Source organism: Puma concolor, chromosome C2 (assembly GCF_028749965.1).
Source record: "Puma concolor isolate L17-30 chromosome C2, mPumCon1.1.hap2, whole genome shotgun sequence".
Lineage (NCBI taxonomy): Eukaryota > Metazoa > Chordata > Mammalia > Carnivora > Felidae > Puma > Puma concolor.
The window spans coordinates 115,426,750-115,498,838 of NC_141675.1; the positions used below are offsets into that span (position 1 = coordinate 115,426,750).

Here is a 72,089-nt window from a genome sequence, read left to right on the forward strand (position 1 = left end):
TGAATGATTAATATTGCTAGAACTTTAAGAATTTCTAACAGATTCAAAATAAGAATTGATTTTATGAAGGCAATTAAATCATATCTATAGTGATTGAGGCAATATTTATCTCTCATTCTTTTTACATCAAAGTGCAATATCCCTACTTAATGTATACTTAGTGGGTCATGTATTCCTTGCTGACAAGAATAAATAGAGATAGCTATGTTAGATATAAGAATTTCTGGGGAAATTTTTAAATGTTACATAAATTTGTAAGTTGATATAATTGTTTTGCTTACAAATTTTTAGGCTGCATAAACAATTTTGAAAATTTTAAAAACTTAAAAATTTAAACAAAAAAATGTGTCACAGCTTCATTTTTGTTAGGAAGTGTGATAACCTTATTTTGCTAGGAAAAGATTCTTTTAATAATGCTTTCTTCTTAGCCTTAGATTTTTAAGCTGCTTAAGATAAAAAAAATATCACAGAGATCAACTGGTTATTTACAAAAATGTGTAATAGGTCATATCTTGAATAAATAGCACCAAAGATGTTGGTATAATCTCAGCTAACACTGCAATTCATATTTAATATGTAATTAAAAAATCTAAATCTTGAAAAAAGAAAGCTTCTATGGAAGCTAATAATAAATTATGTCAGTTTGCTCACTAACATACCTTTAAAAACTTGTGCCATTAACAACAGATTTGACTTTTAACTGTATAGGGTTCTCATTTATTACTGTACTACTACTATTTAAAGTAGGTGTCATAGAATTTAGTAAATCTTATAATTTTCTTCATCATAGCATTTTACTAGCCAAGTGCTAAGAAAGTATATATGACGAAGCTAAATATACTTGAAAACACATGTTTAAATCTCTAATTCTCCTAATTATTTATATTATTTAGGGTATTCTTCTGTAGGAAACTCCAAGCAGACTATGAGGATGAAGTGATTCAAGATATATAATTAGCAACGGCCAAGATGGCCTCTCAGTCACAAACTAATATGTATTTCAAATTTTTACAAAAAAGAGACAGAGTCAACAGAATAAAGAAATAATATACATAACTGAGAATTGGGTTTGAATCCATCATCTGAAGATTCCTTGACTTCTGAAACAAAATTTAAATCAAAATAACAGAATATTATTGAGTTCTCAATATCATCCAAATAATAAATGAGTTGTATAGTTTCTGCGATTTATATACTTCATGTTTAAACATAGTAAAATATTTGCTTCGTTGCATGAACTACTTTAAGTATTTTACATACTTTAAAACTACATCATTATATTGTCAAAAAATAAATCAAAAGATTCACTAGACTTTTAAAAATCTCACTTAATGCTTTCCATGGCAGTTCCTAAGTAGCTACATCAGGGTGGAGCTTGCTTCACCTTCTATACAAATTACAAAAATGTGGTTTGAAAAGTTTATGTTTTCCCAAGGACTTTCAGATGCTAAATGCTGGAGTTCGGTCTATTAGATATTGCTAGGACATGCTATAAAATAAACAACCTAAAATTCTTGGTGACTTAAAACAGCAAAAAGCTATTTTTCTCTGTCAGTTGCGTTTGTTATAGCTTTGCTTTGGGATGCAGTCCAGGTCGGGGTCTGCACGATATGCCTTCACATTTTGCTATCCCAGTGGACAGAGCATCTGGGACATGTTTTTCCCGTAGTAAAGGGCACAGGACCAAAAGAGCAGGTGGGAATTTGCAATGCCCCTTAAATGTCAGCTTGGATGTGCCATACGTTCCATTCCATTAGTTAACACAAGATAATTGTGTGAAAGTAAGGAATTCATGATTGAAGTCAATGGGAGCAGGATTGTATAATCTGCCTATAGAGAAGGAAGACAGAATACTTGAGAACAATAATGGAATTTACTGTTCAAAGTTTCATGAGCATATTTTCATAAACCTAGTCTCCTCTTTTTTATATATTCATCACTGCTGTCTTATCCTATGTGTAGTGTGTAAAAGAAAAAGATTTGGAAATTGTAGGGGATGCGAATTAGTTTTGCAAGTAAGTATAAGGAAATTATCTAAGAAAAATTAAAATGTGGGACCAAGCAATTTAGAAGCATGGCAAAGTGTAAATTCCCTAGGAATTCAGAGAAAGAAAAATTAGTTTGTCTGTAGATGGAAGAAGATGATACATTGAAACTGGGGAAAAATCTTTAAGAAATTATATATATATGTACATATATGTGTGTATATATATATACGTATATATATATATATATGTATATATATATGTATATATATAAAGTTTATTTTGTGTGTGAGAGAGAGAGAGAGTGAGTGCCAGTAGGGGAGGGTAATAGAGAAAGGGAGACAGAGAATTCCAAGCAGGTTCCATGCTGACAGCGCAGAGCCTGATGTGGAGCTGGACCAAACCATGAGATCATGACCTGAGCCTAAATCAAGAGGAGGAAGCATAACCAACTAAGTCACCCAGATGCCTCAAGAAATGACATATTTTTATTGGCAGAGAAGAAATATGAGGACATTTCGTTGTAAAAAGAACATGGACATAGGTCATGTGACCTTGATAGATATTGATAGTATTTTGGAGTTTTACCTCACTCATAGGGAAGGTTTCTGTTGTATAATTAGGAGATGTGATTGGATAGGTAAGGTAAAATCAGTTACTGCAGAATATTGAAATACAGATGGAAATGATATGACTTAATTCACAGATAATAATAGCCTTCCTCTCCAAAAGTATAACCAATGTTATGACATAATTTTAGAGAACATACATGCCCTGATATGTGTGTGTGCGCACACACACATATACATATACGTATACATACATACATATATATATATATATATATATATATATATATATTTAAGTTTTAACTTAAATTCCAGTTAGTTAACATACAGTATAATATTAGTCTCAGGTATACAATATAGTGATTCAACACTTCCATATGGCACCCAGTGCTCCTCACAGGTGCACTCGTTAATCCTCCACCTATTTAGCCCATCCCCCCTCCCCCCGAAACATCAGTTTGTTCTCTATAGTTAAGAGTCTATTTCTTGGTTTGCCTCTCTCTCTCTTTTCCCTTTTGCTCATTTGTTTTGTTTCTTAAATTCCACATATGAGTGAAAACACATGGCATTTGTATTTTCCAGACTGATTTATTTTGCTTAGCATAATACTCCCTAGCTATATTCATGTCATTGTAAGTGGCAAGATTTCATTCTTTTTTATGGCTGAGTAATATTGCACTGTGTGTGTGTGTGTGTGTGTGTGTGTGTGTGTGTGCAGTATATATACCAAATGTCACCTGACATTATGAAAGATTTCCATCTCTGAAGATAGTAACAACAAAATATGTAACCTGTAGATAATTTTAAATCCTTATGAGGAATAACAGAAAAATGGAAATAATTCTCTAAGTGTGCTATATCCATGGAGGGCACAACATGAATTAGTGTGATTTTAATGATGTTAAAATTGGTGTGATGAGGGGCGCCTGGGTGGCGCAGTCGGTTAAGCGTCCGACTTCAGCCAGGTCACGATCTCGCGGTCCGTGAGTTCGAGCCCCGCGTCAGGCTCTGGGCTGATGGCTCGGAGCCTGGAGCCTGTTTCCGATTCTGTGTCTCCCTCGCTCTCTGCCCCTCCCCCGTTCATGCTCTGTCTCTCTCTGTCCCAAAAATAAAAATAAACGCTGAAAAAAAAAAAAATTGGTGTGATGTTCTATGTGGCTACTCATTTCATAAAAGAACTTTCTACAGAGAATCATAGTCAAATTAACTGTTGGAGTATCAATCCTTCAAAATAGAACCAAGAGAAAAGATAATTTTATTTTAACAACTGGATGCTTATGTCTGCCCTCATCTGTATTTTGCATCTGCAAACAATCCTAATAGAAATATAATTTACGACATCACTTAAGCTCCTTGAGCTGTAGAATAAATGATCCTTATATCTTCATTTCATCTGGAATGATATATCAAAATACATAATTGACATATCTAAGTGATAACAGATTACACTTGGAGATATCAGCATGGACTTATGTTGGACTTAAATTTAAATATATATGTTACACACACAGAAATACTGTATGTATGTAACCATACGTATTTAAATTTAAGTCCAACATGAGCCCATATATGTATATATATGTATAATAAGTTAATATACCCACATATGTTTCCTTGTTCTGTCAGCTGACAGACCTAGAAACAATGACAGCCCACTAGCACACTTAACACACATGTATTAGTTTCTAAAACCATTTTCCAATAAAATATACTGAGAATCCTTATGAAAAGGACTAGGGCAAGGAATGTACAAGATGAGCTTGGAGTATCTTGTAGTGTCAGAAAATAAGGAAGAATGAATGAATGAACAAAAGAAAGAAGGAAAGAAAGAAAGAAAGAAAGAAAGAAAGAAAGAACGAAAGAAAGAAAAAAGGAAGAAAGAACAAGAAAGCAAGAAAGCAAGAAAAAGAAAGGAAGAAAGAAAGAAAGAAAGAAAGAAAGAAAGAAAGAAAGAAAAAGAAAGAAAGAAAGAAAGAAAGAAAGAAAGAAAGAAAGAAAGAAAGAAAAGAACGACACACACAACTTATAATGGGAATATGTCAACAGGAAAAAGAAACCTATTGAAAAAGGTATCAAAGGGCAAAGCTGGAACAGTTTGAGAAACAAAAACAACATAGTATTGGATTGTAACCCAAAGTACAAAATAAATAGGGTCCACACTGGTGTACATAAATTATTGAATATGTGTAGGAAAAGAGACAAATTTCCCATGCAGAAGAAAATACATACAACTTATATATCTACATAGATAAATCTTCATACAGTTCTGCCCTCAAAGGGATGAAGCATAACTTACCACTCCTTGAAAATGGGTTAAGCATGGTGACTTCTTGCCAAGTAGTCTAGTATAGAAAGGAGGAAAAAAGTAGCTTTATAGCGGAGACATCTGACAAACAGCCTCACTCAGCCAGGTGATCGATTTATATCAATAGTGTTAAGTCATGTTGATAATCTTTGATATGATCTAATAAAAATGGCACTTTTCCTCTGTGATCATCTTTCTAAAAACATATAAGCTTGTTTAATCATTACAAAAACCTCAGATAAATCCCACTCAGGGACATTGCAAAATATACCCTTTGGTTTCAGTCTACTATTTTCATTACTGGGACCCTCTTGATGTGGTGTTAAAATGAGAGAGGGGAAATGTTCTACATAATTATGATTATATTATCTCAGACTTTTGCAATCCCTGTGCTTCTTGGCTATTGCCTTCGCTGTGGTTGGTAGAACATTTTTTTTTTTTTTTTTTTGCTCTTCTCCTTTAGGTGAGACGATAAGCTTAAAGAGGATAGGGTGTATGGAATTCTCTTCTCTCTATGTGGATAAGGTTCTGTTAAAATCTCTTTGAAGTATAGGACTTTTAAGGGAGAGTGCTCTTGGAGATTTTCTTTAATTTTTAAATTTTGCAATGATTAGCATTTACTTCTTCCTTCCACAGCCAGGAAGAGTTCATTCTCAGGTCTTTACTGTGATAGCTTGGTGGAGAATTTGGAAGTAAAACCCATGGAAGTTGAAGGACTCCCTATTCTGCAGTCCCGGGTTTTTCTCACTCTCATGGTACTCCACACTCAGCTTCTGGTAAGTCATCAAAATTACCATTTAACTGTTTCTCTTCATTTATTTCCCAAGAGGATCCAGTTTCAGATAAATTGATCTCAGTTGTGATTGTCTATATTGCCTTTCTTTTCAGATTTCAGATTTGCTTTTGCAAGCTCAGTTCTTTGATAAATCCAAATAATGTTGATTTTCAGTTTGTTCATCTTTTTCTTCTTGTAAGGATGGGCATGACCACTTCAAGTTACTTACCTGTCAGCGGTTCTATTATTTTCTTATAATCTGAAAAACTTTAAGTTCTTGCAGTTAAAATTTACCTTCGATGACTTTTCTAAGCATTCATTTTTCTGAAACCATCTGTATTTCACTTTCAATTTTGAAAAGTGTTTTTGCTAGATATAGCATTTTAGTTGCATTTTAATACTTTTCCTTCACTATGTACTTTACTGATGTTCCATTTTCATGTGTCTAATTTCTGATAAAGATTTTTCTAATTTTTTTTGTTCTTTGTATATAATACATCTCTTTACTCTGTATTCTGGCTGCTATTTATTTATTTATTTATTTATTTATTTAAATGGTGCTCAGCAAATGGATTTTGATGTACTCTAGTGCAGTTTTTTGTTTGTCCTGCTTGGGTTTTGTTGACATTCTTGGATGTGTAGGTCTAAAATTTGCCTTGACATGGAAAATTTGTGAGAAATTTTCAAAGAAATGTTTTCTATCCACATTTATCTCCTTTTACTACTCCAAATATGTATATGTTAGGTGACTTAATACTGTTCTGCGGGCCACTGAGACTGCTATGTCTTCAAGGTTACTGATCTTTTATTCTGTAATATGTAGCTGTTACTGGTGGGAGAGTCTATGTTGTGTGAACGGAGGTCTGGCCCTTGGATTCCTTCCCAAGAGAAGATTTATGTGGGGATCTGCACTCAGAATAAAGATAGCCAGAGGAAAAGTAGCAAGCACAAAGCAGTTTATTAAAGAGAAAGTACATTCTGAAGATGGAATAGAAGGTAGGTTCCCTGGGGTGAAACTGACTCCTAGGTTGTTTGGGGATTGGATATTATGGGATCTCTCTGGGCTGGGAAGAGCTGTTACATACAGCAAGGTGGTCTCTAATGGAGGCTGCCTCCAATCATTTTGGGGACTCTTCCCACAGCATGGGTGGGGGAGTTTTTCATCCTACAATGTTTGTACCAGAACCATCATGGCAGCCTTTCTCTGTGGTAGGCTGCAATGCAAATAACTGCAATACAAATGCATTTTAATGAGTCTAAAGGTTACCCAGGGACAGAGGAGGAAGAGAAGAGTGCTTTCTCTGCACCTGTGGCTCTTGATCTGTCACTCTCAGGGTCTTGAAAGGCACAAGGTCAGGATGCTGTACTCCTGGTCTTTTAATGTGTAGCTTATTTATCACCATCCTTCCCTCCAGCTCATGTGTCTATCATTTCCCTTCAAGGATTTGGGACTCTGCCTCAGGGCATTCCTTCCACTGTTCATGTCTAGCTTCTACCTAACATAACCTGTTTTTAAGTCAACCAGTAACTTTTTTTTAATGTTATATTTTTTTAGGTATAAAATCTACATGGTTCCTTTTATATCTTTTATTTCTTTCCACATTAAGTTCTGTTTTCCTTAAGAATTTTGAGGTTTTAACCTGCTTTAAAGTCTTTTTCTACTAATTAATTCTATCATCTCTTCCATTATTGAATTCGTTTCAATGGTTGATTTTCTCTTGGTTATGGGCCATCTTTTTTAATTTCTTTACACATCTAGTAATTTTTTTATTTCATCCTGGCGTTGTAAATATTAGGCATTTTGGTTTCTGGATTCTTTATTTATTTATTTTTTTAAAATCCCATTTTAATGAGTGTTGAAGTTTGTTTTGGGAGGCATGCAGGTTACTTGCATATCTGCTTGATACATTTGGGACTTGTAGATTTTGTAGAGAAGATTCATTTGGGACCTGTAGGTTTTGTAGAGAAGGGTTATTTCAGGGTCTCTATTATGTTTAACCCTTTAGGTATCTCTAGTGAATGTTTTGAGTTGTCCATGGAGTTTCTTTAGTGGCAACACAAACATTTTATAAATATGAGCTCTAAAATAATTCAGTTTAGGGGTACCTGGGTGGCTCAGTCGGTTAAACATCTGACTTCGGCTCAGGTCATGATCTTGTGGTTCATGAGTTCAAGCCCCACGTCAGGCTCTGTGCTAACAGCTCGGAGCCTGGAGTCTGCTTTGTATTCTGTGTCTCCCTCTCTGCCCCTCCCATGCTCATGTTATGTCTCTCTCCGTCTCTCAATAATAAATAAATAAATGTTAAAAAATAATTTAAAAAATAAAATAAAATAATTCAGTTTGCAGATCTGGTTAGTTCTTTGACTGATCTTGTGAACTTTTACGCTATGAATTTGCACTGTAGATTCAACCGTGAAATCAAGGGGACCCTAAGCAATTTTCTGACACTCTTTTCCTGCATTATTCCCTACTCTATGTTATTCTCTCCCACCAATTCCAGCTGCTTAGTTATTCCAAACTGGGTTTCCATCTCTTCAAATCAGAGGGTTCACTGCATACTGCTTAGTATTGCCCTCCCTGGTCTTCATTCTAGAAAATGACTCCAGCCAGAAAACATGGACAGATGTATGTTTCTGTCATTTATTTCCCTGTTCTCCTGGATCACAGCTCTCTGTCATCCATTCTTGGAAAAATTCTGTTTCATATATTTTGCTGTTTTCCAGTTGTTACAGTAAGAGAGAAAGTCTGGTAACACTTATTCCAACATGGCTGGCAAAAAAGATCCTGAGAAGTATTTTCTTAACAATTTATTACTAAAATTTTCAGACATATAGAAAATTTAGAATTTTATAGTTAACATTTACATACTCATCATCTAGATTCTATCATTCATATTTTTTTCGCACATCTATTCATATATTCATCCTGGTATTCATCCATTGATATATTTTATTTTGATGTACTTTAAAAGAAATTGCAGACATTTATACACTTCCTGCTACATACTTCAACAATGTATACCATTAATTAAGATTCTCTATTGGTTTACAGATTTATTATATGCAGGTTTGTATATACAATGAAATGGGCAAATCTTAAGTATATATTAATTGAGCTTTGATAAATACATACATGTGTGTATTTAATCCCCATGTTGATATAGAATATTACCATCAACTTAGGGAACTTATTTACACTCTTTCCCAGTTAATTCCCAGCCCTATCCTCCCAGAGGTCATCACTGTTTTTATTTTTTTCATCATAGAATAGTTTAGCATGTTCTGGAATTCAAGTAAATAGAATTGTATTTCATGAATTATTGTGAGAATTTTTCACTCAGCATAGTGATTTTTTTTGAGATTTATCTATGCTATTGCATATATTTTTAGTTTATTCCTTTTATTATATAGTATTATTCCATTGTGTTAATACACAATAGTTGTTTATGCATTCTATTACTGATAGACATTTGGTTTGTTTCCAGTCCTTGGCTATTGTAAGTAAAGCTGATATGAAAAATTTTGTGCAGTTAATCTTAAGGACATATATTTGTATTCCTCCTTCATAAACCTAGAATTCAAATTGCTAGGTAATGGGTGTGTGTTCAGTGTATGTTAGTTTTATAAGAAACTGCCTGAACTTTATTCAAGTATTTCCATCATTTTACATTATCACCAAAAATGGATGATATTTTCTATTACTCCACTTCTTGCCTGTGTTTGGTAAAATCATACTTCAAATTGTATTTTGTGTTGAAGAGATGCAAATCCATTTTGTAATAACTGAGGCCTCTGAAATTTGTGGGAAAGAATAACAGAGAGAAGAAATAATGTAGAAAAAGAGTTTCAGAAAATTGCTTAGGGAACCTTTGATTTAGCATTGAATCTAAAGTGCAAATTCATATGGGGAAAAGTCACAAGCTATTTATGAAAAGGTAAATTTTGTAGTGATATTATGGTTCTAATTTGCATTTCCATGATGACTTAATCATATTAAGCATTTTTCAACCCGTTTTTGAAAATTTTTGTATTTTTTGTGAATTCAAAATTCATAAAATTTTCAAAATTTTGCCCTTTTTATTACTGAGTTTCAAGACGATAAGCAGATGTTTTTAAGTTTGACGATATCCAATTTATCAACTTTTCTTTTATAGTTCTTGCTTTCTATGATCTAATATTTGTTTCATTTTCTTAAGTCAAAAGATAATTTTGTTTTCTTTTATAAGCTCATGGTTTTAGCTTTTTGCATAGATATAGATCATCTTAAATTGAATTTGATATAAGATGTGAGGAATATGTCAAAGTTAATTTTTTTCAAATGAACATTCAGCTATTCTGGCATCTTTTTAAGAAAACTTCCCTTGGTAGGGAGCTAAGATGTTGGCATAGTAGGAAGACCCTAGGCTCATCTTATCCCTGGAAAATGACTAAATAACTATCAAATCATTGTGAATACCCAAGAAATCGACCTGAGGACTGACCGAACAAACTGCACAACTACAGGGAGAGAAGAGGCCACATCTAGGAGGTAGGAACTTTGGAGATGTGGTTTGGGAGAGAAATGGATCATGGGTACTGCAGAGGGTAGGAATCCCTGGTGACAGAGAAAGGTGAGAGAGTAGCACATAGAGTTATCACACAGGGATAGCACTTCCCCAAAGCCATTGGCAGGGAAAATAAGAATGTCTTATTTTCATGAGTTTTTGCAACCAATGGGGCTTGGAGACTGATGTTTTAAATGTCAGTGGGCTTGGCTGGGATAGAGCTCTGAGGCACTGCCTTATTTCTGGATAGAAGACAGGGAAGCAACCTGGGGGCAGATGGTGCAATCTGAAGAATGCCTAAGGCTTACAGGGGAGAGATTGTTCACCCTTTTCAGAGAACATCTGTGTGAGGTAGTATTCCCCCAGATGCCTTTCTGGGGATAAGAGAGCCAGTGGGCACCGTTTCCTTCCCCTGCTCCTTAACCTTGACACAGAGATACCTGTTGAGGATGGCTAACCTGAACACTGGCCATTTAGCCTGCTTCCTCCTAGTCCCTTGTCCCTGCTTTCTGATGGGACTGCCCTTCCTTGTCAAACCTGCATCCATCCCAGTGCTGCAAGACCCTCCCCCAGAACACCAGCACAAGTCTTTACCACATCACATCTCTAAAGTTTAGAGTTTTAAAAATCAGTAGTCTTGGCTGGGATACAGCTGAAAGTGCACAGTGCTGCTTCTGGCAGGCAAGCAACCTGGAAATAGACAGCATGAAAACAGCAATCTGAAAAACACCTGGGATGAATTGGGGGGGGGAGATTGTTTGCTCTTCTGGGAGTTCTTCCCTGAGAGCTGCAAGCATGGAGAGCCCTCTCTGGGGATAAAGGAACTGGCTGGTGTCATTTCCCTCCCCTGCCCCTCAGCATAAACCAGCTTCAGTAAACAGCACAGTGCCAACACTGGCTACCCACTTTGCTTACACCAAGTCATGCTCTGCTGGTACTGCTTATCTCAGGCAAGTATTCCTGAGACTCAGCACTGTGCGCCCCTTCCCCAAAACGCCAGAACCCGCCCCCCCCACACCACATGTCCTAACAAGAGAGTTCTTCAATGCTTCAGTTCTAGTGGAAGTAGCATCATTTCTCATTTAACAATAACAGGCTTTTCTAACAGAGAAAAAGACAGAGACTTAGACAAAATGCCAAGACAGAGGAATTCATCCCAAGTAAAAGAACAAGAAAAGTTCATGGCCAAGGATGTAATTGAAACAGATATAAGTAATATTCTTGATGGAGAATTTAAAGCAGCAATCATAAAGATACTCACTGGGCTTGAGAAAAGAATGGAAGACTTCAGGGAGATTCTTATCACTGTGGTAAAAGAGTTAAAAATTAGAAATGAAAAATGCAATAATTGAGATTCAAAACAGCTGGATGTAATGAACACAAGGATGGAAGAAGCAGAGGAATGAATAAGTGATATAGAGGTTAAAATAATGGAAATAATGAATCTGAACAAAAGAGAGAGAAAAATTATGGATCATGAAAATAGATTTAGAGAGCTCAGTGACTCCATCAGATGTAATAACATTCCTATCATAAGATTCCCAGAAGAAGAAGAAGGAGAGAAAAGAGGGAAGAATATTTATTTGAAGAAATAATAGCTGGAAACTTCCCTAATCTGGAGAAGGAAACAGACATCCAAATCCAGGAAGCATAGAGAACTCCCATCAAAATCAACAAAAGTAGGCAAAACCAAGACATCCTGTAACTGAATTTGGAAAATATAGCAATAAAGAAAAAATCTTAAAAGGAGCAAGACAAAAAAGTCCCTAACTTACAAGGGAAACCAACAAGGTTAGCACAGATCTCTCCACAGAAACTTGGCAAACCACAGGGAGTGGCATGATATAATCAATGCACTGAATGGGAAAAATCTGCAGCCAAGAATACTCTATCCAGCAAGGCTATAATTCAGATTAAAAGGAGAGATAAAAAGTTTCCCAGACAAACAAAAACTAAAGGAGTTTGTGACCGCGAAACCAGCCCTGCAAGAAATATTAAAGGGGACTCTTTGAGTGGAAAGTAAAGACCAAAAGTGACAAAGGCTAGAAAATCTCCAGAAACAATGACAAAACAAGGAATAAAATGGCACTGAATACATATCTATCAATAATTACTCTGAATGTACATGGAATAAATGCTCCAATCAAAAGATACTGGGTGTCAGAATGGATAAAAAAAAAAAAAGACTCATCTATATGTTGCATACAAGGGACTCATTGTAGACCTAAAGATACCTGCAGATTGAAAGTGAGGAGATGGAGAAACTTTTATCATGAAAATAGATGTGAAAAGAAAGCCAGAGTAGTCATACTTATATCAGACAAACTAGATTTTAAACCAAAAACTATAACAAGAGATGAAGAAGGGTACTATATCATGATAAAGGGGACTATCCAACAAGATAATTTAGCAATTGTACATATTTATGTCCCCAACATGGAACCCCAAAATAAGGAAAACAGTAACAAATCTAAAGGAACTCACTGATAATAATACAACAAAGGTAGGGAACTTTAATACCCCACTTATAACAATGGATAGATCATCTAAGCAGAAAACTGACAAGGAGACAATGGCTTTGAATGATACACTGGACCAGATGGAGTTAATAAATATATTTAGAACATTTCATCCTAAAGCAGCAGAATACACATGATTTTCAAGTGCACATGGGACATTCTCCAGAATGGAGGTCATAAATCAGGCCTCAACAAGTACAAAAAGACTGAGATCATACCATGCATATTTTCTAACACAGTGCCATGAAACTGGCAACCACAAGGAAAAATCCGGAAAAACCACAAATATATGGAGGGTAATCAACATGCTACTAAAGAATGAATGGGTCAACCAGGAAATCAAAGAAAAAAATAAAAAACACATAGAAACAAATGAAAATGAAAACACAATGTCCCAAAACCTTTGGGATGCAGAAAAACAGCAGTCATAAGACAGAATTATATGGCAATATAGGCCTACCTCAAAAGCAAGAAAAATCTCAAATAAACAAGCAAACCTTACACCTAAAGGAATTAGAAAAAGAACAACAAAAGAAGCCTAAAGTCAGGAGAAGAAGGGAAATAATAAATATTAGAGCACAAATAAATGATACAGAAACTAAAAAATAGTAGAACAGATCAATGGAACTAGGAGCTGTTTCTTTGAAAAAAAAATTAAAATTGACAACCCCCTAGTCAGACTTACAAAAAGAAAGTAAAAAGGACCCAAATAAATAAAATCACAAGTTAGAGAAGAGAAATAACAACAAACACCATAGAAATGAAATATTATGAAAAACTGTATGCCAACAAATTGGACAACCTAGAAGAAATGGATAAATTCCTAGAAACATATAAGCTACTAAAACTGAAACAGGAAGAAATTGAAAGGTTGAACAGACCAATAGCTAGCAAAGAAATTGAATCAGTAATCAAAAACCTTCCGGTAAACAAAAGTCCAGGACGAGATGGCTTCACAGGAGAATTCTACCATTGAAAGAAGAGTTAATACCTATTCTTCTCAAGCTGTTCCAAAAAATAGAAATGGAAGGAAAACATCCACATTTAGTCTCTGAAGCCAGCATTACCCTGATACCAAAACCAACGACTCCAGTAAAAAAGAGAACTACAGGCCAATATCCCTAATGAATATGGATGCAAAAATTCTCAATAAAATACTAGCAAACTGAATCCAATAGTACATTAAGAGAATCATTCAGCATGATCAAATGAGATTTATTGTTGGGTTGCAGGGGTGGTTCAATATTCATAAATCCATCAACATGATATACCACATTAATAAAAGAGTGATAAGAACCATCTGATCCTCTCAATACATGCAGAAAGAACATTTGACAAAGTACAACATCCATTCATGATAAAAACCCTCAACAAGTAGTGTTAGAGGGAACATACCTCAATATAGTAAAGTCCCTATATAAAAAACCCACAGCTAATATTATGCTCAATTGGGAGAAAGGAATAAGAGAGGGATGTCCACTCTCATCACTGTTATTTAACATAGTACTGGAAGTCTTAGTATCAACTATCAGACAACAAAAAGAAATAAAGGGCATCCAAACTGGCAAGGGAGAAGTCAACCTTTCACTATTTGTAGACCTCATGATACTCTGTATACAAAATCAAAAGAACTCCAAAAACTGCTAGAACTAATACACTAACCCAGTAAAATCACAGGATATAAAATCAATGTACAGAAATCTGTTGTGTTTCTATACACCAATAATGAAGCAGCAGAAAGAGAAATCAAGGAATTTATTCCATTTGCAATTGTAAAAACTGGAAGATATCTAGGAATAAACCTAACCAAAGAGATAAAAGTTCTGTGTTCAGAAAACACAGAAGACTTATGAAAGAAATTGAAGAGGACACAAAGAAATGGAAAAACATTCTATGCTCATGGTTTGGAAAGACAAGTATTATTAAAATGTCTATATTATCCAAAGCAATTTACACATTTAATGAAATGCTTATCAAAATACCAACAGCATTTTTCACAGATCTAGAACAATCCATCATAAAATTTGTATGGAACCATAAAAAAAACAACAACAAAAAAACTCTGAATAGCCAAAGCAATCTTAAAAAAGAAAAGCAAAGCTGGAGGCATCACAATTCTGGATTTCAAGTTATATTACAAAGCTGTAGTGATGGAGACAGTATGGTACTGGCACAAAAACAGCCACACAGATCAATGGAGCAGAATAGAAAACCAATAAATGAATGCATACCTACATGGTCAATCTCCGACAAAGCAGAAATGAATACCCAATGGTAAAAAGATGGTCTTTTCAACAAATGGTGTTGGGAAAACTGGACAGCAACATGCATAATAATGAAACTGGACCACTTTCTGACACCAGCCACAAAAATAAATTCAAAATGGATGGAATTCCTAAATGTGGGTCAGGAAACCATCAAAATACCAGAGAAGATCATACGGAGTAACCTCTTTGACATTGGCTGTAGCAACTTCTTACTAGACCACGTCTTCAGAGGCAAGGAAACAAAAGCAAACATGAAGTATTAGGACTTCATCAAGATAAAAAAATTTTGCACAGTTAAAGGAAACAATCAACAAAACTAAAAGGCAAACTGTGGAATGGGAGAAGATATTTGCACATGATATATCCGATAAAGGGTTATTACCCAAAATGTATAAAGAACTTATAAAACTCAACACCCAGAAAATGAATAATGCAGTTAGAAAATGGGCAGAAGACATGAATAGACACTTTTCCAAAGAAGATATCTAGATGACCAACAGACACATGAAAAGATGCTCAACCTCACTGATCATCAGGGAAATACAAATCAAAACTATAATGAGATATTATACCTGTCAGAAAAGCTAAAATTAACAACACAGGAAACAAGCATTGAGTAGGATACAGTGTTGGTAGAAATGAAAAGTGGTATAGCCACTCTGGAAAACAGTATGGAGATTTCTCAAAAATTTAGAGACTATAGACAATAGACAATAGAACTACCCTGTGACCCAGCAATTGTACTAGTAGTTATTTAACCAAAGGATACAGAAGTACTGATTTGAAGGGATTCATGTACTCTGATGTTTATAGCATCATTATCTACAATAGCCAAATTATTGAAATATCCCAAATGTCCATCAACTTATGAATGGATGAAAAATATGTGATGATATATATACTCAGCCATAAAAAATAATGAAATCTTGGTATTTGCAACAATGTGGACAGATCTAGAGAGTATTATGCTAAGCAAAATCAAAGAAAGACAAATATGATATTCCACATATCGTATGTGAAATTTAAGAAACAAAACAAATGAACATAGGAGAAAAAAAGACAGGCAAACCAAGAAATAGACTTTTAAGAATGGAGGGCAAACTGATTGTTACTAGAGTGTAGGTGGCTGGGGGCATGGATTAAATAGGTGTTGGGGATTAAAGAGGGCACTTATTGTGATCAACACTGGGTGTTGTATTTAAGTGATGACTCTCTAAATTCTATACTTGAAAGTAATATTGCATTGTCTGTCAACTAGTTGGAATTTAAATACAAACTTGGAATAAAAAACAGAAGCAGCAAAGAAAAAAGAAAGAAAGAAAATGAACAAATACCTTATCGTTTCCCGTTGGATAATATTAAAACTTTGTTTCAAATAAAATAATTGTATAAGTCTTGATCTAGTTCTGGATTCTTTATGTATTGATCCTTCATTCAGTAGCACACTGTCTTCATTACAGTAGCTTTGTATTATGTCTTTAAGACAGGTAATGTAAGACTTCCAAATTTGTTCTTTTTCAAGAATGCTATTTATATTGTATGTTTTTTGCATTCCATTTACATTTTAGATTAAAATTTGAAATTTAAAAAATAAATACTGATGACATGATTTTGGGAATTGCTTTTAATGTATAGAGAAATTTGCAGAGAATTGACAGCTTAAAAATATTGAAATTTCCAATGTATAAACATGTATATCCTTGCTTTTTTTAGATCTTTAATTTCTGTTAGTGATATTTTGTAGTTCAGTGTGGATCTTGCTCATATTTAAAAACTTGAATTCTGAATTACTTTGGTTTTGATGCTATTGTATATGAGTTCTAAAAAATATTCATCCTGGGGCGCCTGGGTGGCTCAGTCGGTTAAGTGCCTGACTTCAGTTCAGGTCATGATCTCATGATTTGTGAGTTTGAGCACCGCGTTAGCATAGAGCCTGGAGCCTGCTTTAGATTCTGTGTCTCCCTGTCTCTCTGCCCTTCCCCTGCTAGTGCTTTGTCTCTCTATCTCTCTCAAAAATAAATAAACGTTAAAAAAACTTTTTTAAAAAAAATTTCATCATACAGTTTTTGTTGCTAGTACAGAGAAATGCAATAGATTTATGTATTTTTACTTTGTATACTGCATTTTTTCTAAATTCACTTAGTACTTCTATGTATATGCATGAGATTAATGCATACAAATGGCCACTAAAATCATGTACAAGAATGTTCATAGCAGCATACTTTTGTAATAGCCAAAGATGAAACCATCCAAATGTTCATCTACAGAAGAATAATTATATAGTCAATGAGATATGCTATAACAATAAACAAAAATGAACTACTACATACAAAATTATATTGGGATAAGCCTCCCAAATAAATTGTTGAGTGAAAGTACCTAGACACAAATTTTATTTATATAAAATTCAAAAGCAGATAAAACAAATCTATCTGATTTTAGAAGCCAGAATATGACTAAGCTTTGAACAGGAAGGAGGGAGGTAATTGGAAGGTTTATGTGAGAAACTTCTGAAATATAGGTAATGGTCTATTTTCTATCATGTTTGGAGGTTAACTGGGTATATGAATATTGTCATAATTCATGTATGTGTACACTTGCTATTTGTGTATTTTTATGTGATATATTTTAATACAAAAGTTTATTTAAAATTTTTTCCTACTTATTCATGTATAGATTTTATAAACCAAAGTATTAGAATTCAGTATTGTTTTGGGGAAACTTATTGATGGAGAGTAAAACCATAGTGAGGAAAAGATGAATGACTGTAATAACAACCATTGAACCAAAAGGTTTAACAATACTCTAAAAATGGGGAAGGTGGATTCACCTTGCAATTATTCAAACCAGTTCTTATTTAATATAGTTTTTGCATATGGAAATAAAATTCATTGTTTATTGGATCACTAATAAACTTCCGGGTAATTTGTATTCTTTAAATAATTCACACTTGTCTAATAAAAAAAATTCACCAATGGGGAACATTTATAAAAAATAATTGGGCTGGATACATGAACAACTGTGGAGAAAAGAAATGTAGCCTCTTTGATTTTCTACTTTCTTTTACATCTTTTGTAAAGCCATTTAATCCTGAGCCTGATGATTGGGTAGAATAGACAGGTAACTGCCTTAGGTGACTATATATAAAGGTTTCTAAAACATCAAGGGAATGGATTACAATCCAGTGCCATTTAACTGTAGGTTTTAAAAGCAATTCCTTATATAAGGAGCAAAAAGAAAATTGAAAATGCTTAAGCTGCAATAAATACATACACATCTATACACATACACACACAAATGGGAATAATCAGGTATTACAGAAAAGTGTGAAATGTTTTACTAATATTTTCTCATGACATTGTCTATGAATCAATTAGGAGTTAACTGTTAAATTTATTTATGAATATAGTTTTTATTTATACATGTTGAGTTCTTTTCATTCTTACAGTATTGAATACATTCAGTATAATATTAAAAAATAATTAAAGAATATCTGTTTCAAAATAAACCTAATTATTAGCCTGCCCATGGCACCTACCTACAGACTTCCATATCATACTTTTTAGACTGTTTGATGTATATTCTCCCCAGGTACTTGGCTCTGGGCATAGCATGCAGAAGAATGAAACGGGGTACTTACTAGCCTCAAAACCATAAATAACTTTTCAAGCTTGTGATATTAGCTGCACCTTTGCTTAGAGAGTTATTGTTATTGCCTGAACAAGAAAGAAACTTCTCTTAACAGTATTGTTTATAATTAAGATCCAGAGACATCAGAGAGTTTGGTGAAGGTGTCATCTTAGAAGAACATAAGGGGATTATCATTCTTCAGCAGAGGATAACAGACCACATGGAAGTGATAATGCTAGCAACAGCCCCTGATCCTATAGGATCTGTCAAGCAGATTCTAAGGCAAACTTGGGAACCATATAAGAACTGTGGATATTGGACCATTAGCAGCCATTTTGGGGCAATATTACAAAGCCTGGCTCATAAGTATAAACAATGCATTCATTTTTACCACATTAAAGCCAACATCCTTGCTAATAGGAGAGAACTGTACAGATCTGAAAACTGCTGATACAGGTGTGCATAAGGTGACACAGGTCACAGAGATGACATACTAAATTTGAAGAGAATCAAAGCAGAGACCGAGCTCTGAAGTGTTACCAGGGTTTTATGGATTCAAATTGTAGGTAATGAAGGGAGGGTGACATCCTCAAAAGTACAAACGTGAGGATTCCAGGAATTTGAATTTGGGGGTTCTTTCCAGAGTGCTAAATCAAGGTGCGTCATGAAGAAAGTCCCCTTATTGGTAACTCACATACTCAATTAAAATTTTTTTATGTCTTTATTTATTTTTGAGACAGAGAGAGACAGAGCATGAGCAGGGGAGGGGCAGAGAGAGAGGGAGACACAAAATCTGAAGCAGGCTCCAGGCTCTGAGCTGTCAGCACAGAGCCTGACACGGGGCTCAGAATCACAGACTGTGAGATCATGACCTGAGCTGAAGATGGACGCTTAACCAACTGAGCCGCCCAGGCACCCCCCACATACTCAATCTTATATGATGCCACCCTTATTCCAGAAGCCTCATGATTCACTCCTAGGCATATGCTCTTGGTTCCTGTTGGTACCTAAAAGCCAGAACCTATGGCTTGCAGTGTTTATAATACCCCTCCTTCCATACTAGTCTCAGTTCTTCCCCAGTGAGTCCATGCTAGTGGGCAGGAGGACAGGTAGGAGAAGATCCTCCTACCTCTCTCATTTGAAGTTTTACAGTCATCTTCAACAGGGGAGAGAGCTTTTTCCTAATGAGAAGGGTTTGGCCATTTCTCTATTCTAGAAGACTCATGAAAATCTCAAGAACATCTACCCAGATATTCCAATCCCAAGGTTCCTACTTTCTTATCAGGGTCCTGCTATTGGACACTTGCCAAAACTGTGATTTCAAAATTTTCTATATTTCTGCTACTTTCAGGATTGGGTCCTGATCCTGGTCCACACGTTAGCTGCCTCCAGGCTATATTATATGAAGTTTACTTTAAATTCTTCCACAGCAGCCCACACTTTCATTTAGTTGTTTAAACTGATAACTTTCTCTTTTCAAAGCATTGGTAGTACTCCATAATAAGCACCACTTTAGCAATCATTGACTATCATTTGCCCTATACTTCTGAAATGACAGAGATAAGCCAGTTCATCTTCTCCCACTCACCCAGTTCATCACAGATAAAAATCTTAGCAATTGCCTGCTAGGGGATGTTAAGAAACATCAATATCTAACTATGCAGTGAGGGGATTCTCGTTGTTCACTAGCTGGCGAGAGAACAAACTCCAGAATCCCTAGAGTCTTCTTATAGCCATTCCTGGTACCTAAAACTGTCTTAGAATGGGTTCCCTAGAAGCAGAGGCTGAGACAAAGATTGGGAACATATGATTTAGCAAGGATTTACTCTTAGGAGAAAAGGTTTACTCTTAGGAGAAAGCAGGATGACGCAGTGAAGATGTATGCAAGGATGTGGTCTCAGCTGAAGTCTAAATTGCATGAATTGGAAGACAAAGTTGATCCCATTTTCGGGCAAGTGGACTGGGATTTTGTGTCCGCCTTTAGTCAGTCCTTGGCTGTAGGCTACCCCTGGGTGGGCAAAACCAATCAGATGATGCAGGTTCTATTTTACCCAAGACAACTTTCCAAAGAGGGGGGAATCTATGAGGCATTAGCCATCAACACTCACAACAGCTGGGGAATGGGTGTATTGGCTCAGAAAATGTGACTGGTAACTTTGCTACAAGTGAGTTATGGCAAGAGTGAAGAGCTGAATTTTGAAATTGATATACAGTTTCAAATTTGCAATCTACCTAGTAATTGATATTTTATTTTATCAGAAAGGGATAGAGGGGCGCCTGGGTGGCTCAGTCGTTGAGCGTCCGACTTCAGCTCAGGTCATGATCTTATGGTCTGTGAGTTTGAGCCCTGCCTTGGGCTCTGTTCTAACAGTTCAGAGCCTGCAACCTGCTTCAGATTCTGTGTCTCCCTCTCTCTCTGCCCTTCCCTTGCTCATGCTCTGTCTCTCTCTCTCTCTCTGTCAAAAATAAACAAACATTAAAAAAAAAAGGGATAGAAATATTTATACTGGATATGTTTTATTGCCTGTCAACTCAGAATTGACCAGTGAAACATATTTTAAAATGATATTATATAGTAATTTTTCCTTCTTTTTAAAAAATGTTTATTTGCTTTTGAGAGAGAGAGAGAGAGAGTGAGCAGGAGAGGGGCAGAGAGAGAGGGAGACACAGAATCTGAAGCAGACTCCAGGCTCTGAGCTGTCAGCACAGAGCCAGGCTCCGAGCTTGAACTCACAAACCAGAAGATCATGATGTAGGCCGAAGTTAGACATTTAACAACTGAGTCACCCAGGCACCCCACCCTTCTTTGCATAATCCAAGGTTTTTATTATCTATATTATAATTAGCAAAGAGAATATTTAATTCCAGTAAGTGCATAAAACATTGGTAATATTGAAATCATCTTGAAATTGTCTACTTTGGGTACAAAACTAAATAGTCTACATAATGAAAAAAATTTGCATGGATGCTAAGAAATACTCTTTTAAAAATTTTTTTAAATGTTTATTTTTTGAGAGAGAGAGAGAGAGAGAGAGAGAAAACAAACCAGGGGGGGAGGTTCAGAGAGGGAAGGAGACACAGAATCTGAAGCAGGCTCCAGGCTTCAAGCTGTCAACACGGAGCCCAATGCGGGGCTTGAACTCACGAACCACAAGATCATGACCTAAACCGAAGTCAGGTGCTTAACCAACTGAACCACCCAGGTACCCCAGAAATATTCTTGATTATAATTTCATATTTGTATAATTATTGTTAATGATCTTATTTGAAAATAATATTACCTTATTTCTAAGGTTTATGTTAAGATAAACTACCTATAAAAATAACATAAATGAAGTTAAATATAAATTCTTTGGAAAATCTTCTGGAATAACTAATAAAGAAGCAGTGTAGAGGCTGGACTTCTATAAACTCTTCAACCGGACTCAGCTGTCTATAAGCAGGAGTCCCTACTAACAGCTTCTGTCAGTATCCTGATGGATTTCCCTTGGTTTTATTTGTAATGAGAGACTGACAAGATACTCGATTGTGAATGAAGGTCCTTCTCCGCTGGATTTATCAAGTAGGCACTCGTTACCAAAATCACACCACTCATTATTTCATCCATACAGTGTTTGCTGATTTGTGTTCCCAGAGCAATTTCTAACAATGAAAGAAAGCCCATGAAATGCTGATAAAAATGTACAATCTTTCAACCACTGTCACATTTTTCCTCTCATTTGATTTTTGCAACTGCAGGATGAAGTTGGCAGGGCATACCATATCTGGATTTTTGGTTTGTTTTATGTTTTTTGTGTGTCTTACTGTTTTTCCTGAAAAAAAAAATAGACATTAAAACATATCCAAGGCAATATAGAAAGGAAGTGTTAGATCCAAAACCAAGCTCTAGCCCATTTCCTGCGATCTCCAAAGTCTTTTAGCATTTCTAGTGGTACATTGTTTTCTCTCTGTAGATAACAAAGCATTTTACAAATATATTTGTAAAAAAATACATAGCGGTATTTTCATTTTATTAATGAAATATATCAGCCACATAATCCTAGAAACTTAAGAACACTTACAAAGTTAATCAGGCCCCATGTGATACTTCTCTGTATGTGGAGAATGACAATTTTGTTAATTGTTGCCTTTTCAATTGTTAGCAGCAGGACTTAGGTTTGGCTGAGGATTTTAGCAATGGGATAATAGTAACGTGGCCCAAATTCAAGAAGCAAGCTAAAGAGTATGGCAGTACAGCTCAAAATACCTTCCCGACAGGAAACAGTTAAACATGTTTGCTGTGTTCAGTTTACTGTGCAGCGCTGTTTTGTCAGCTGCTTAACTTAAAGATGGCCCATGTGCTTCTCTCCTCCCCTCTAATGAGGAGGCAGCAGGGGCAAAGATCAAGTTCCTTTCCTGATGTGGAAACGTGGCATTCCGCAGAGTGGACAGGGACTCCAATCAAAAATAGATGTCAAGAGCATCAGCCCTACAGAAGAACTGCCTACCTCCTGCCCTCCTCAGATCCCAACCTCTTCACCTCCAGTTTACTCCACCTTCCTGTTCAATTTGATCCTCAGGAATGATTCCAACAGTGGGACGGACAATAAACACCAAGCGTTCAAGAAAAAAGGGAAAATGAGACAATGAAATATTTTTCCTGCCCTTTGAGAAATCTGTATGCTCGTGGAGGTGTTATATTTATTTGGCTAGTGTACCACAAGGCAGAAAAGGGAAATCTGAAGGGGTTAACACCAGCTTCATTATATGGCAGCTGGTTTGTATCTGAGGCTTTGTGCTCATGCCAGTCTCTGGCCTAGGTAATTTATAATAGCCTCAAGTTCCAATATAAAAAGCACATAGCTGCGGGGAGACATGTCAGCTTCCCTTACATAGTCTGTCATTTCCTTGGAAACATAATAATTAAGATGTCTGGTATAACTGCTTCTGCCAGGAATATTTTTAGATTTCAGCCCATTTCAAGAAATTCTGAATTCAAGGAGGGAATTATTAAATACTGCATGACAAACTAAGGCAAGGACTCTTACAGGTTTGTTCTGTCAAAAGGAACAGATACTTCATCTAAATCTCTTGACAGTAAGTAGAGGAATACCTAGACTTGAATTAAAAATAAAAGAATTGGCATCAGTTTGATTAGAGCGAAAATCACTTCAGAGATGGGAGAGAAATATTCACTCTTAATCAAAAGCAGTTGTTCAGTCTAAAAGACTGATACAGTTTTAAAGGTAGAATGGCACCATCCCCCATCCTTAAATTAATGCAGCTGCTTCTTCTGATTACTCACATTATTCATAAACAAGCTACTTATCATAGTATGGGGGCACTACTGAGGATGTTACTCAGGATCCATTTGCTTGCAACTATCAGAAGAGGCAGTGCATGGCATTTGTATGGTGAATTAACTTCCTGGAGATAGGGTAAAACTGTCTACTGCATTAAAACAATTTAGCTTGCAGTATGTTTAACTCATAGATGAATACCATTAGTTAAAAGGAAGATTTGAATTCAATAGGTTAAAATAATTTAAAAGAGGGTCTGGAAAGTACTCTTTAACAGAGAATGCAATTTTTCTGAACTCTTTTAGGTTTTCTTAATAATAGCTCTTATTATAGATGAGGCAAAGATATACATTCAGTTCAATTACAAGAAACATCCAATAGCTATATGATAACAAAGGTTGTATTACATTTTTATGATGAATATTAAGAGAAAGAGTGAAGAGGTATTTATGTTCCACTAATGTTTGTTTAGAACCCAGTATGTTCCAGATAATGTGCTAGGTGGCTACCCCCACATACACTATCTGGTTGAATCCTCTCAACCATCTACTGAAGGGTCCATTCTGTCCCCATTTTCAAGTAAGGAAGCTGAATCTCATCATAGTTATTAAAATGCAAATCTGTAACTTTTCTCTACCACTGTTAGTCAATGACTCTGTTTTTAAACTACATTTCTTTAAAAACCTGAGGTCTAGGTGCGCCTGAGTGGTTCAGTTGGTTAAGTCTCCATCTCTTGATTTCAGCTCAAGTCATGATCTCACAGTGATGAGATCAAGCCCCAAGTAGGGCTTCATGCTGGGCGTGGAGCCTGCTTAATGTTCTCTCTCTCTTCATCAAAACAAATAAGCTAAAACCCTTATATCTATTAGTTTTCATAGACCACCATTAAAAATAGCATGTGAAATCTTTCTTTCCTCAAAAATAAATATTAAAAATTATAACTCTATAAGATATCTACCATAAGTCATTGCACAGAAGGGTCCTCTGAGAATGATATAATTCATTTTGAGGAGCCATTTAAGTTACAGTAATACTAGGTTAAATTGACTCCACTTCAAAATATTACTTAAAGGCTTATGTAGATTTTGCCAACACAAATCAAGGAAGTAGAACCTTAATGATGCAACATTTATTTTCCTTATCTTACTGTCTTTCTTCACTGTACTCATCACCTCTCTATCTCTAGCTCTACTTCTATTGCTCTGTTTCTATCTGTATACCTCCCCCTATATGTATCCACCCTTCTGTCTGCCTATCTATATTTGCTATTCCTCCCTCCACTTTACTAAAATGTGAGTAGCAGCTTGAGAGCGGAGAATTATCTGTTTGGTTCACTGGTAAACCAGTAACTCAATAAATAGTAAGCTCAATAAATATTTGTTGGATGAAGAAATGGTGAATTTATTGACATTAAAATAGAAATGTCTGATTTACAGGTGTAGTGGGTTGAATAGTGTCCTCCTAAAATTCATGCTTACCTAGAACCTTAGAATGTGACCTCATCTTGACATTAAATCATCCTGGATTTAGGGTGACTTTATTTTTTTAACATTTATTATTTTTAAGAGAGAAAACATGAGTGGGAGAGGGGCAGAGAAAGAGGGAGACACAGATTTGGAAGCAGATTCCAGGCTCTGAGCTGTCAGCACTGAACCCAATGTGGGGCTCAAAACCACGAACCGTGAGATCATGACCTGAAGTCGGACACTTAACTGGTTGGGCCACCCACGTGCCCCTAGAGTCACATTAAATGCAATGACCTGTGTCCTTATAAGAAAGGAAAAGACATGGATACACGAGGAAGAAGGCTGTGTGAGGACAGAAGCAGAGATTGGAGTGGTGCTGCCACAGACTAAGGAATTCCCCGGGGCTCCTACAAGCTCAAGCGGCAAGGAATGTTCTTCCTTGGAAGCTTCAGAGGGAGCATGGCCCCCCTGCTGACACCTGATTTCAGACTTCTAGGACCCAGAGAAAATAAAATTCTGAGTTTTAAGCCAACCAGTTTGTGATACTATGCTATGGGAAGCCCTAGGAAACTAATACAGCAGGAAAGTTTTTTTTGTGTTTCAGCATGTGACCAACTTGGAGTATGAGAAGAATTTACCAGAACCCACTCTTCCCAAAGAATTAAGCAAGACATGTGAGATGCAGAGGTGAATAAAATTAAGTGGTATCTGAGGAATTTACAGTTCCTATCTCCATGGGAGATCGGAAAAGCACATAGACAATTGCAAATCACACAAAATAAGCAAGTTTGCTAAATGATATTGAAGCAATAAAGTCAGGAGATGTGAAAAAATCAATATTTTATTGCTTGTGAGAATCTGAAATAAAAATTGATTCCTCTTTAATATATATTATATATTCTGGTTGTTCTTATCTTAAAATAAGACAGTATGGCTACTATGAGTACAGACACACTTGTTTTGTATGTGAGTGTGTGTGTGTGTGTGTGTGTGTAAACATACATATGCCATATATATGCATACATGTATATGCATATATATGCTACGCATATATTGTACTTGTCATTTGCCTGTTACATTTGCATTTATGTGTATGTATATGCACATACACATAGCCATACATGTGTAATAAATATATGTATATATAGACAGAGACAGATTACTGGAATGCCTGACCTAAACTAGAGTTTTAAAGTGGACAGTTGTTTCTTTGTTCTGACTCACTTTTTAATTTTCCTAATTTTTAATTATTCTGTTTTGGTATGAATGATTTACTTCCACATACCCAACTAGATTAATCACTTGCTGATATGTGAACCGAAGAGTGTTCAGTGCCTCTTTCTCTAACTTGTAACAATCAGTCCTAAAATAGTGGCATACACACACACACAACCATTCTTTTCTATTCACCGTTTTGAATTTCTTTCTTTTTTTAAATTTTCTTTTAACATTTACTTATTATTGAGAGACAGAGAGAGACAGAGCATGAGCATAGGAGGGGAAGAGAGAGGGGGAGACACAGAATCTGAAGCAGGCTCCAGGCTCTGAGCTGTCAGCACAGAGCCCAACGCAGGGCTCAAACTCACTGACCGCGAGATCATGACCTGAGCCGAGGTCAGATGCTTAACCAGCTGAGCCACCCAGGTGCCCCACTATTTTGAATTTCTAAGTTCTACTGAGCAAACCTGCACAGAGCACCGAGCACACTTGTCAGCTGCACCTTTTTGCAGTTTTTGGCAGGTCCCTGTGCCGAGGTTGTGTCTAGAGGGTGCTTGCTTGACTTTTATGGCCTTCAGCAGGGAGGTTATCATATTCTGGCTTGACTGCTGCCTTGGAGATTATTTTCTAAAACACCTGTCTTTTCTGGTGTTTTACCTCTCCCTATCAACTGTAATAAACTTCCTGTCATTGGGCCTGTGTTTAAATTGTTACAGTCTTATGTGGCTTCTTTTAACAAATGTATATCATCCCCTTGCACGGAAGGACACGGGCATGCTCAGTCTGAATAGGTGAAAGCAGGTAGCCCCATTTCCCAAGGTTAAATACCTCAGGGATTATCCTTATTAAAGTCTTTTCATTCTTTTGTCAAAGATGATGTCAAAGGTACAGTTAACATGAAAGGTAGGCACTGAATGAGGATGAAGAAACAATTAAGTGGAATCAGAATGTTTCCCTTTTTGGTGTTGAGAATGCAATTCTGATGAGGATCCTTAGTTCTTTGGTCCAATTCACAGTATTTTTCATATAGAAAACAAATAAGTGCCTCTTAGACTATATATCAGATCACCAAAATAGTACTTGGAATGGTAGTCTTTCAGTATTTCCAAATAGGTAAAAATTAAAGTTATTTAATTTTTTTAATGTTTATTTATTTTTGAGAGAGACAGAGTGTGAGCGGGGAGGGGCAGAGAGAGAGACACAGAATGTGGAGTAGGCTCTAGGCTCTGAGTTGTCAGCACAAAGCCCAGTGCGGGGCTCAAACTCGGGAATGGCGAGATCATGACCTGAAGTCCACCCGAAGTCGGGCGCTTAACCAACTCAGCCATCCAGGCGCCTCCCAAATTAAAGTTATTTTTAAATCAATACTGCTAACGCTAGCACCCAATGTTTAGATGTCCTACCATCTTCACTATATCAAACTGAAACCTACCACAGTGCTAATTATTTACATTTAAACTTGCTTTTGGAGCTAGTGATGCTGGGAAGAAAATCCTTAAAACTTTTATTAGAGGCTCTTAAGTTAATGAGGCCTTGAATTAGAGTATTTGATATTGTTGTGTGCTTGTGTTTGGGGGTATAATTTTAAGTTGCAGCTACAATATAAACTCTGGTTTAATTATAATTTATTAAATTATTTCTATGGGGGCATCATGTCTTGGTTTCATGGATTCACTTATATAATTCCTTGATGGCCACTGGCCCAGTACAGAGTCAATGCTTTTGTATATTCCCTCACTCTGTTCCTAGCTGTACTCACAATTCCCTTTTGGATCACGTTTTACTTCCTTTCTACAAGTTCAAATCATGACCCCCATTTACAAACTGACTTAACTGTCATTCTTTTTTGATATTCTTTTGATTATAAAGTTAAGCACATTTTCTATCTTTTTAAACCCAGAAATACTTGACAAAACCCAGATTTTTAATGACAATAATAAAGTCATTTTAAGGAACTATCTGTATAACGGTTTCACTCCATAATTATTAAAGTAAGATAGGACTGACCAACTGTTTAACTGGTATTCCTATACCTACATGCTATGCCTGTAAAGATATAGTATAATGGTCATATCTAGAATATTAGTGTGCGTATTTGAGAAAACTATTGCTGAAGAGAGCTATTTCAAATTTTCATTGCAAAAATTTTGAAATGTGTGGCCAATTTATAATCAAATTTGTCCTAAGTGGCAAAAAATATCACTAATCCTTTTTATTGGGAAGCACCTAGGTCACATGCTCTGCATTATTATGCCTCTTTGCTCTCAAACTCTTTGCTTACACTTTTTAGCTTAGACCATACAGTGGATTGCAAATGTCTACATTTCTGCCATTCACCAGTCTGTGAATAGCATAAGGGCAACATCTGATTTATTTATATCAGAGTCCTTCGTAGCTGGCACAGCTGTAGAGTTCAACTAGACAACCCTTGCATTTTATGAGGATGTTTGAGTTTAAAGAGGTTAAGTGATTTGCCTCAGAAAATAAAACTGTCTGTTGACAACAAGCTAGACCTTTGCTTTTTTTCTAAACCAAACATTGATAACAAAGACATTGACAGAAGACTATGAATGATTTTCCACTTATGGAAGTGGATCTTTTGCCTATGGTAGACAACATCGCTCAACAATATTTAATAAAATTTGTATTTGGCACTATAATATCCACACTGTGGATTGTGCATGGTAAATTACTCTTTCAACAATCAGTGTATTCTAATTGAGCTCACCTTGCCTTCAATTGCTGTGTTAGAAGAGGAACTGATTAATTTTAATTATATAATATAAATGTATTTCTAAATACCAGTATGAACCTAAGTTTTCCTCCTTGAATCTCAGCCATGTTGAAGAAAGCTGTATTCTAGTTCTGAATGGGTGAATTATCATTTGATAGTTTTTTTTTTTGAAACATTGACGAGAAGGAATAGTATTCTGCTGCCTATCTGAGATGTTTAAATTTGATTAATACATGGTTATTTCATGAAAAAGTTTCAGTTTAGACAATTCTACAGGCCATGAATATTTTTTTTCCCAACTGGCAGCATCCAGTTCAGAACGTACTTCTTTTGTGATTTAGCTATACAATCTTTGATGCTATGCTTAGTTTTATTCAGTTGTACTTCCTTGGTCCTCACCAAGAAGGAAGTATAGAGGTGGATACATTTCAAGTTGCAAAGTGTGGGCATGACTGTTCCCCAAGGCCTTCTGTACTAATTTTTTATAAGGACTCCAGCACTGTTGAAAAGATCATAGGGGTAATAGAACATGTTAGAATTCAGTTTACTTTATAACCCACCTCTTGCCTACTTACTTAGATCTGTAAAGATGGTATTACATGCCATTAACAGAAGTGCTTTTTTTTTTCCATTTTAACATTACCATTTTCATAATCTCATTCTTTTTAGTCCCTTATGACACTCTCTGGAACTGGAAGCTGGACTATCTGCTATGGTTGGTGTCTCTTGTTCTGTTCTTCCCCCTCTGATTTCACAAAATGAGTGGATATGCTGATTGACTCCCTTCAAAGAGACATCACACATTGTCATTAAAATCTCATCAATGAAGTAGTTTTCAGAATTGCATTTGTTTCCTATGATTTGCCCATGGGGCTTTTCAGTAAAAGGAAGATTTCCCATTTTAAGAGATTGTAAAATTGTCTCAAGCTTCAACTCCTTGATGACTTTAATCTAAAAAAAGGTCACTGCTACCCTATTATAATAAGGTTGCTGAGAAGGACCAAGAGAAAACAAAATTTGCAATGGAATCTTTGGCCATAAATATATTCGTAAAGGTTTGTTACTTTAGTTGAAAACTCAGGGTATTACTATTTCAGCTGTGCTAATAACAACAGCAGTCTGAGCTGGTGTAGATCCATGTTTACACGGTCAGCACCTATGTGGCAAGACATGAGCTTTGTAGCTTTTCCAAGAATTGCCAAATGGCAATAACAACAATAAAATAAAGACATATTTCTAACAAAAACCAAGGGTATGATCATGTCTAGTAGGAAAGTTACCAGGAAATTTCATTGGGACCAAACATAGCTTCTAATGATTATATTCCTTAGAAAGAGTCATATTTTGACATTACAAATGTTGCAAAATAAAATAAATTTATCTATATTCTCAAGGATAAGAGGATAAATTCTGAAATAAAATTAAATAATATAATCTGATTAGAAGGAATGCATAAACAGAAGTTAATGCACCCTTCCTCATTTACCTTAGATTCCTATGAAATTGGGGAACTCAGAAGTTAAGCCTGTTTTATCAATATGATTCTGGCTACAAATTTGAAAGATATTTGGTGTGGTTAAGATGGCATACTGTGGGATAAGTTCTGATCCTTGGATTTTAAGCAGGTTATGTTAGGAAAAGTAAAGTCTTTCATCATATTTCCTACACACTTGTGCTACTCGGTACTTTAAAATTCTACTTCTATATTAGCCATAATTAGATATCTGTCTTTACTATACATTGCAGGACAAATTGTTATCTTGATGTGTATTCTTTTAGAAAATTAAATGTTAATTACATCATTATGCCTTAAAAAAACAAAACAACACACAACCCTTGTATTACGTTCAGTTGCAAATGTTGAATATGGATTTGGGTTTCCTCTTCCTGACATTTGTATTTCTCACAAGATGCTATCATGTAAGTCATGTCATGTGAATGATTTTTAGAGGAAAACACATTTAAGAAAGCAAGTTTGATCGTGAACTCGCAAACATTTTATTCACTCTTTTTTTTTTTTTTTTTTAAATCAGGGAATGGAGTAACCATCAAGTATCTGAACATTTTCCTTTAAGCCCCAAATTTAGTGTTTATATAGACATAGGCATTTTTCTTAAATTGCACTATTTTATGCCATTGTGGAAAGAATTTACTAATGAAAACCTTTTCTTGATGTTTTCCTTAATTATGGATGCTATTGCATTCTTTTAAATAAAATACCTCTAAAATTACTGAGGTATGTAAAATTGTCTATTCCTACACTTAGCCCTAAACTTCTATGATTTGCACATTCTGTACCAGTTTTTCAGAATCTCTGGCATTTTGTTCAATTAGGAAATACCAAATTAACTTTCTCCTTATAACTAAGAATTAGTATCTAATAGTCACTAATACAACACAAGCTTTGCTTCAGAAAATCTGGGTTTAAGTATAGGAGGTATAATGGAACTTGGTTAAATTAATAACCTTAATGAAGCCTCAGCTTTATCATCAGTAAAATGGCAACAATAACAGAATGTAACCTATGGTGTTGTACTGAGATTTAATTAAAATAGAGCATGTAGAGCCACTAGAGTAATAATAAGCAGTCAATAAATGTTATCTATTGCTAATTCTATGACTCTAAGAACAATGCTTATTAAATTGGGCCTTTGAACTGAAATCTAAGAGTTGAAAATCAGCTGTGCAAAGACTGGAATAAAAGCATGCAAGTAAAGTTGCAGCTGAGACGTGCTTGAGTTATCAAGAGCATTTCTGAGTCACAGAGATGAAGTTAGCATACTGTTAGTAAAAATTTGAGGGGCGCCTGGGTGGCGCAGTCGGTTAAGCGTCCGACTTCAGCCAGGTCACGATCTCGCGGTCCGTGAGTTCGAGCCCCGCGTCAGGCTCTGGGCTGATGGCTCAGAGCCTGGAGCCTGTTTCTTATTTTGTGTCTCCCTCTCTCTCTGCCCCTCCCCCGTTCATGCTCTGTCTCTCTCTGTCCCAAAAATAAATAAACGTTGAAAAAAAAAATTAAAAAAAAATTTGAGATAAAGTAGGTGACACAATGTAAAGATCATTCATGAAGGACATGTAGAACGTGGTAGAAAACTTGATTGTTTTCTTAGTGTGGCAAGAACCATTGCATGAGTTTATGTAGTGGAGTGGTCATGATTTGATTTAGGTTTTAAAAAATATTACTCTCAGGGTGCTGGGGTGGCTCAGTTAGTTAAGTATCTGACTCTTGATCTCAGCTCAGGTCTTGATCTCAGGGCTGTGAGCTCAGGCCCTGCATTGGGCTCCACAATGGGCATAAGAAGCCTACTAAAAAAATATTACTCACATTGCTTTTTGTATGGGAAACTGTGTAGATAAAAGTAGAGAGATAGCAAGAGGTGTAGCGTAGGTAAAAAAAAAAAATGGTGATGCAGATTAAGATGATGATTCATAGAGATTAAGAGAAACAGATGTTTCTCTCTTTTTTTTTTTTTCATGCTAAAATGTATCTCTTTTATTTTATTTATTTTTTTTTTATATATGAAATTTATTGTCAAATTGGTTTCCATACAACACCCAGTGCTCATCCCAAAAGGTGCCCTCCTCAGTACCCATCACCCACCCTCTCCTCCCTCCCACCCCCCATCAACCCTTAGTTTGTTCTCAGTTCTCAACAGTCTCTTATGCTTTGGCTCTCTCCCACTCTAACCTCTTTTTTTTTTTTTTTTTTTTTTTTTTTTTGTTCCCCTCCCCCATGGGTTTCTCTTAAGTTTCTCAGGATCCACATAAGAGTGAAACCATATGGTATCTGTCTTTCTCTGTATGGCTTATTTCACTTAGCATCACACTCTCCAGTTCCATCCATGTTGCTACAAAAGGCCATATTTCATTTTTTCTCATTGCCACGTAGTACTCCATTGTGTATATAAACCACAATTTCTTTATCCATTCATCAGTTGATGGACATTTAGGCTCTTTCCATAATTTGGCTATTGTTGAGAGTGCTGCTATGAACATTGGGGTACAAGTGCCCCTATGCATCAGTACTCCTGTGTCCCTTGGATAAATTCCTAGCAGTGCTATTGCTGGGTCATAGGGTAGGTCTATTTTTAATTTTCTGAGGAACCTCCACACTGCTTTCCAGAGTGGCTGCACCAATTTGCATTCCCACCAACAGTGCAAGAGGGTTCCCGTTTCTCCACATCCTCTCCAGCATCTATAGTCTCCTGATTTGTTCATTTTGGCCACTCTGACTGGCGTGAGGTGATATCTGAGTGTGGTTTTGATTTGTATTTCCCTGATAAGGAGCGACGCTGAACATCTTTTCATATGCCTGTTGGCCATCCGGATGTCTTCTTTAGAGAAGTGTCTATTCATGTTTTCTGCCCATTTCTTCACTGGGTTATTTGTTTTTTGGGTGTGGAGTTTGGTGAGCTCTTTATAGATTTTGGATACTAGCCCTTTGTCTGATATGTCATTTGCAAATATCTTTTCCCATTCCGTTGGTTGCCTTTTAGTTTTGTTGATTGTTTTCTTTGCTGTGCAGAAGCTTTTTATCTTCATGAGGTCCCAATAGTTCATTTTTGCTTTTAATTCCCTTGCCTTTGGGGATGTGTCGAGTAAGAAATTGCTACAGCTGAGGTCAGAGAGGTCTTTTCCTGCTTTCTCCTTTAGTGTTTTGATGTAATCAACCTATTTTTGAAGGATATTTATAAGCCCTCAAATTTAGAAAAAGCCATTATTTAGCTTTTTATCTCCTAATCCAATTGTCCAATTATTTTTTAATATGATACATAGAAATGTTAGGTACCACGTAAATGTAGTTTGTGGCCTATTTTTAGTCATACTCTTCCATGTAATGATTACTAGAAGTTTAAACACAAAATACATGTGTTTCCAGTAGTATTGTTTGTAAGAAGGAGGGTCTAAACTGAATTTAAAAGCTTAAGGAGATTTTAGTGTTCCTGTGAAAAATATGCTTGTTTTGGGGACTGCCTTGATTTTTCATTTTCTTCTAAAACTGGAGGCCTATGTTATACAAACTTTAAAGAAAAAGTTCTCTCATCTAAAGAATTCCAAAGTGATCTGACTTAATAATAGCTTAATCAGAGAAAAAACGTTCTTATTTTAGTGACAAAAACAGGCATCCATAAAAAATAAAAGAGTAATCTCAGAGGCTATGAAGTTATCTACTCCTACCATCTAATGTTGTAGAGAAAAAAATTGAAGCTCAAAAAGAAATTCTGGGCTAAATATTCAAAATGAGGTAGTGGCACAGCCTAAAATAACGGCATACTGGTTTCTTGACTTTCAGATTTTGCTCTTTCCAAAAAAAAAAAAAAAAAAAAAAAAAAGATTTTGCACTTTCTGCCACATTATGCTGCCTTTCTTGACTTCACTATATTAAGAAATGATTTTTTTAAATCCTCTTGTTTTATATCCTGTGTACTTGTCCTATGTACTCCTTACTAGTTAAAGAGGTTCCAGTGGTCAGCATTGCTATTTAAAAGCACTCTTAATTTCTTAACTATTGTTCTTGCATCTATATTGCAATTGCATAGTTTTATTTTTCTTGAGAATGTCTTTTTCTCAGATAATAAATTTACCTTTAAATAGGAAAAATCACCATTCTTCTATTCCCATTTCTATATCCATTGCTCTCGAGATATGCTTCCTAATTAGACAAATGGTTGTCACCTAATTAACTGAACTCTAATTTTGACATGTCTGCTCACTACCTTCCTCTTGAGTGAGACAAGCCCTCGGGATATGAAAGCTTGTCATTGTAGTTTCTGACTGTGAAGGGTTATAGTTCACATAATTGCTGAACATTTTATTTGTCATTCAGCCTTTTCCTTGCCTCTTGCTAGGAAAGTACTACTTGCCGCAAAAAATATATTTGTCTGTCTTAACCTTTACTGACCCAAGCCAGCTCTTAATCGCCCAAACTAGATCACAGTCACAGGTGCACAGTTTCTATGTTGAAGGCAAAAACAGATATTGTAATTTTAACCACTCCAAACTAACTCTATGATTTTTAAAAGAATAAAGGACAAAGGACAGGTTTTAGGGCACCCTGTCTACCCACTTACATGGCTTTAATGTAATGACTCCAGCCTCATTTGAAAAATATCCATAGTTTTTTGGAATAGTTCGGAAAATCATGTTGGGTTAGGTAGATTTGGATGGTTGGCCATAAATATAATGATGAGGTCACCTCAATTTCAGTCATGCTGCCCACTGTCTGAATGTATTTCTCATTATTTGGTTTAAGGGGTATAATCACTTGAGCCATAGTATCTCTCAGCAGCAACATGGTTCTTCATTCCTTGTCAGGATGTGCAAATCCATAACCAGAAGTAGATCAATTAAACTTTCAGGTACACGTCTGTAAAGCATATGTTGTCTGAATGTCGTCTGAAGGTCTTCTGGGCAGTGACACTGAAAAAGAAAATTTCATTTAAAGAAGTAATATATACTTTTGTAAATTTTCTTTACAATTGCTTTATTGCTAGTTGCATGTTGGCTGAGTGAATGCCTTATTTCTCTTTTCAGAACATAGCTAGACTTATCTAAGAGGAGACAACATCTGAATAAATGTGCCTTAAGCAACATGGTTCTCCTACAGAACAATGCATTTTCTTAAGAAATACCTAAAGTCATAGCAATTATTCTAGCAAGTGGCAGAAATTCTATTATTTAATGTACACTAATGTACAACTTAAGGAAAATAAGCATTGCAGATCACATTACCTTTAAAACAGAATGTTCATCAGGGAGAAGTAGCTGTTTGACATCCTTTCATATTGTATTCTGTCAAACACTTAGCAACACAAGTAATTTTCAGCAACCTTAGGGCATGCCTCCTCTTGGATTTCAGAAAAACAATGTTTTCACGGCAAAGTAATGAACACCTAATAAGCATTAAAAAAACTCCTACTGGTTGATTAGCTGATCTGTCTTTATGAGTGCCATTTTTCCATTCATTAATATATTTGATGACTACTCTCCCAGGAAATGAAGAAAATTGTTTTTGCCAATTAAAACATTAGCTAATCATGTGATTAAAATGAAGCCCCAAAAAGCAGAGTCCAATGAAGGTTTTCAGTGAGCACATCAAGATCTACCAAAAAAGTCTCCAAAATTTTTATTGCCACGTCCTTTCGCTAATGGACTAAGAGTCACAAGATTGAGGCGACCAGACACTGAAATTATATATATATATATATATATATATATATATATATACTCTTCTGTTCACCCTACATACTTATTAACCAAGACACAGTCAGTCATTATATTAAAAAATAAATCAAAGGGGCGCCTGGGTGGCTCAGTCGGTTAAGCGGCCGACTTCGGCTCAGGTCATGATCTCGCGGTCCGTGAGTTCGAGCCCCCCGTCGGGCTCTGTGCTGATAGCTCAGAGCCTGGAGCCTGTTTCAGATTCTGTGTCTCCCTCTCTCTGACCCTCCCCTGTTCATGCTCTGTCTCTCCCTGTCTCAAAAATAAAAAAAGGTTAAAAAAATTTAAAAAAATATTTAAAAATAAATAAATCAAGGAACACAGATAAGAAAAACAAAAGAAAAAAAAAATCCATCACCCTAAATCCAACCACACATAGTTAAGCAGTCCTATTATTTTGTATAAACTTTTTCAGATATTTTTCCCATGATTTTGTGTTGATATATTACTGGCATCACAACACAGTCTGTTCTATAATTTGCATTTGTTAGTAAATATTTTTTATTACTCTTTCTTTATCAAGAAGCAAATAACTACATTTTCATTCGATAGGGCTGTATATATTTTAATAACTGAGTTTTAACATCCCATAATTTTGATAAACAGACTCCTAGTATAGACCTTAAATTTTTTCCAAATTAAAAAAAAATTACAAAGAGCCTTCTTATATGTGGTTAAGCAGATATTTAAAATGATTTACATGAAATTTTTTATTTAGCATATACCATATTATATTTTTATATTTGGGTATTGTCCTATATTTTCTTTTATTTTCATTAATTGTTGACACATTTTGATATCATTGCTATATTTTAATTTACCATCTTCTATAATATCAAACCTGAATAACCAATTTGTTTGTCACTCATTTCAACAACAGTGATGTTACAAAGAAAAAAGTTTATATATTTTCCCCATTTTATCATATAAGATATTTAAGAAGATATGTTTTTAGTTGTCTAAATTGAATAAAATTAATGACACAATGTTTTTCATCAAGGACATTAAAAATTGAAACTGGCATTTTATTCTCCTGCAAGTGGATGACTTTGAAGATATAATAACTATGAGTAAAGTTTGGTGTCATTGCCAGAAATTTCACCCACCATTGCTTTTGTATCATTGGTGTAAATGTTAGCACAGTGAAGAAAGGGTAAATAATGCCTTAGTGTTTTATGAAAATAGTTTCCACTTTAGGTCTACCCAGAAGCAACTTAGAATCATCTATCAGTCAGCAAATCACTTTTGTCTACCACTGACCTCATTGGAATGAATTTGTCTTTTAGTCCATGTGGTCTGTAGAATTATTCTCTCACTGAATATCTACTGAGCACATTTCTAGTCTGTGGGAATACATTAGTGAACAAAACAGTGACTTAAATTCATTGCTGTCTTTTAAAGTGAATGGATGGTCGTAATATATGAAAATATTAAAAATATTGAATATAAGCTGATCAGAGTATTACAGAATATTGTAGATGTGATTCCCAATACATTGAATTTTATGGGCACTTCAACTTTAAGCCTTGGTAATTGGCTCATGACTAATGCATTTTTTTCTAGATAAATAGATATCTCTGGTATAAACTTTGTTTAAACAGATCCTTCAGCTTTTGATCCCACTTTGAAAGTTACTTACTAAATTAACTATTTAGAAATACTGGTGCTGCCTATTTTGGGGGGAAAGTTATATCAATGAAATCTTGTCAGCTAATAGGAAACAAAGAAAATGGATTAGTCAAATACCATGAGAATCCTAGTGCTAGTGAAGTTTTCAGGAAATGGAGCTTAATCAGTGGATTGCAAAATATTTTTATGAGTTCCTTGTATGTTCTCTCTTAATATCCCACTAAAATACCTGTCTGTCAGGAAAAAGAACAACTGAAAAATACAATTAAGTCAGTGAAAACTAAGGCTTTGACCAACCTATTTCTAAAATCGGAGACGTTTCACTGGGTAAAAACAAGTAGGGACATTAAGAAACGTAACTAGTGACTCATAGATGTAACACTATCAGGAAAGTATGGTTTTCCTGGAAGTAGCTAACAAAGGCTCAGACCTGCCCCCTTGCTGGTTTAGATATGCCTTATTTTACCTACTAGAAAACTTGGATAACTAGAAATACAGTACAGTTTCATCTTTATCAGTTTATACCTTTCCAAAAAAGCTTTCTGAGACTTCTTCACTTATATTCCATCTGTCAGAAAGTTGAGTAGGTACTGCTGGCCATGGTTTTCTTCTGGGAGCTATAGTTGCGCCACATAAGATTTATAAGGAAAAACAAAATCCAAAGGAGCCATAGGGCAATATATTTTCAAATTAAAATATCTAAAAGGCAGGCCTTAGTGAAGCAATAGCAGCCCGGTCTAGGAGATTTGTCCTGAGCAAAGGTACTAAAGATGTCAGGCTTCATGTTAAGAGATGTATTCATTCATCTCAGGCTGTAGATTGGAGAGCAGGATGCTATAAGCAACAGATAAATGGTGGCAATAGCAGAGGAATGGTCCCATTTTTTTTTTTCCTTGGCAAACATTGGGTCTGTTTGGACCTATATTCTATCAAAGATACGTAAGCAGAACAATATTAAAAACCCAAAATGTAGAATATATTTTGAAAAATAAGAGAAAAGCAGTATTAGATTATAGACTTGTAGGAAAAGCTGATGAAAGTTCATCAAATAAAGGAAAAAATAGAGACTTTAAATTTATGTTCTTAAAAAGGTACAAGGAAATATCACCTCTATGAAAATAAAGTGAAAAGTCATAAAGCAACATCTGGAAGAATGATAGCAGACCAAAGATTTATAACATCCTATTGAGATGCAAGCATTCCAGTGAAAGTGGAGAAACTAACAGGTAATTGAATATGTAATAGCAAAATTATGATCCATTCACTTAGGAGGTTGGAAAGAATACACTGAGAAAAATTGCAGCAGTGATTCTCAGGACATTTTGAGAATTTCTCCTAGAATATCAGGTGTAAGGCCAGTAACACAAACTTTCTAAAAATGCGATGGTTGGCATTGTGGATAAAGAAAAAAAAAAGAGGCACAAACTCATATAATTAGCTTCATAGAATAAAGAAAAAAATCAAACATAACAGAAGAAAGATGATTTCCTGATTTGACAAATTACTGGGATGCTATCCTTAAAGTGCTTACCAAATTTAGACAAAATTAGTGAAAAGGGAATCATGCATTACATTTTGAGTTAGAATGATAAAGGGAAAACATTACCAATACACTACCATGCAAAAACTATCAGCTTTCTTATGAAACAGAAAAACCGTATCAGATTATATTCAGATTTGATCTCTAAAAGACTAAATGTCAAGAAAATGTTGATCAGTATTTAGAGATTTTTAAAAAATTTATGTTAATCATTTGTTACCCAATAATTCTGATTCCAGATACAACATTGAGTGCACAGAATGATCTCAATTTCCTACTCAATAATGACAGAAGAAAGAAGACTAAATTTGCCAGTACAAAATGTGTGCCCAAAATATGTACTGGCCCAACAATGTGACCTTTTTGCTTGCTGTGGGAAATATATTCTGATTTTCCAGATGGATGCCTTAGAATTTGTAAGCTTGATTATATTAAAATTTCAGAGTATTCTACATTCTCTATTTACTCGGATTCTACTCTCCCCAAATAAATGTTTGTTTGCAAATTGACTGCCCATGAAGATACCCACAAAGAGAAAATTTTCCAGCAGAAAAACTTGTGTCCAGATTTCCTTTGAAGTTATAACTTTGCAGTTCTTGAATATGGATAATTTGGCATATGACTTATATGTCAATCCAGAATATTTTTTAAAAGCAAATCCCTCCCTAAGGAACAGAAATATTCTTAGTTTGTGAGAAAATTCAGTGTCTAAATGATGTAGGGCAAAACTTTGGACTGTGAAATACTTACTGATGGATACGAGGCTTCTGTGGGCCCAACTAACTAGTTTTACCTTTCTTATTTAAAATTTTACTTTAAAATTAGGTTACAAAACTGAATTCTTAATTTTCATAGTAACTATAGGAGAAAATTCTAGTTTTTCTTCATGCTTTTTGTGAGATAATTGAGTCTTTAAAAAGAAAGGAAAATTGACATTATTCATAGTTTGTTGCCTTGAAAGCCTCCTTAATTAGCATATTATATAGACATTTGTGCAATATGCAGACAATAAAAACTCATTTTCATATAAATTCCACCACTACCTTTCAAATCCTGCTTTCATATATTGAAATTCTTTGTACTCATTCTAATTCCTGGCATTTGCCTACAAAGCAAATAATATAAGCACGTTATAAATGTTTTAAAATGATATATATTGCAGCAAATAATATGATGGTTTCTGAAATTTGATGTCAGTGAAATCTCTTGAATCCTACATCATTCCACCAACCCTTCTATTACCTCAACTTTTCCTAGACATACTCAATGGATAAAATTGAAAGTAATAGAAGTCGCGGTTACTATTATCATCAGTGAAGCACCTATCAACTGTTAAAAAACATGATAAGCTCAGGTTTCTTAAGTGGCAGAGTACAGTTCAGTTCAGGCGTACTGCAACAATAAAAAGGATGAGAAATCTCCGAAGGCAGCATTTTGAAAATGCCAGTTCGTTGATTAAGGCTCAAAATCTGGAAATGATACACTGTAGCTCTTATACCTGGTCTCTGAGTAATTTCTCCATCTTCAAGAAATATACACATGTGTGCAGCTGAGTGGCTTTCTTCTTGCTATTTTTCTCTGATAGACACTTGAGAGTTAGTGGAGGCTAAGTTATCCCCTAGCTACAGGTACATACTACAGAAATTCACTGAGTCGCCTGCTGGAGGATGTGGTTACTAGAACTGAACGTTTTATTTGGATAAAAGAAAATAGAACTGAAGTTGACTATGTATCAAAAGCAACTGTTTTTCTGAAACTGAAGCTTTGTATAAAGCAAGGACATGAAACTGGTCATTACATATCCTGACATGTATGAAATAAGGAGATTTTTGTGGTGGACTGCTAAAGTCAGAAGAAATTATTACACCATATATAAGTTTTCTGGTATAAGTTATATCTCTGGTATGGGGGAAATAGAATGGAATTGCTTACTTATATGCATGTGAAAAACATAATGGAACTAAAGTTACACTTTTTCATCTTGAGACAAAACTGCTTGTATCAGTTATTTATGGCTGTGTAGCAAAGTATCCCAAAACGAGTGACTTAGATAATGATAAATATTTATTATACCTCATAACTTTTGCAAGCCTAAAGCATCTTGTCTGAGCAGTTAATTCCATTGGGTTGGGTCTGCTGCTCACTGATACTAAAGAGGGCTGCAGTCTTCTGAAGGATTAACCTGGGGCTGGAAAATCCATGACAAAGTTTACTCATGTATCTGGTTGGCAAGATGGTGTTGGTTGTTGATGAGAGGTCCCAGTTCCTCCACAAGTGGCCTCTGTACAGAGCTGCCTCAGTGTCCTTATGACATGCTGGATGGCTTCTCCCAGAGTGATAAAAGAGCTAAAGGCAGAAGTTTTAATGTATTTTTGGACCTATGCTCAAAAGTCACATAACATCATGTCCACAATATCTAATTGGTCCACAAATCCGTCTTGTTCAATGAGGGAAGGAACAACCCAAACATGTAAATACAAAGATGTGAGACTCATTGGAGAATAGTAAGCTCAGTCTATCCTTTGGCCTCGCAATGATTCACGTCTACCTGCCCACTCCTCATGCAAAATCCACCTGTTTTATCCAAAGACTCCCCAAATTCACATTCATTTTTAAAAACAATTTTTTTAATGTTTTTTATTTATTTTTGACACAGGGAGAGACAGAGCATGAACAGAGGAGGGTGAGAGAGAGGGAGACACAGAATCTGAAACAGGCTCCAGGCTCTGATCTGTCAGCACAGAGCCAGACGCGGGGCTCGAACTCACGGACCGAGAGATCATGACCTGAGCCGAAGTCGGCCGCTTAACCGACTTAGCCACCCAGGCACCCCCACATTCATTTTTATTATCCATTCAAATACAGGATCCTGTCTTTGAAATCAGCTTCAGGCATGGGTGAGACATCTCAGGTATGGTCCTTGGAATGGAAGTTCTCTTGATCTGAACTTGTGACCTAAGGACACAAGTTATTTGCTCCACTCCATCCCATCCCTCATAAATTCAACATACAATATTGGGGTAGGCATAGAATTACTACCATAGACCTTCTTATTAATAAAGCAGGGGAATGAGAAAAAGACGGCACTCACTGTTCCTTTCTGAATTCCAAATGACACATGTTACCTATTTCAAGATTAGGGCTCAAAAGTTTGAGAATGATATACTGTGGCCCTAGGAACCATCCTCTGAGTAATTTCTCCTTTTTCATGAAATATAGCCCATGTTTGCTGCTGAAGGGATTTCTTCAGCTTTCTTATTGCCTACAGAATTTTTGGTTTCCTATAGAATTTTTTTCTTTTTTTAAATTGAGATATAATTGACATATAACATTGTATAAGTTTAAGGCATGCAACACATTGATTTGGTGCATTTATATATTGCAGAATGATTATCACCACTGCAATAGCTAACACTTCAATTACATCACATAATAATTTTGTGTGACATAATGCCTTCAAAGTCCCTCCATATTTTTGCACATGTCAAAAATGTGCAAATAAAGAAGGATTTCCTTCTTTATCATAGCTGAATAATATTCCATTGTTTGTGTGTATATCTATCTCACATCTTCTTTATCCATTCATCCATTGATACACACTTAAATTGTTTCCATATCTTGACTATTGTGAATGATGCTGTGGAAGATATGAGAGTGCAGATATCTTTTAAACACCCTGTTTTAATTTCCATTGGATAAACACCCAGAAGTGGGATTGATGGATCACATGATAGTTCTATTTTTAACTTTTTGAGGAAGCTGCATATTGTTTATTAAACTAGAAGAAAATATAAAGAAGAGCCTCCTTGATATTGGTCTTGGAAATTATTTTTTGGATATCACACACACACACACACACACACACACACACACAACCAAGCAACAAAGCAAAATCAACAAATGTAGAGATATGGCTACATCAAATGAAAAAGCTTTTACATAGCCAAAAAAATCAACAAAATGAAAAGACAACCTACAGAATGGAAGAAAATATTTGCAAACCATATTTTGGATAACAACTTAACATCCAAAATGTATTAAGATCTAATATAATTCAATAACAACAACAACAAAACAAATAATTGAATTTAAAAATGGACAGAGGAACTGAATAGACATTTTTCAAAGAAGACACCCAAAAGGCCAACAGGTACATGAAAAGATGTTCAACATCACTAACAGTCAGGGAAATGTAAATCAAACCACAGTGAAATATCACTTCATACATGTCAGAATGGCTATCGTCAAGAAAACAAGATACATCAAGTGTTGGTGAGGATATGGAGAAAAGGAAACCCTTCTTTATTGTTGGTAGGACATTTTTTATCTGATTCTGTCTTGTCTTTTTCAATTCAAGCTGGCAGTATAGTGCAATTCTTTTTAAGCTCTTTTGGGTCTTCTATGAGTGTTACTGGGTTAAATTCGCTAAACAAAGGCCACACCTGCAAATCACTTTGAGACAAATACTTTTTTGCATGTGCTTCTGTTTAGGCTGCTGAGCAACACTGCCTTGCATTCTTGGAAGCTATTAATTGGCATATCAATGGTTTGAGGCACTGCCCTAGGTGTGCCTGAGGTTTTAAGAAAGGATTTATGGTCAGATCCTTGGTTTTATTATTAGACTGTTTATTAATAGACAACAGAATAATAACCTGCAAAAATGTCCTTGTTTCAGTCCCTGATACCTGTGAATATGTTACTTTACATGGCAAAAGGGACTTTACAGATGTGATTAAATGAAATATTTTGAGATAGGGAGATTATCAATGGATTATCTGGGTGGGCCTCGTGTAATTACAAAGGTCTTTATAAAATATCCAGAAGAGTCAGATTCAGAAAAGGGGATGTGATGACATAACCAGAGGTCAGAGCGATGTGGCCATGAGCAAGGACTGTGGACAGCTCTTGATGCTAAAAAAGGCAAGGGACAGATTCTCTCCTAGAGTCTCCAGAAGAAATACAGCTTTGGCGACACCATGATTTCAGTCCTGTAAGATCCATTTTGGACCTCTGACCTCCAAAATGTAGGATACTATATTTGTATTTTTTAAAACCTCCACGTTTGTGATAACTTGTTACAGCAGAACTAGGAAATTAATACAACTGTTTTTTTCCTGAATATGTGTTGGATTTGGTTCTGCCCAGATGACATGCCTAAATTTAACGTGTTTTGCCACCTGGAGAGTCTGGCTATCTTCAATCCAGAGATCGTTGTTCCCTTATGTTCAACAATTCTTTTTCTTTTTAAACACCATTCTCTCGCATTTTGCTATAATTGTCAAGAAGAAAGTTGGTGGCACATTCAACACTCTGGTTGGAAATATGCTTATCTAGATCACACACTACTTTAAGGAGTATTTTATCTCCTTTGCAAATTATATCACACACTTTCTGCCACTACACAAGCTCCTGCTTTCTCTCTCTCCCCCACCCCCTGTTTTCTGTTCATTCTAAATAGATCACTGAGACTTACATAAATGCTTATCTGCATGATACATTAAATTTTGTAAGAAACAGTTTCCAAAACGGTGGGAATCAATATGTACTATAGCTTTATATTTTGTAAAGCCAGTGAAATAATAGAGAATTCAAATTAATTGGGCAATTCAATTTCAAAACTAAATTATTAGGATTTAAAAATAAGAATTTTAGTGATACACGGCTAATGTAGATAATGGTTATGCTGACTTTGTCATTATAGTTTGTGAAATATTTAACATATTTATTCTATTTTAAAATAGTTAATAAAAATTTTATTTACTTATTTAAATAGTGTCTGTTTTCTTCAATACTATATTGAAACCCATATGCAATGCATCTTTAAAGGTGTGATTAAATTATATTTTGATTTGCACAGAAATAATATTTACAGTATTTTTTAGCACAACATTATGTGTTATTCTGTAAAGCATTGACATACAATTTTATTTTATTTATTCAATTATGTGTATGTGTCTCAGTGTTGGTTTATTATGTTACAATAGTTTGGAGAAAATAAACTTGGAATTATATGCTTGCTTGGTAAATACATGTTATAAAATAAACAGTTTCAGTGTAAAATACAATTTTTACCAAAATGTTACACTTGGATTAATACAAATGAAGCTTTTCTTAAAAGTTCTGAATATACTCTGATTATTTCATTAAGAAAATTTCTACTAATCCTTTCTCTTGTTGTGTTTTTCATTAATTCATTTTACCACTGATGGACTATGGAAAAAGTAGAACTTACACTTTTTTGACAAATTGTTCTTAGTTGGACACACAATGGGGTAGGATGATATTTTATTGGTTACTGTTATGTACATGTATACTCAGCAAACATCTAGCTGATATAATTTCTGCATTCTCCAAAAAGCCAATCTGCTACAGATAATCTTACCTGCTAGATTGACATCCTGTTCCCATATCCTGCTTTAATCATCACCTTTAGGACCAGTTATTATTTTGTCTCTGAATATGTGAAGCCATATACAAACAAGACATTTAGATTGCTAACACATCTAGCCATTAGCAACAATGGATATACTTTCCTGAATTAGTTTGTCATGAAGGGGTGGGGACCTGAATGAATGTAACAGAAGTGAGGTAAATTTACTGTATCAGTTATGGAGTGTTGACCAAAAATTGCTGACTTGCATGGACACAGGAACAGGGAAAGCATATAAATCAAGAGGTCAGTGTGAGGACACTGAATGCTTCAAGTCGGATTGAGGGATGCTGGAAGGGAGGTGAGAGGGCACTGAAAACTAACTTGGCCTATTTCAAAATTTTGCCGACAGCTGTAGTGTACCTCTGTAAATATCTCCATTACTGATTTGTGCCTGTCACACCTGTCATTTTGGCACCTCATCATTACAGTCCGCATCTTTTTGTGTGTGAAACCTGACTTCTGCTAACTGTCCATCCCTATGCTCTTTAAAAATCTCCTTGCATTAAACAGAGGAGACTCATAAATATGGAGAACAAACTGAGGGTTGCTGGAGGGGTTGTGGGAAGGGGGATGGGCAAAATGGGTAAGGGGCATTAAGGAATCTACTCCTGAAATCATTGCTTCACTATATGCTAACCAACTTGGATGTAAATTTAAAAAAATAAAAAATAAGATAAAAATATAAAAGAAATAAAAAGTTGAGAAATAAAAAAATAATAAAAATAAAAATAAAAATCTCCTTGCATTTCCTTCCTCATCTCTGACTTGCCTCTGTCTCCTCCAACTAAATGCATTAACATTTAACTTTATAATTGATTTCTATTCTTTCTCCAAGTAGCAGCTCTCATTTCTCCCTTGTGATTCCCCATTTAAAATTAAATACATCTTGGCACCTGTGATTTCTCCCTATTTGGAAACATGGAAAAATAATAATCTAAAGGCATTTGCAAATTTCTTAGAGTGATACACATTCAGGAAGTAATGGAAAGAACCACATGATTGCTGGGTGCTCAATATAAAATAATTGAATGTGTAACTGAAAAAACTTGACAGATTTATATCAGTTGTATATAGACACACTTACTTGTTTTCTAGCTAACTCAAATGTGCTAATTCAGATATGGTAAATTCCACCTGAATAAACTGAATCTGAATATCATCATATCAGATCATGTTGTTCTGGTTCTGATCATTTTAGAATACAGAAAAATAAAATAAATTATCACGTTTGTTCTCCCAAACTTTTATTTTCTCTGTTCTATTTTTATTGAAAGAAATGTCAAGTAATATATGGAATGTATGGAAAGAATACCTCGTAAGTGTCACCACACGGTTGCTCACAACAAAAGTTTATGAGTCATACTTGAGTGTTTTCTCATTTCCAGATTCAACCTACTAACAAATCCTTTAGCATTACTTTAAAAATACATTTTAAATCTATCCATTTATTACCCATTTCTAGTGCAACCATCATAGGCCAAAATATCATTTATCATTATCTCATTTCTGATGTATTGTAGTAGAGTTTCAGGTTTTGTTGTTGTGGTTGGGTGTTTTTTTATTTAGCTTGGTTGTTTTTGTTTGTTTGTTTGTTTGTTTGCTGTCCCTATGCTTGCCATTTTTCCAAACTCTTAACTCATCCAGGTGGTCTTAACATTTCTCCTGAGGTAGTTCTATGCGTCATTTCCCAGAATAATTGTGTCTAAAACAAAATATTTTGAATCACAGAAAAATAGTTACATTTAAATATCCCCTAAAATATTTTTAGAATGTAAAATGATTTATGTCACTATCCTGTTTGATGAATTTTCATTGAATTAAAAGAAAAAATTAAACTACTTATCATGATCAGTGAGATTCAACTGGCCTAATATCTACCAACTATAACTTGCTTACCAGTCTCTACCTACATATATTTTATTTTTCCCTCAATATCCAAACTCTTCTTGTACTCATGCTATTTGAACTTGAAGTTCTTTATTTCTGCCTTACATGTCACCTTAAATCCTCTACCAGTCCATACTCTTTATTTTTGGTACACTCAATTTCCATAAAATAAAGTCACACAAAGTGTTGGTTCTTTTTTTTTTTTAATGTGTATTTATTTATTTTGAGACAGAGAAAGAGAATGTGAGCAGGGGAGGGGCAGAGAGAGAGAGGGAGAGAGAGAGAATCCCAAGCAGGCTCCATACCTTCAGTACAAAGCCCATCATGGTGCTTAATCTCACCAACCAGGAGATAGTGACCTGAACCCAAATCAACAGTCAGATGCTCAACCAACTGAGCCACCTCTGTTTGTCTTAATCTTATTGAGTAAATTAGTAACAATAAAATGTAGTCATTTCTTTCAAAAGCCACTTCTGGAAAGCTTCATTCCAAGGATGTTTAGATTTTTTTTTTTTTAAGATATTTGCATTGTGTGAAACTTTTAATGTTTTCCAACACAATGTGTCATGTATTGAATTTGAGCATGATAAAAATGTATTATGGTTTTTGAGAAGATAGGAGAAAATGGAATTTTTTATCAAAATCTTTTGAAATTGATATAAAAGAATAAACATACCGGGGCGCCTGGGTGGCGCAGTCGGTTAAGCGTCCGACTTCAGCCAGGTCAGGATCTCGCGGTCCGTGAATTCGAGCCCCGCGTCAGGCTCTGGGCTGATGGCTCAGAGCCTGGAGCCTGTTTCCGATTCTGTGTCTCCCTCTGTCTCTGCCCTTCCCCCGTTCATGCTCTGTCTCTCTCTGTCCCAAAAATAAATAAACGTTGAAAAAAAAAAAAAATTTAAAAAAAAAAAAAAAAGAATGAACATACCAACAGCCAACTTTTTACTATATATGGGAAAGTCCCAAAACTTAGATATTAAAATGGATTACTTTGTGGTCTAATGAAGTATATTAAAAATAAGGTTTTCCTTTAACATGCGCTCTGATTGAAATTAGTGATTCATGAAAATATATCATTGCTTAATTGGCTAAGCTCAGCAGTATGTACTAATCATCAGTGACAAAAATAGGAGTTAAAACCACTAACTGCCTGAAAATTTTTGAAGAAAGGATTAAGCTGGGCAAGAGTTATTTATGAAAAGAGTCAACTGAGACAAAGTGCAGTAGCATTCATTAAACTAATGAGGGGAAGCTCCTAAAATCACATTTTAAGGGCATTTCCTTAGGGTCAGAATTCAAAGTAATGCCATTTTATTTTGATGTGGTTCATTGAAACTTAGTCTGGCATTTAAAAGATTGGGCATGTTATGATTAGGAGTAGAAAGTGGTTATGAGCTTCCTGTCAGAAATTTAAAAAACAAGTACCACCAAAATATAGATCAAATTTCTGATGGAATTTGTTAAGGTATTTTTATCTAATTTCTAAAATGATGAAGTTTGTCAATGTTGCACAAGTTTCCGTGTGATTTTACTGCATTTGATTTTGGAGATTGAAGAGCAAAATTTCTAATCTTTCCTTGCAAATAGAGATATGAGTAAGATCAACACTTTGTACATGAAATAGTCCATAATTTCTAAAGTCTATCCAGATATACTTGCTAATTTATCTCTTGCCAAAGAGATGCCAGTAAAAACTAATGCATATGTTTTCAACATACATTTTATATGAACACCTGAATAAAGAACAATTCTGCTTCATATAACACCAAAACTCTGTGAATCTAATTTGAAAGAAAGATGGATGATTAAATGCTTTAATATTCTGTTATTTTGTTAATTCACTCACATAATATAAAGAAAATAAGCATAAATTAGCACAAATAACTATATGAGTAGGAGAGACTTTGGGAATGATGAAACTTTTAAGGTATGATTAATAATTTAGCTCAGGTAAAAATAATATGAATATGTGCAGTTCAATATTTTCTTGTCTTTAGTGGTCTAGCATCAGTCATTTAGAAAGATGCTTAAGGAAATATCTATGATTACTAAGTTAACACTGGCAAGAATGGGGACATTTAACAAAAAGTAAGCTGTTGTATATATGTGATAAATTGAGAGTAAGTAGGATGGAAGCCAAGGTTATTCTTAAAAGGTCACAGTTATATGACCATTTCTTGTGTTAACAGAACAGAGTTGGTAATCATAATTCAAAGATTTTGAAAACAGTGAAATATTTCATAGCTGTGTAGTACTAAACAGATTTGAAATTCCTTACCGCATGAGAACATTATGGGAAATAGAGTATATCTATATATGCTTAGTTACTAATGTTTTATTTTGTGATTATATCCCTAAAATTCTGGAACTTGGCTGGTCTCACACAATATATTGTCATTCTCCCCACAACCACCCCAAAAATAAAATTAAAAAATGAATAAAACATAAAAATGAATGCTTTTTACACTGGGTAACAATATCATCATGATAGAGTCATTTAGATATGATTTTATTTGAGTGAGCACTCCTCTGTGGTTATCTTGGCCAGTTTACAATTCCTACGTATTGAAGTTTGTTTCTGATATTTGAGTACACTTTGGGTAGCAGAATTGTGCTTTTTTGCTGACTGCTCAAGAAAACATGAAAAAAAATTGTTTTCCAAGTAAAGTTGTTAACTATTGCTCCTATTTAATGAACCAAGTAACAAATCCTTACAATACCTCTCCACTATACAGAGTGGTAAGTCATGATAGTAGGGTCCACGTTTCTTAAACTTTTCACTACGTGTGTCTAGGATATATCAGGAGATACTATTACAAATTGTTCTTGGAAATGTGTAGCTAAAACTCAACTGTGCTTCATGATCTAGTTTTCTTACCTGCCATATTACAGATTTCTCCTGCTATCTAAAAGTAGAGTGTTCCTATGAAAACTTCCATAAGCCAAAATAACAGAGTGAAGAAGCAATTACCATTAATTTATATGAAAAAAAAATTTTAGTGTTATCAAACCCCGAAAACAATCTTAGACTTTTCTGATACCTTAGGACACCTCTTGCTAACAGATGCACAAAATAAATCGAGATATTCAACTGAAACAGTCCAAAGATAGGCACTTGATGCTGAGATGCTGAGTGTAGTTTCCAGGGAAGGAGCCTGGAGGGGCCACTCTTGTAGCTTGGGTGTTCACGGCCTCTATAAGGGCTTGTTATGAAACAAACACAGAATACAATTTTTGCTTTTCAGTCTTTTTCATAAAATCAAAAGTCCTCTTCAGATTTCTTTCAGTTAGCAAAAACAGGTACAAATTAGGTCTCCCATTAAAGCGAAGTGGTGTAACAAACTTTCGAAACGTGGAAATACCTGTATGTCTGTCACTTCTTATGTCTTCTGTGTGAGGCCATAAAAGCAGAATCATTCTTTCATGCTGCCAAAGTCGCTGTTAACAATGGCAGCAGTGCCATGAATATCCATTTAAGATAGTGATGCAGCTGTTTCCTGCTGATGTCCTGAGTTTAGATATCTTTCCCGGGTTATGAATATATTAATATCAATAGTGCTGATGCATCAACACTCAATGTGCCAAATCTTTATTTTACTTCTTTTATTTCCATTTAGCTGGAATTTTTACATTGTGACTAAAATATAAGTCCATGAGAACTTACCTAGAGAACAAACTTGGAGACAATGGATACTTTCGGATATTTAGAATTACCCTTGTTTTCAACTTTGACATATCGACCGTGAACCAGGTTTGTGATTCTACTTACTTTGTCCTTAGGGTGAATTCCTTCATAGGCAAGTTTGCCCAAGCAAGCTTGATTTCTAGGCTGTCCACAATGTGGTTTCAAATGTGAATCCCTGCTGCTCTGAGCTATGCCAGCTAAGTCCATTGACCATGACATGGAAAAAAAGACATAAAAAACTTTTTGAAACTAAAGAGCATGCGGTATATCTTGTTGACTGTTGCAGTATTGGCATCAAAAATGTATTATTACTCTTTTTTTCCCCCATTTATACCCAGAATCAATATTCCCATGACAATCACTTTAAAGATACACTACTATTTACTTTTTAAGCATTACTTACAGGTTTCTTTTTGTATGTTTTGCTCTAGTGAAAGAAAAGAGGTAAGGGTAGGAATATGGCAATTGCTGATCCATTGGTGTGTGCATGTCTGTGTACATTTATGTCTGTGTTTAAAGTACCATCAATTATTCTTTTTTTAGAATTAATGAAAATGAAAGTTAAATATAAATACGGATTGTTGACCATATGTTTCATTTAAAATTCTCATCATTGGGGCGCCTGGGTGGCGCAGTCGGTTAAGCGTCCGACTTCAGCCAGGTCACGATCTCGCAGTCTGTGAGTTCGAGCCCCGCGTCGGGCTCTGGGCTAATGGCTCAGAGCCTGGAGCCTGCTTCCGATTCTGTGTCTCCCTCTCTCTCTCTGCACCTCCCCCGTTCATGCTCTGTCTCTCTCTGTCCCAAAAATAAAAAAATAAAACGTTGAAAAAAAAAAATAAAAAAAAAAAAATAAAATTCTCATCATTAAAATCATTTGATAAATCAATAGATAACTTTTTCACATTCAAGGATCAATTAGTGAAAAAATTAAAGCAGAGGAAGAAATGCTATGCTGTTTTTTTTTCTTTTCTTTCTTTTCTTTTGTTTTGCCAAAGATATATAAGATTTTCTTTTTCTATCTCCCACCCCCTGCTTCTGACAACCACCAATCTAGGTCTATGTAGCCATGAGCTTTTTTTTTTTCATTCCACATATAAAAAATATCATATAGTGTTTGTCTTTCTCTAACTTTTTTCAATTAGCATAATGCCCTTGAGAGCCATCCCTGTTGTCATAAGTGGCAAGGTTTCATTCTTTTGTATAGCTGAATAGTATTTCATTTTGTGTGTATATATGTATGTGTATATATGTATATGCATTTATATATGCATGTGTGTTACATACACACACAATTTCTTTATCAATTTATCCAATCATGGGTACTTAAGTTGTATTTCCACATCTTGGCTACTATGCTGCAATGAATATGGGGTTGCATATATCTTTTCAAATCAGTATTTGCAATGTCTTTAGATATATACCCAGAAGTGGAATTGCTAGGACATACGGTAGTTCTATTTTCTTTTTATTTTTTTTTGTTTGTTTTTTGAGAGAGAGAGAGAGAGAGAGAGAGAGAGAGAGAGAGAGAGAGAGAACGAGTGGGAGAGGAGCAGAGAGAGAGAGAGAGGGAGACACAGAATCCAAAGCAGGCTCCAGCCTCTGAGCTGTCAGCACAGAGCCTGAGGCAGGGCTCAAACTCACAAACTGCGAGGTCATGACCTGAGCTGAAGTTGGAAGCTCAATCCCAGGTGTCCCATGGCAGTTCTATTTTTAATTTTTTGAGGAACCCCTGAACTGTTTTCCATAGTGGCTGCACCAATTTACATTTCCACCAACAGTACACAAGGGTTTACTTTTCTTTCATAGCCTTACCAACACTTGTTATTTCTTGTCTTTTTGATAATAGCCATTCTAACAGCTGTGAGATGATATCTCATTATGGTTTTGATTTACATTTCTCTGATGATTAGTGCTGTTGAGCATCTTTTCATGTGCCTATTGGCCATCTGTACATCTTCTTTGGAAAAATGCCTACTCAGATACTCTGCTCATTTTAAAATCAGGCTGTTTCTTTTTCACTACTGAGTTGTGTGACTTCTTTATATATTTTGGATATTAGCTCTTTATTATATATATGTAATTTGGAAATATTTTCTCAACAATTCAATTGTATTGTTCAATAAGTTAATCTGTTGTTGTGTGTATGTATACATGTATGTTTAAAGCAACACTAGATATTTTTGAATGGAAAATTAGCAAAAAGACTAGATAAATAATATCATAGTAAGAAAATTTTCTATTCAGGAGTGCTTGGGTGGCTCAATCAGTTAACCATCCGACTCTTGGTTTTGGCGTAGGTCATGATCTCACGGTTCATGAGTTCGAGTCCCGCCTCAGGCTACATGAACAGCAGGGAGCCTGCTTGGGATTCTCTCTCTCCCTCTCTCTCTCTCTCTGTCCCTCCTCTGCTTATGCACACCTGCTCTTTCTCAAAACAAATAAACTTAAAAAAAAGGAAAATTCTCTATTCATTTTGTTCTATCTTTTAAACAATGTTAAATAAAGTCATTTTCAGTGCTATTTTCTCATTAAATGAGTACATGTTTCCTGTGCAATAAATGAACTGTAGCCAATAATATTATCATTGCAACAATAAATGTAAAATAAGAAAATGTTAATGTATTGCTGTATCACTTACACTTGTACTTCTGTTCTTTGCCTTTTGGCCTAGATTTACTCTGTGAATTATCAATTATGTTTAGTCCTCTAAGACTAAGCAGTTGTTTGGGCTTCTTCAGTGTAATCCATTAATTTTGCCTCCCAAGACTAATTACAAAGGCAAAATAAACTACGTTCAGCCATTGTGTATTTCTTGTTTCCTTAGGACATGACATTTATCTCCAAGTGATAGATTTTTGTTTTTCTAATAACTGTCTTACAGTTGATTGTCTATCTGATTTTAATAGTGTTAAATTCTTTTATACTTTTGTTTGCCTAGGGTAAATGTCATAGTAATTTTTCACCATACCTATTGCCTTTTTAATATTCAAATTTACATTATTTCTGACAAATAAGCAAACACCTAATTGTTTACAAAGTAGAAGATAACTCATTGCTTATTTGCAAAACTAATTTCCATATTTAAAAATAGATTATAAAATATTTGCACTCTACAATACTTTAGGTTAATGGTCTTTAAAAATTGTACTTTTAAGGGGCGCCTAGGTGGCTCAGTCGGTTAAGCCTACGACTTTGGCTCAGGTCATGATCTCATGGTCCGGGAGTTTTAGCCCCACATCTGGCTCTGTGCTGACAGCTCAGAGCCTAGAGACTGCTTTGGACTCTGTGTGTCTCTCTTTCTCTGCCCGTCCCCCACATGCTCTCTGTCTCTGTCTCTCAAAAGTGAATAAACATTAAAAAAATTAAAAATTGCACTTTTAAGAAGGCTAATTTCTGAGTGAGCTTATTATTCTTACATAATTTTTTGTTTGTTTATTTTAAAATATTTAATGAATGACAACTACTTGTTTTAGGCATAGATGCTGAAAACAGGTATTGAAAATTCCATGCCTTTCTAATGTTTGATCATTGACATATTAAACTTCTTTTCTTTTTGTAGAAGGATTTAGAATTTCCTTTCATCTCTATGTTCTACGTTTCACCCTGTTATGCCTGATGTTAATATTTTTACATTCACTGTCCCAGCTACTCAGAGCTTTTTAAAGTTTCAAACATTTCCTTCTGTATTGTAATTGTAAACATCTCAGTTATTTAATCAAGTTACTATTCTCTTGCTAGTCTCTGTTCTTTCTTTCTAAAATATCTATTAGTTAGCTTTTCTTTTTCAGCACTTGAAAGATGTTCTGTCACTTACTTCTCTGTCTCTGATGATTCTTTCTCCATAGTTCTAAAGAAGAATCTGCTGTTATTTGAAATGCTACTCCTCTATACATCAGATGTCTTTTCCATTTTGCTGCTTTCAAGACCTTTTATTTTGGTTTTTAGAAGTTTGACTATTAGTTTTTTTTGGACTATGATGGATTTCTTTGGGTTCACCCTGTTTGGGGTTTGCTTACTTCTTAAATCTGTAGGTTTGCATTTCTTGCCAAATTCAGGAAGCTTTTAGCCTTGATTTATTCAGGACCTTATTTATCAACCCTGTCCTCTTTCTGCCCTTCTTCTGGGATTTCAGTGACACAAATATTAGGTCTTTTGTTACAGTTTCACAGATCCCTGTATCTGTATTCATTTTTCCCTCTATTTTTATCTCTGTGGTTCGGATTGGATAATTTCCTGTTATAGTTTCCAATTTACTTATTATTTATTCTGTTTTCTTCATTTTGCTGTTGAACCCATCTTTTGAGATTTTTAAAATTTCATTTATTTTATTTTTTGGTTATTTTACTTTCATTTTGTTCTCCTTTATATCATATAGTTCTTCACTGAGACTTTCTATTTTTTCATTTGTTTCCAGCATGTTCATAAATGCTCACCAAAGCATTTTTATGATTGGCTGCTTTAAATTCTTGTCAGATAATTCTAATCTTATTGTCATCTTAGTGTTCATTGTAATTGACTGTATTTTTTTCATAGAGTTTGAAACCTTCCTGGTTCCTGGTCTGATAAATAGTTTTTAATTGAAATCTGGACATTTGGGTATTATGTTATAAGACACTGGATCTTATTTAAACTTTCTGTTTTACCTGGTCTCTCTGTCACCCCTCAGGCAGAGGCCACTACCTTACTCCTGCCAAGTGGGACTAAAAGCCTGGTTTACTCACTTGGCCTTTACTGACACCTTAAGAGGAGGGTCCTCATTATTTCTCAGTGGGATAAGAGTTCTGGCTTACCAGTAGGCCAGACTTTCTGGCAGTTTCCTGACTGGAAAGGGTACAAGTGCCTCATTATAGCTGTCCACATGACTTCATTGACACTGTGGGTAGGAGTCAGGGGGAGAAGTGGCCTCCTTACTCCTGTCCTGGGTAATGGTGAGGGGACATTCTTCAGGCCCCTCTGACATGACCCTAGAGGGGAACGGAAGTACCCTTCCTTACTACTAGATGTGGGTGGCAATCTGGGCTTCCTCAGGATCTCTACCAGTACCTCAGAATCTTGTTATAGCCCAGTGGAAACAAAAGTTTCAGCTCTCCACTCTACCTTCACTGACACTACACTTACAGGTGAACGGATCGGGGTTCCTTGTTACAGCCTGGTAGGTGTGGAAATCTGGGCTACCTCCTTGGGCTTTGCTGGTATGGCTATGAGCAAAGAGACAGTTTACTTCAAGCGGTATTTAGCTGGTTAGAGAAGTTATTCTTAAAAGTTATTCTTAAAAATATGCTGTACTGCCCTTGCCTAGATCCTTTGGCTTTTGTTGGGGCTTTTATATTTTGGTTAGTTTGTTCCCAATTCTGTGTTTCCACTTTCTTCAGCATTAATCCTGGAGTGTAGGGGGCAAAAAGAAACCCAGAAAAGTCACAACCATATTGACTTTTGGGGCATAAGATTCCTTGCCATCTTCTGCCTGCCTGTTAGTAGTTTCTTATATTGTCTTTTAGGTAATATCCAGAATTTCTTTTGTACTTAGAGGTAGAATATGGAAAGGTTTATCAATTCCTTCTTGGAAAAAGTCCTCACTCTATTAATTTTTTTAGTTTTGCTGCCCTGTTCTTAATTTCTAATTCTTTTTGATTCTCTTTCTTGCTATTAGAATATCACTGATGTTCTGTATATGGTCAACATATTCTCTTATCAATTAATAATATTATTAAATTTATTTGAAATTTTCTTTTCTCTTCTAAATTAAATCTATTTACTTAGAATTCCATTGTTCATACTTATTAGCTTTATTCTCTCTTTTTTTTTAAATTAGAGATATTTCCTAGACAGCTGATTACCCTTGTCTGTCCACTTTTATTTGTTTCCCTAAGAAGTTAATCAGAAGTTCTAGTAGAGTGTACAAACTCGTTAGTTGATTGGACCAAATAGCATAATTGGGTAGGACTCCTCCATTACACTAGAGTCCTCTAAATACAATGATTTATAATTTTCATCTTTGGACAGATGACACAGAATTACTTGAGCCATTGTAATAGGAGACAGAAAGAAAAAGAGAGAGAGAGAGAGAGAGAGAGAGAGAGAGGGAGGAAAGAAGGGAAAGGTTTGAGAATACTGAATATACTTATTCAGATTGCAGAGCCAAAAACAAAAAAAATGGAAGCAGTGAGAGAGAAGTAAATAATAGGAAACACGCATGGAAAAACAAGCCAAAATGTCAATTACTTTTAATTGGCATAATGGACCAATAACAATAAATAACAGATATAGAAGAAGCATATGGATAACAAAATATTAATCATATATTCCAGAGGAAAATTATGAAAGTGGACAAAACCCAACACAAACTAGGAATAAAAGTCAATATAGGAGAAAAAAAATCTGTCATCAATCCATGAAAATACGAACAATAACAGATTGGCTCTGTATTTCTCTTTATCAAAATTAAAATGTGTGTGGGGTTGCCTGGGTGGCTCAGTTGGCCAAGCACCCAACTCTTGATTCCAGCTCAGGTCATGATCTTATGGTTTGCGAGTTCGCGCCCTGCATCAGGTTCTGTGCTGACAGCGTGGAGCCTGCATGGGATTCTCTTGTCTCCCTCTCTCCCTGCCTTTCAATCTCTCTGTCTGTCTCTCTCTCAAAAATAAATAAATAAATATTTAAAAAGATTAAAATGTGTGACTTACAGGTATATTAGATTATTTTATTTTCATGGTGACTAGTTATTTTGGAACACTGTATATCTAAAATGCATTTACCTTGTTATTTTTTTTTTAGTTTGAATTTTATTTAAATTCCAGTTAGTAAACATATAATGTAATATTAGTTTCAGAAGTAGAATTTAGTGATTCATCACTTACATTTAATATCCGGTACTCATTACAAGTGCCCTCCCTAAAACCTATCACCCATTTAGCCCATCCCTCTACCCACCTGCCCTCCAGCTATCTTCAGTCTGTTTTCTCTATATGAGTCTGTTTTACGGTTTGCTTCCTTCTCTCTCTCTCTCTCTCTCTCTTTAAAGCATTTTCATCTCATTCACACACACCAATCACCATTTGGTTAGGCAGAAATCATATATTGAATACATTAGTGATTATGACTTTCTTATCAATAGTCCATATTAAAGAGAATCACAGTAGAGAGTTAGGTATAGGCAGCTAGTACTTCATTTAGTTTGGATCTAGTTTTTTTTTTAATAGACTTTATTTTTAGAAGTTTTAGGTTCACAGAAAAATCATCTGAAAAGAAGACAGAGTTGCCATATACCTCCCAACCCCACACATTCAGAGCCTCCCCCGCTATTAAAATCCCACTATAAAGTTGTACATTTGTTATAACTGATGAGACTACATTGACATTTCATTATCATCCAAGTCTGTAGTTTACATTAGATTTCATTCTTTGTGTTTTATATTCTATGGTTTTTGACAGATGTATAATTACATGTATTCACCTATGTAGTATCACAGAGAGTATTTTCACTTTCCTAAAAATCTTCTGGGTTCTTCTTCTTCCCTCCTAACCATTGGAAACTACTGACTTTTTCTTTCTTTCTTTTTCTTTCTTTCTTTCTTTCTTTCTTTCTTTCTTTCTTTCTTTCTTTCTTTCTTTCCTCATAGTTTTGTCTTTTTTAGAAATAATTTCTACCAATTATTTCCCATGGTAGAAATCTAAAGTTAGAATCATAGTGTATAGCCTTTTCAGATTGACTTTTTTCAGTTGGTAATATGCATTTAAGGTTCCTCCATGTCTTTGCATGGATTGGTAGCTCAGTTTTTTTTTTTCAACACTGAATAAATAATCCATTGTCTGGATGTATCACAGGTTGTTTATACATTCACCCTATTGAAGGGCCTCTTGGTTACTTTCAAGTTTTGGCAATTATGAATAAAACTACTGTAAACACCTGTGTGTAGGTTTTTGTGTGGACATAAGTTTTCAACTCACTTGAATAAATAACAAGGAGCATTATTATTGGATCATATGGAAGAATATGTTTCCATTTGTAAGAATCTACTCAACTGTCTTCTAAAGTGGCTTATAGTTTGCATTCCCACCAGCAAAAATGAGAGTTCCTGTTGTTCCATACCCTTGCTAGCACCTGGTGTGACCAATGTTTCCATTTTGGGCCATTATAACAGGTGTGTAGTGGTATCTCTGTGTTGTTTTAATTTGTCATTCCCTAATGACACATGGTTTTGAGCCTCTTTTCATATACTTACTTGACAGTTATATATCTTCTCTGGTCAGGTGTCTGGTCAGATCTTTTGCCCATTTTTTTTAAATAAGATTTTTATCTTATTGTTGATTTTGTTTTAGTTCTTTTTATATTTTGGATAATAGTCTTTTATCAGACTTGTGCAAATGTTTTCTCTTGGTCTGTGGCTTGTATTCTCACTCTCGTGACAACATCTTCACAGATGTTTTTAATTTTAATGAAGTCCAACCTAATCATTTCTTTCATTGATTTTTTTTGAAGTTGTATCTAAAAAGTCATCTTCAAACAGAAATCCACCTCTATTGTTTAGAACATATTTAAGAGGCAAATTGACAATATATACCAACAATGAATCTTTGTTGGCTTTCAGTAGTCCAATCAAAGTCCAATCAAAGCTTGACTCAGTGGTGATATTTTATAGGAAGTGAATGGTTAGATAATGTTTAAACTAGATGCAAAAATAAAAGAATACTTAGACAGATGCCACTTAGCTATTTGGGTCCTAGGGGGAGGGTATTTGAGCATGTAACTGGTTGGCAGTTACCTTTTAACTATGTATATTTGAATACATATCCCTCCCTACCAATGTACACACACACTTTCTTCCTTATTTAGAACTGAACTCCTTCCTTGGTCAATCTGAATCTTGACTTTCTTTTGGAGGAAGAAGGAAATAACTGTCTTGTTCTTTGAACTTTTTTGAACTTTAGGGCATACAGGGTATACACTCTCAGCCACCTTCCTATTATTTAAAATTATTTTCAAATTGCTTCGTATATGTGATTATTTTCTCATCTTCTAGATACAAATTTCTCCAGAGCAATACAAAGAGACTCTCTTTAACTAATTTTGATATTTTATTGCAACCATAACTAAGTTAAGATATAAAATCTGAACATAGTGTAGCCAGTAGGTCGCAGGTACTCTGCAGGAAAGGGAAAAGATGAAAAGAAGCCTGGTTATTGTATGTCTCACAAAGACTTCTTATTCTAAGCTGGATAAAGAGGATGAGCAAAAGTTGAGGAAGAAACAGAGTGCACAGAATGGGTAGAATTATTTCCCATGGTGAAAATCACGAAAATTGGTATGTATTGTATGGAAATTGTGGAGCAATGGATGCTCCATGCTAAGATTTGATTTTAGGAAGATTAACATGAATTCAGAAAGGTAGCCATGATGGCAGGTATTCAAATAAACCTCTGGGATGTGCTTGGAAAAATGGAGCTTAAATCAGTAAGAAAGTAAAAGCTTAATTAAAATTTTCTCATTAGTTAAGAAATGAAAAAAATCTGATTAATATTAATGTATTTAATTTATAATCAGATTTACTAATATCAGATAATTTCATTCATTTGTCAGAAAAATAGATGTTCCAATCACATTAGTATCTCATAAAAAATTTACAGGGAGTCTTTAAGATGATCTAAATTACTGAAAATATTAAAAGTTATTTTCAATAATCTTATAATTGAACAAGGAGCAAATTATTTCTGTTCAAATGTTAATAGATTTGGTGTTGGATTTAACTCTGTGTTCTATCATAAGACTTTCGTATTTGGGAAGTGTTTAACCTTCCTATATGAGAAGAGATATTTATAGAACAGCTATTTTCCTGCCCATCTGGACTCACCTCTAATGAACAATTTAATCCAAAAAACATTAAGCCTAGAAGAAGATATTGCAACTCAAAATGAGTTTATTTTGTGTGATAATTATGAATCGCCAGGTTTACTATAGAATCTTATACACAAAGAGGCTTCTTAGCAGAGTTCCACTAGGCCCTCTATTAATTGTGAGGATTCTGTTTATAGATAACATTTATTAAATCCCACGGATCCCATGGTACTCAGTTTTTTTTTTAATTTTATTTTTTGTTTTTTTAAATTTACATTCAAATTAGTTAGCATATAGTGCAACAATGATTTCAGGAGTAGATTCCTTCATGCCCCTTACCCATTTAGTCTATTCCCCCTCCCATAACCCCTCCAGCAACCCTCAGTTTGTTCTCCATATTTATGAGTCTCTTCTGTTTTGTCCCCCTCCCTGTTTTTATATTATTTTTGTTTCCCTTCCCTTATGTTCATCTGTTTTGTCTCTTAAAGTCCTCATATGAGTGAAGTCATAGGATTTTTGTCTTTCTCTGACTAATTTCACTTAGCCTAATACCCTCCAGTTCCATCCACATAGTTGCAAATGTCAAGAGTTCATTCTTTTTGATTGCCGAGTAATACTCCATTGTGTATATATACCACGTCTTCTTTATCCATTCATCTATCGATGGACATTTGGGCTCTTTCCATACTTTGGCTATTGTTGATAGTGCTGCTATAAACATGGAGGTGCATGTGTCCCTTCAAAACAGCACACATGTATCCTGTGGGTAAATGCCTAGTAGTGCAATTGCTGGGTCATAGGGTAGTTCTGTTTTTAGTTTTTTGAGGAACTTCCATACTGTTTTCCAGAGTGGCTGCATCATCTTGCATTGTCACCAACAATGCCAAAGAGATCCTCTTTCTCTGCATCCTTGCCAACATCTGTTGTTGCCTGAGTTGTTAATGTTAGCCATTCTGACAGGTGTAAGGTGGTATCTCATGGTGGTTTTGATTTGTATTTCCCTGATGATGAGTGAAGTTGAGCATTTTTTCATGTGCCAGTTGGCCATCTGGATGTCTTCTTTGGAGAAGTGTCTATTCATGTCTTTTGCCCATTTCTTCACTGGATTATTTGTTTTTTGGGTGTTGAGTTTAATAAATTCTTTATAGATTTTGGATACTAACCCTTTATCTGATATGTCATTTGCAAATATCTTCTCCCATTCTGTCGGTTGCCTTTTAGTTTTGCTGATTGTTTCTTCCTTCTCTGTGCAGAAGCTTTTAATTTTGATGAGGTCCCAATAGTTCATTTTTGCTTTTGTTTCCCTTGTCTCTGGAGACGTGTTGAGTAAGAAGTTGATGCGGCCAAGATCAAAGAGGTTTTTGCCTGCTTTTTCCTTGAGGATTTTGATGGCTTTCTGTCTTACATTGAGGTCTTTCATCCATTTTGAGTTTATTTTTATGTATGGTGTAAGACAGTGGTCCAGGTTCATTCTTCTTCATGTCACTGTCCAGTTTTCCCAGCACCACTTGCTGAAGAGACTGTCTTTATTCCATTGGCTATTCTTTCCTGCTTTGTCAAAGATTAGTTGCCCATATGTTTGTGCATCCATTTCTGGTTTCTCTATTCTGTTCCACTGATCTGAGTGTCAGTTCTTGTGCCAGTACCATACTGCCTTGATGATTACAGCTTTGTAGTATAGCTTGAAGTCAGGGATTGTGATGCCTCCTGCTTTGGTTTTCTTTTTCAGGATTGCTTTGGCTATTTGGGGTCTTTTCTGGTTCCGTACAAATTTTAGGCTTATTTCTTCTAGCTCTGTGAAGAATGCTGATGTTACTTTAATAGGGATTGCATTGAATATGTAGATTGCTTTGGGTAATATTGACATTTTAACAATATTTGTTTTTCCTATCCAGGAGCATGGAATCTTTTTCCATTTATTTGTGTCTTCTTCAATTTCTTTCATAAGCTTTCTATAGTTTTGAGTGTATAGATTTTTCACCTCTTTGGTTAGATTTATTCCTAGGGTATTTATGGGTTTTTTGTACAACTGTAAATGGGATCAATTCCTTGCTTTCTCTTTCTGTCGCTTCATTGTTGGTGTATAGGAATGCAACCAATTTCTTTGCATTGATTTTATGTCCTGTGATTTTGCTGAATTCATGAATCAATTCTAGCAATTTTTTGGTGGAATCTTTTGGGTTTTCCATATAGAGTATCATGTCATCTGGGAAGAGTGAAAGTTTGACCTCCTCCTGGCTGACTTGGATGCCTTTTATTTCTTTGTGTTGTTTGATTGCAGAGGCTAAGACTTTCAATACTATGCTGAATAACAGTGGTGAGAGTGGACATCCCTGTCTTTTTCCTGACCTTAGGGGGAAAGGTCTCAGTTTTTCCCCATTGAGGATATTAGCATTGGGTCGTTCATATATGGCTTTTAGGATCTTGAGGTATGCTCCTTCTATCCCTATCTTTTTGAGGGTTTTTATCAAGAAAAGATGCTGTATCCTGTCAAATGTTTTCTCTGCATCTATTCCGAGGATCATATGGTTCTTGTCCTTTCTTTTATTGATGTGATGAATGACGTTAATTATTTTGCGGATGTTGAACCAGCCTTGCATCCCAGGTATAAATCCCACTTGGTCGTGGTGAATAATTTTTTTAATGCATTGTTGGATCCAGTTGGCTAATATCTTGTTGAGGATTTTTGCTTCCATGTTCATCAGGGAAATTTGTCTATAGTTCTCCTTTTTAGTGTGGTCTCTATCTGGTTTTGGAATAAGGTAATGCTGGCTTCATAGAAAGAGTTTCGAAGTTTTTCTTTTATTTCTGTTTTTTGGAACAGTTTCAAGAGAATAGGTGTTAACTCTTCCTTAAATGTTTGGTAGAATTCCCCTGGAAAGCCATCTGGCCCTGGACTCTTGTTTTTTGGCCAATTTTTGATTTTAATTCAATTTCCTTACTGGATATGGGTCTGTTCAAATTTCCTATTTCTTCCTGTTTCAGTTTTGTTAGTGTATATGTTTCTAGTAATTTGTCCATTTCTTCCAGATTACCCATTGTATTGGCATATAGTTGCTCATAATATTCTTTTATTATTGTTTTTATTTCTGTTGTGTTGGTTGTGATCTCTCCTCTTTCATCCTTGATTTTATTTATTTGGGTCCTTTCCTTTTTCTTCTTGATCAAACTGGCTAGTGATTTATCAATTTTGTTAATTCTTTCAAAGAACAAGCTTCTGGTTTCATTGATGGGTTCTACTGGTTTTTTTGGTTTTAATAGCATTAATTTCTGCTCTAATCTTTATTATTTCCTGTCTTCTTCTGGTTTTGGGTTTTATTTGCTGTTCTTTTTCCAGCTCCTTAAGGTGTAAGGTTAGGTGGTGTATCTTTCTTCCTTCTTTAGGAAGGCCTAGATTGCTATATACTTTCTTCTTATGACCACCTTTACTGTGTCTCAGAGGTTTTGGGTTGTGGTGTTATCATTTTCATTGACTTCCATATACTTTTTAAGTTCCTCTTTAACTGCTTGGTTAGCCCATTCATTCTTTAGTAGGATGTTCTTCAGTCTCCAAGTATTTGTTACCTTTCCAAATGTTTTCTTGTGGTTGATTTCAAGTTTCATAGCGTTGTGGTCTGAAAATATGCACGGTATGCTCTCAATCTTTTTGTACTTACTTAGGGGTGATTTGTGTCCCAGTATATGATCTATTCTGGAAAACGTTCTATGTACACTGGAGAAGAATGTATATTCTGCTGCTTTAGGATGAAATGTTTGAATATATCTGTGAAGTCCATCTGGTCCAGTGTGTCATTCAAAGCCATTGTTTCCTTGTTGATTTTTTGATTAGATGATCTGTCCATTGTTGTGAGTGGGGTGTTGAAGTCTCCTACTATTATGGTATTACTATCGATGCATCTCTTTATGTTTGTGATAAATTGATTTATATATTTGGGCGCTGCCACATTTGGCGCATAAATGTTTACAATTGTTAGGTCTTCTTGGTGGATAGACCCCTTGATTGTGATACAATGCCCTTCTGCATCTTTTGATACAGTCTTTATTTTAAAGTCTCGATTGTCTGGTATAAGCATGGCTACTCCGGCTTCCTTTTGTTGACCATTAGCATGATAGATGGTTCTCCATCCCCTTATTTTCAATCTGTAGGTGCCTTTAGGTCTAAAGTGTGTCTTGTAAACAGCATATAGATGGATCTTGTTTTCTTATCCATTCTGTTACCCTATGTCTTTTGATTGGAGCATTGAGTCCACTGACGTTTAGAGTGAGTACTGAAAGATATGAATTTATTGCCATTATGATGCTTGTAGAGTTGGAGTTTCTGGTGGTGTTCTCTGGTCCTTTCTAGTCTTGTTGCTTTTGATATATATACATATATATCAAAAATATATGAAAATATATCAAATATATATGAAATATATATCAAATATATATGAAAATAAATAAATTATATATATATATATATATATATATATATATATATATAATTTATTTATTTATTTTCGTCTTTTCTCCCCTCAGAAAGTCCCCCTTAAAATTTCTTGCAGGGCTTGTTTAGTGGTCACAAACTCCTTTAATTTTTGTTTGTCTGGGAAACTTTTTTTTATCTCTCCTTCTATTTTGAATGAAAGCCTTGCTGGATAAAGAATTCTTGGCTGCATATTTTTCTGATTCAGCACATTGTATATCCCACCACTCACTTCTGGCTTGCCAAGTTTCTGTGGATAGTCTGCTGCAAACCTGATCTGTCTTCCCTTGTGGGTTTCATCTGTCTTCCCTTGCTGCTTTCATGATTCTCTCCTTGCCTGAGTATTTTGTGAATTTGACTATGATATGCCTTGTTGATGGTCGGTGTTTGTTGAATCTGATGGGGGTCCTCTGTGCTTCCTGGATTTTGATGTCTGTGTCTTTCCCCAGGTTAGGAAAGTTTTCTGCTATGATTTGCTCACATAACTCTTCTACCCCTATTTCTCTCTCCTCCTCTTCTGGGACCCCTATGATTCTGATGCTGTTCCTTTTTAATGAATCACTGATTTCTCTAATTTTTAAATCGTGCTCTTTTGCCTTCATCTCCCTCTTTTTTTCTGCTTCATTATTCTCTATAAGTTTGTCCTCTATATGGCTAATTCTCTGTTCTACCTCATCCATCCTTGCTGCATCCATCTGTGATTGCAGCTCAGTTATAGCATTTTTAATTTCATTCTGGCTATTTTTTTTACTTCTTTTGTCTCTGCAGAAAGGGACTTTAATCTATTTCGACTCCAGCTAGTATTCTTATTATCATGATTCTAAATTCTCTTTCAGACATCTTGCTTGTATCTGTTTTGGTTAAATCCCTGGCTGTCGTTTCTTCGTGCTCTTTCTTTTGGGGTGAATTCCTTTGTTTTTTCATTTTGAAGGGCATAAAGGAGTTAATGAGGTAGAAAAATTGAAATTAAAAAATATTAAAATGAAAATAATATTAAAATTAAAAATTAAAGGGGCGCCTGGGTGGCGCAGTCGGTTAAGCGTCCGACTTCAGCCAGGTCACGATCTCGCGGTCCGTGAGTTCGAGCCCCGCGTCAGGCTCTGGGCTGATGGCTCGGAGCCTGGAGCCTGTTTCCGATTCTGTGTCTCCCTCTCTCTGCCCCTCCCCCGTTCATGCTCTGTCTCTCTCTGTCCCAAAAATAAATAAACGTTGGAAAAAAAAAAAAAAATTAAAAAAAATAAATAAAAAAAAAATAAAATTAAAAATTAAAAACATACACACACACGCAATTGAATAGATGATGCTAGATCCTAGGTGTGTTTTGGTGTGGGTGTTGAAAGTGGTTTGACAGATTAGAGAAAAAAAGGTGAGGGGAGATGATGGGGGTAAAATATAATTTGAAAAAATATATGCAAAAGTAAAGAATATGGTAGAAAAAATAAAGGAAAATATTTTAATAAAAATTAAAAATAAATACGATTTTTTTTTGTTTTCTATATTTAAGAAAAAAGAAAAGAAACGAAAAGAGAAAAAAAGAAAAGAAAAAAAAGAAATCATTTGAAAATTTAAAAAAGGGAATACACTGTAGTAGACTGAAATAAAATGATGGAAGTAAAACAGAATTTGAAAAGATTTACATAAAAGCAAAAATTATAGTAAAAAAATTAAATAAAAATATTTTCAATAGAAATTGAAAGTAAAAATGAAGTTTTTCTCTTTCTGCATTCAAGAAAAAGAAAAGAAACAAAAAAGAGAAAAAAAAGAAAAAGAAAGGAAAAAAGAAAATTGTTTGAAAATTTGTATAGGTGAATACACTGAAGTAGAGTAAAATAAAATGATGGAAGCAAGTAGAATTTGAAAATATTTACACAAAAGTAAATAATATAGTAATAAAAATTAAATAAAGATATTTTTAATAAAAATTGAAAATAAAAATGAGGTTTTTTGTCTTTCTGTATTCAAGAAAAAGAAAAGAATTGTAAAAGAGAAAAAGAAAAAAGAAAAAAAAAGAAAGAAAATTGAATAGATGAACCTAACAGATTGAAGTAGGACTGAAATTGCTTCGTTTTCCCCTAGAAGTCAGTCTATGTAGCTCTTTATAATGCATAAATTAAGCTGGCGGTGAGACTTGTGTTCTTGAAGAGCAAGGTTGGCCCAGTTGGGCGGGGCTCAGTGTAACAGCTCCATTCTCCAGTAGATGGCGCTGCTAGCCTACTGGGGTGGAGAGTTGTGGAGCTAGTAGGTGTGTATGCGCATGCACTGGAGGGGTAAAAATGGCGCCATCCAGTTACCCAGTCTGTTCTCCCTGATCAGCAATCGTGCACCCGTCCTCTGTCTTCAGTTTCCGTCCACTCCCCGCTTTTTCACTCTCCGTGACCAGGCCCCAGGCAGTACCTCTCTCCAGAGTTTTGTCTCAGATGCGGCTGATTTCCCCAGCCCCTTACTTCTGAAGGACTGTGGCTTTGACCCATTCCACCCCTCTGGGGGAGGGTTTCCCCGTGCAATGGCCGAATGCCAGCTGTACCCAGGAATGCCTGCCTGGTCCTGCTGCTGCCGCCAGTGCTGCAAGACTGAGGTCAGGTGCCAGCCCGCGCCAGAAAGTTTGCGAGATAGCGTAGCAGCAGCTTTTCAGGGATTATGGAAAATCACAATACACGTCTGGCACCAGGCTTCACATTTAATGACTGTGTTCTAGCACCAGCAAATGTGGCCGCTTTCTGGGGTCCGCTGGGACCAGGTGGCTTCAACAGTCTCTACCAAATATCCTTCCAGCAGAGGAACTGCTTTTCCCCGTGTGGCCCGAGAACTCCCGGACACCACTCTGTTCCTGAGGATTCGCCCTTCCCACCAGAGCACCGCCAGGTATGGAGCTGCGGAGTTGCAGCCTTTGAGCTCCCCTTGTTTACAGTCTTAATGGAATTTAAACTCTCTCCTTTCTCCTTTCTCCCTTTTTAGTTTATTCCCTGCGGCCGTTTCCAAATTTCCACTTCCTCTCCAGCTGCTTTTGGGGAGGGGTGCTTTTCCCGTATTCTGCCCTCCTCCCCAGTCTCTGCCCTCTCTCTCCCGCAAAAGCGCCTCCCTGCCCGCCGCGGCTTCTCGATCCCAAGTTCATTTCTCCGCGCCGCATACCTGCTAAATTCTGTGGTTCAGGTTGCGCAGATTGTTGTGTTAATCCTTCAATCAGTTTTCTAGGTGTGTAGGTTGGTTTAGCGTTGGTCTGATTGTATTTCATGGACGCGAGACACACAAAAAGCTTCCGTGCTGCTCCGCCATCTTGGCTCCTCCCTGACAGTTTGGTTTTCAAAATTGTTTTTTGAAATTCAAGCATGAGTGACTTCTTCCTAATACAAGTTAAATTCTAGTAAAGCTAAGAATTTGATCCTTGGCAATTAGAAGACTTCTAGCCAAGCAACATTTTACCACATTTCTTCACTGTATTTACTTACTCACATTCTACATGTATTTAACATATAGAACTTATTTATTGTTTGCAGTTTTTTTGATAAGTGCATTATTAAATAATTTTTTTTGATAAGTGCAATAATACCATAGAACAACTCTTAAGGTATATGAACTTAACAGTTTATTACAAAATTTATGCTATTTTTCTTACATTCATTCAATTTATAAAATAATTGCCTTGACAAAACAATTTACGAACAGAAAAATAGACTTTTTTTTAAAAAAAGGGAAGAAACTATTTAAAAAGTTTTTTTTAAGTTCTAACTTAAAATGCACAAAGCGCTCCTTTAAAAACAAGGGATTTTGAGAGAAAGGGCAATGAATGCATAAATGTATACCCTGATTTATACTCAAAGAAAATAATTGGGAAGAGGAGTAAACACTGTTTATACATTTATTTACAAATTATGGATTGTTTTCAAAGACGTGAATAAATTATAGTTAATATAGATGTTGGGGGTAATTAGAACATAAAAAAAGGGGGAAATTACCCAGTTAAAAAGGAAGCCTGTTATATCAGACAGCAAAACTGAAAGTAAATATGTAAACAAGAAGAATTAAATCAGGTAATCATTCTTTTCAATGTGAAAATATAGAGTATAAGGTAAGAGAAACCAAAAAACAACTAACAGCAGTGTGATGGTTAATTTAATGTGTCAACTTGACTGAGCCACAGAACACCTAGAATTGGTCAAATATTATTATGGGTGTTTCTGTGGAGATGTTTTTGGATGAGATTAACATTTATTTATTTTCAAAAAAAAATTTTTAACGTTTTGGTTTTTTTTGAGAGACAGAGACAGAGCGTGAGCTGGGGAGGGGCAAAGAGAGAGGGAGACACAGAATTCAAATCAGGCTCCAGACTCTGAGCTGTCAGCACAGAGCCCTATGCAGGGCTCAAACCCACAAAGGCAAGATCATTACCTGAGCCGAAGTCAAATGCTCAATCAACTGAGCCACCCAGGTGGCCCAGAAATTGGTAGATAGTAAAGCAGTTTGCCCTGCCTAAATTGGTGGGCCTCACCCAATCATTTGAAGGCCTGGATAAAGCAGAAACACTGACCCTCCCCAGAGTAAGAGAGAATTCTTCCTGCTGGTGGACTTTGAATAAGACATTAATTTTTTTTCCTGCTTTTGGACTTAAACTGAAACATTGACTCTTCCTGAGTTTCACAGCTCCAGGCCTTCAGACTCAGACTGGAATTACATTATTGGTTCTAGTGGGTCTCTAGCTTGCCAACTTAACCTTAAGATCTTGCAATTTGTCAGCCTCTGTGAGGAGATATAGAGTGTATACATACATTTATATATATATAAAATGCATGTGTATATATATATTATATATTATGTACATAATATATATAGTTATTATTACATTTATTATATATAATACATATATGCTATATATTACATGTATAGATTATATATATAATGTATAGATTATATATATATATATAATGTATTATATGTGTATATGCATCCTATTGCTTTTTTTTTTTTCCTTTGGAGAATCCTAACTTATACAATCAGTAAGGAAGCTATCCTTATCCCTATTGTTAGAAGGGAAAAGGGAGCATGTAATGTTAATGGAAATCAGGATCTGTGGCCTCACAACTGAAGTTGGAGACCTACCTGGCAGAAGTGTACTATAACAGAGGTGCTAAATATAGAAACAAGAACCATGGAGAAGACTCAGTCTCTGCCAAACATGCTACCCTACCTAATGTAATGCATGAGAATGCCGTAGCGTCTCCTTCCTCTTGTCCTCCAATATGTTCACCAGGACCTCCCATTGACTGAACAGAGCTGGAAGGTAGTTTGCAAAGGAATCAGGAGAATTAATTTCTAGCACCATACTGTATGGAAAGTGAGGAGTGGAGAATGAATCTGAAAACAAATGCAGATGAACTGCTCATCTATTGAGATAGAAGACAAAGTACTGCTATAGAGAATTTACATTTGCATTAAAATGAACTTAAAGAAAGAAGAAACGCTGAAAATATTTGGAGCTCTTTTCAAAGTACTATGCAGTATAAGAGCATATGTATAAATCTCCTGGATAATATAGACCTTGTACTTTTATGTTATGTTTGTATAATATAGATCTTGCACTACCATATTGCATTATAAGGAGTCAGGGGAAAGCATTACAGAGTAAAGCATTTGCAAAGGCATGTAAAATGAGTCTGGCTAAATGGGAAGGCAGGTAGCTGTTGTGTAGTGACTAAGGGAAGAGGAGCATTAGATGAAGTATGAAATTCTATGTAAGAGATTATGCAAAGCCATGGTGAAGACTACAAAATTTACTTTAAATGCAATGGCAAACTGTTAGGATGTTTTAAGCAGGGTAATATGATTATATATTTCTCTAATGAGACCAATTGTGGTCATTAAGTGGGAAATGTACTGGAAGACTGAATAATGGTAATCAGAAACCAGTGAGGCAGTCATTCCAGGAAAAGGTGATGGTATCTGGGACTGGAAAAGTATAAGTAAGAAGTTATGAAGAGGAGAGATTAAAGAAATATTTTGTAAGGAGGCTGTGGTGCACTGAATAATGCCTCTCCACCAGACGTCTGCATCCAATTTCCTGGTACTTATGAATATGGTAGTTTACACAGTAAAAGAGATTTTATAGATGTGATGGAAT

The 72,089-nt window shown here is 35.4% G+C and overlaps 1 long non-coding RNA gene across 1 annotated transcript; it reads left to right on the forward strand.

The window, feature by feature from the left end:
- Positions 1-5,499: 5,499 nt before the first annotated feature.
- LOC147577500 (uncharacterized) lies at positions 5,500-40,182 on the forward strand. The gene is made up of 3 exons (XR_015255835.1): positions 5,500-5,635; positions 39,230-39,364; positions 39,918-40,182. It is a non-coding gene; the product is annotated as an uncharacterized LOC147577500 (long non-coding RNA).
- The last annotated feature ends 31,907 nt before the right edge of the window (positions 40,183-72,089 follow it).